This window comes from Salvelinus alpinus, chromosome 21 (genome assembly GCF_045679555.1).
Source record: "Salvelinus alpinus chromosome 21, SLU_Salpinus.1, whole genome shotgun sequence".
Classification (NCBI taxonomy): Eukaryota; Metazoa; Chordata; class Actinopteri; order Salmoniformes; family Salmonidae; genus Salvelinus; species Salvelinus alpinus.
Genome location: NC_092106.1, coordinates 2,999,841 through 3,071,734, shown reverse-complemented (window position 1 = coordinate 3,071,734; position 71,894 = coordinate 2,999,841). Strand labels below are relative to the sequence as shown.

General features: G+C 42.3%; 4 protein-coding genes and 1 long non-coding RNA gene across 7 annotated transcripts in view; 2 read left to right on the top strand and 3 right to left on the bottom strand.

Annotated features, from left to right (window-relative positions):
• LOC139547631 (NADPH--cytochrome P450 reductase-like) overlaps nucleotides 1-3,133 on the bottom strand; it is a 33,495-nt gene extending 30,362 nt beyond the window's left edge. Inside the window, exon 1 of the mRNA XM_071356600.1 lies at nucleotides 3,006-3,133. The gene's annotated coding sequence lies outside the window, so the exon portion shown is untranslated. The remainder of the gene's footprint in view (nucleotides 1-3,005) is intronic.
• Nucleotides 3,134-21,752: 18,619 nt separating this feature from the next.
• Nucleotides 21,753-36,379, top strand: gdpd1 (glycerophosphodiester phosphodiesterase domain containing 1). 2 transcript variants are annotated; one of them, XM_071356526.1, is made up of 12 exons: nucleotides 21,753-21,869; nucleotides 23,690-23,793; nucleotides 24,719-24,876; nucleotides 25,044-25,086; nucleotides 28,023-28,158; nucleotides 28,714-28,759; nucleotides 28,843-28,964; nucleotides 29,083-29,172; nucleotides 29,403-29,536; nucleotides 35,016-35,081; nucleotides 35,272-35,323; nucleotides 35,421-36,379. In XM_071356526.1, the coding sequence occupies exons 3-12, from the start codon at nucleotides 24,741-24,743 to the stop codon at nucleotides 35,565-35,567; spliced, it is 972 nt and encodes a 323-aa protein (XP_071212627.1). In that variant the 5' UTR covers nucleotides 21,753-21,869; nucleotides 23,690-23,793; nucleotides 24,719-24,740; the 3' UTR covers nucleotides 35,568-36,379. The 2 variants fall into 2 exon arrangements, with proteins under 2 accessions (XP_071212627.1, XP_071212628.1); XM_071356527.1 differs by having other exon boundaries at nucleotides 21,843-21,939.
• Nucleotides 36,380-42,546: 6,167 nt separating this feature from the next.
• On the bottom strand, nucleotides 42,547-44,639 carry LOC139547596 (uncharacterized). The gene is made up of 2 exons (XR_011669556.1): nucleotides 44,052-44,639; nucleotides 42,547-43,038 (listed from the first exon to the last, which is right to left on the bottom strand). It is a non-coding gene; the product is annotated as an uncharacterized lncRNA (long non-coding RNA).
• A 547-nt stretch (nucleotides 44,640-45,186) lies between these two features.
• lipt2 (lipoyl(octanoyl) transferase 2) lies at nucleotides 45,187-46,310 on the bottom strand. The gene is made up of 2 exons (XM_071356528.1): nucleotides 45,549-46,310; nucleotides 45,187-45,442 (listed from the first exon to the last, which is right to left on the bottom strand). Exons 1-2 carry the CDS (start codon nucleotides 45,991-45,993, stop codon nucleotides 45,207-45,209), a joined length of 681 nt encoding a protein of 226 aa, XP_071212629.1. The 5' UTR covers nucleotides 45,994-46,310; the 3' UTR covers nucleotides 45,187-45,206.
• Nucleotides 46,311-62,751: 16,441 nt separating this feature from the next.
• Nucleotides 62,752-71,894, top strand: part of LOC139547592 (E3 ubiquitin-protein ligase RNF169-like) — a 13,368-nt gene continuing 4,225 nt past the window's right edge. The window contains exons 1-5 of one of the 2 annotated variants that reach the window (XM_071356525.1): nucleotides 62,752-63,181; nucleotides 63,888-63,955; nucleotides 64,264-64,350; nucleotides 64,983-65,077; nucleotides 65,294-65,396. In XM_071356525.1, coding sequence (XP_071212626.1) covers nucleotides 62,794-63,181; nucleotides 63,888-63,955; nucleotides 64,264-64,350; nucleotides 64,983-65,077; nucleotides 65,294-65,396 — 741 coding nt within the window. In that variant the 5' untranslated portion in view covers nucleotides 62,752-62,793. Of the gene's footprint in view, nucleotides 63,182-63,887; nucleotides 63,962-64,263; nucleotides 64,351-64,982; nucleotides 65,078-65,293; nucleotides 65,397-71,894 lie in introns of both variants that reach the window. The other variant, XM_071356524.1, reaches the window with a different exon arrangement.

Genomic DNA, 71,894 nt, shown 5'->3' with positions numbered 1-71,894 from the left:
ACCCTCCAGCATGACAATGCCACCAGCCATACTGCTCGTTCTGTGCGTGATTTCCTGCAAGACAGGAATGTCAGTGTTCTGCCATGGCCAGCGAAGAGCCCGGATCTCAATCCCATTGAGCACGTCTGGAACCTGTTGGATCGGAGGGTGAGGGCTAGGGCCATTCCCCCCAGAAATGTCAGGGAACTTGCAGGTGCCTTGGTGGAAGAGTGGGGTAACATCTCACAGCAAGACCTGGCAAATCTGGTGAAGTCCATGAGGAAGAGATGCACTGCATTACTTAATGCAGCTGGTGGCCACAACAGATACTGACTGTTGACCCCCCCCCCTACATGTCTGTGGAACTTGCTCAGTTTCAACTTGCTCAGTCTCAGTTGTTGAATCTTATGTTCATACAAATATTTACACATGTTAAGTTTGCTGCAAATAAACACAGTTGACAGTGAGAGGACGTTTCTTTTTTTCTGAGTTTAGTTTGTATAAAGTGTATAAAGTTTAAACATGGCTCTGGGCTAATGGCCTGTCGAGATTTCTAACTTTATAATGAAACATGAAGAATAAATGCTAAGTTGTAAGAGCAGGGTTATTGTTGTTGACAGCCTATGCTGATTAATGTTTAGCAATTCACATGTAATGCCCACGTCTGCCAGAGTGCAACAGGTCACAGGAGTTCATATCATGCCTCTTTCCTTATCTTGAGGTTCATGAGCTACCATATCGCTCATTTATTAACTTTGGACAAAATAGACAAATTAAAACAGCCATCAAACAATATACCTAATAAAACAATGCCTCAATTTATTATTACACTAATAACAAGAGACAGGAACTAAGTTCAGTTTAGCCCAGGAACTACTCTAAAGGAGCTTACCATTACTCCCTAAGGTCCAAGGACTTTATATGTTATTTTCAGAGTGGCTCTGGCAGCCAAATACTCCATCTAAACGTGAATCGATGCTCAAATTGCGATACGGTTATAGAAACACAAAGCCCTTTACTTTCATATCACATCAAAATAATTTCGCTAATGTAAAAAAATACACGGTTTTAACCGGCTTTAATCATCACAGTTGCAGTAACAGTATTTTTCAATGACAACACGTTTCTGGCGGACTTCTTCAGTTACACACAGGTATTTAGAGCATGCTAGATAGCTAATTAGCACGGTCTTTTGTCTTCCGTAAACACGCGCTGTAACAGAGATATGGCCGTGTGGGAACACTAACCCTATAAAAGGTGTATCAATTAAACCTTGTTAAAAAAAAATTCTAGCTGGTATGAAAGATAAAGAAAATTCTTATGCATCCAAAACCATACCTCAAGCGATGTGTCTCAATGTTCAAACAGAGCGTCGGGGTTCTTAACAAAACATCCCCGTTCAGAAGACGCCTTCATCTAATGACTTGTGTAATGGAACAGAGTAATGATCAAGAGCTACATTCAGTCAAGCGATGCCCAGAGATCTTTTTTTTAAATATAATTGCTTGAAAAAATGTGTAGCTTGGCTGCTGAGGCAAGGATACCCCTAGCTCCGCTAAAACCATTTACAACTTTGTGCTGTTTTCAAGGGATTGTTAAATATTTGGTTTTAATATCATGACTTCTTCAAGAGCATAGTCAGAAGTACACATTGCCGATTATTGCAAAAGTAGTTTCATCAAGGTTATACAGCCAGTACCTGCCTGATGTTCACGGTCAGTCAACATCAATTGATAAAGTAATTTCAGATACGTGAGGGTAGCCCAACCATTTGGCATGTAGCTAGCTATGCAAACAACGTGTCATTTAGCTTGCTTCATCAGAGATTAGGCTTTTATTTATTTATTTTAAAGCTTGTCATCGGCAAGTCCTCATCCTAGTAAAGTGGTCAGTCAGACTTCTGTCAATACCACTATAGATGGCAAGCAAATCAAACAATATTTGGATATAGCCATCTAACTAACCCTATTGACGTGATGTTATTAGCTAGCTAGCCAATTTAATGTGGTCAGTCGAATAGACGTGGTCCATCAATCAATCAATCAATGTAGCCTAGCTATCATGTCTGTCAGCCGCAATCGTGATTAAACACTTAAAACCCATGTTGAAAAGGGGATAATGTCAGGCAGGCCTACGTTGGTTGGATAAAAAAAAGTACATTAGGTCTACTTATCACTATGTTTAGCCAACTGTACAACGTTTCTACAGGTAGCTTCCAAAGTAAACATTATCAAGTATCGTTAATAGTAACATTACATCGGCAAATGCGCCCTTCTGCTGCTTGACAGGCAGAGCGCACAAAGGGTTGGAAAGTAACCTAAACCACCTCATCAGGTATCACTTCTTCACTTATTTTATCACTCAAATATCAAATTTATGGTGGCCAATATTGAGAGATATCGTCAGGCTACCCTCACGTATCTAAAATTGTGATCAATTGATGTTTACTGATCATGAAAAGCATCCAGTTAACTTACTTGCTGTATAATCGGACATTTGTCGTTCTGACTATGCTCTACAAGTGATGATATTACAACCAAATACTGTTGTTAACATGTATTTAACAATGCCTTAAAAAGGCACGCAGTTTTATTGATAACGACCAATATAACTTCGAATAGAGCTTGACCACGACATTAGCAATCAAACATCAAATCATACAACTACTAGCTGACTCTCCAAAGAAAGTGACAAGTGGCAAAGCTGTTAACTAAAAACAGGGTTTGGTATATCAGTAAGTGAACTAGCTTAAACTAAATAGCAAGCTATAGAAATGAATATTTAGCCATTGGCTAGAAGCTAACGTTAGCTGTACTTGCTGAAAAGTTTGTTAGTTGTACTTCCTTGACAGTTGGCTAGGTTATGTAGCAAGCCTTGTCGAGCTAGCTAAGTTTGAATGAAATTTGATTAGAAATTAGCTTTATTACAATCCATTCTCATGACATTAATCCTCAGTACTGCCAGAGAAACAGCACTTCAGTATATTAAACATTTCCACATCGCTAGACTTTCAGTTAGCTACTTACCTTCCAGTCTTCACTGTCAACAAAAAGCACAACACAATGCAGAAACTTCACGCAATGCTATGACTCTGAAGGACTAAACCAAACCAGTTTTCTCAAGGGGTGTAGTATTTCCTACTCAAGAGTGGACATACACGTCACGACAGGCTATCTGTAGTCAAGGTCAGATCACTTGTACAGAAAGACATCAAATAATCACCCATTCTCTTTGTCTAACAATTCAATTAACTATGCTTAGTTACTTATTAAAAACGATTTTCTTAGTATCTCACTTTGCAGAATACACATTTTAAGAAATGGACTAGTCCATAAAGACGTTACCCAATGACTTTGTAACCGTAATAATAAATCACAGATCACAGTGCAGTGGTCCAGGGGTCAAGGTTATGTATCCACCGAATAGTACAAAGTGTCTTCACATCTCTGAAGCAAGTTACCTTCAGTCATATTGAAAGATTAGTGTGTATTTTGATTGGTGATAGTAACAAGGACAGATAGCAGTATAGCACAGACCTGAACCCAGTGGTGTAAAGTACCTAAGTAAAAATACTTTAAAGTACTAATTAAGTAGTTTTTTTTAGGTATCTGTTCTTTACTGTACTATTTATATTTTTGACCAACTTTTACTTCACTACATTCCTAATGAAAATAATTTACTTTTTACTCCCTACATTTTCCCTGACACCCAAAGTACTCGTTACATTTTGAACGCATAGCAGGAAAGGAAAATTGTCTAAATTCACACACTTATCAAGAGAACATTCCTGGTCATCTATACTACCTCTGATCTGGCAGACTCACTGAACACAAATGCTTCGTTTGTAAAGATGTCCGAGTGTTGGAGTGCCCCTTGAGTCATTTTCTATTAAGGTATCTTTACACTTACTCAAGTAAAAGTGGATATAGCCATCTAGTTTATCCCCTGAAAGTTAGCAAACCAACCATATTGACATGATCTGTTATTAGCTAGCTAGCCAATTTGATGTGGTCAGTCAAATAGACATAGTCCATCAATGTAGCCTAGCTATCATGTCTGTAAGCCGCAATCGTGATTAAACACTTAAAAACAATGTAGAAAGGGGATAATGTTAGGCAACTTAACTAGGTAGGTAGGCAGCCCCCCACACACATGGTATATAATATATTATTTTAGCAATAAGAGGCCATGTTATTGCACAATCCCAATCACACTGTGACTATTATTCTATCCTTTTTTTTTGTTTAAATGACTGAAATGTCTAAGCCACGCCATAAAAATGCTGAAATGCTGTGCCATTATTGTATTGAGCAGAAACATATTCATATTTAACCCATTCAGAAATCTCCATGATTATAGAAAGTTCTGGAGAAGCTCTTATGGAGAAAATCAGCTGATGCAGTTTCTGTGTACCCTCTTCATCTCTCCATCTCACTGACCCTTGGGTTTTGCCTGGTCCTTGCTCCTGAACTTGGTGTGGACTACTGCAACAGTAGTGAGGAAGTTGCCCATGAACAGAATGAGGAAGGAGATCCCACACATTTAGACCTAGAATGACATAGCAGAAATTGTGAATATTGTCGTAAGATGGGGGAAGACAGCTTTTTTATTATTATATTGTCTGCATTTATGGATGGGAGACTTATCAAAAGGGCATAATACGTTTAATTAAGAAATCAACACTTTAAAAGCAACCCCAAGAAACAGTACAGATGAAGATTAAAAATTCAGGCCTACTGTACATTTTACTGTATAAATTATTGTTGAAAACAAGTCTAGGTTGGAACTGTTGCTGTTACAAGTAATAATTTTTATTCTGAACTGGAATAAACTGATTGAAGCAAGATGCTTTTTGAGACAAACACTCACACAGTGCTGGGTTGCTCATCTGCAGCAGGAAGCGGTCTCCTGCCTGAGAAAGCAGTAGATGTTCTGATCCAGTTTGGCACCACATACCTATGCAAGTCAGGGTTCTCAAGTACAGAAACAGTGTCAATGCTGAGCATGACCTCAGTGTTGCACTGTCAAAAACTGAGCCCAGAATAGACCTGCTTGTTGAAAACTTCAACCAGCCACAGACCTCTCATTAGGACTGTGTGTATGTTTGTGTTTTCTGGTCTACATCTGTGTGATGTGATCAATCAGTTTATTCAAATTCAGAATAAAACATATGTATTTTAAGAGCAACAGTTCCAACCTAGATTTTCTATCAACAATAACTTATACAGTAAGATGTACAGTAGGCCTGAATTTGTTATCTGTACTGTTACTTAGGGTTGCACGATCAAAAAGCCTGTGTCTGTTCTATTATACATCTGTGTGACGTGATCAATCCGTTTATTCCAGTTCAGAATGAAATTATTTATTGTATTTTAACAGCAACAGTTCCAACCTAGACAGGTATGTAAGAGTGTTTTTAATGGGGAAAAATAAACATAAATACAGTGGGGAGAACAAGTATTTGATACACTGCCGATTTTGCCGATTTTCCTACTTACAAAGCATGTAGAGGTCTGTAATTTTTATCATAGGTACACTTCAACTGTGAGAGACGGAATCTAAAACAAAAATCCAGAAAATCACATTGTATGATTTTTAAGTAATTAATTTGCATTTTATTACATGACATAAGTATTTGATCACCTACCAACCAGTAAGAATTCCGGCTCTCACAGACCTGTTAGTTTTTCTTTAAGAAGCCCTCCTGTTCTCCACTCATTACCTGTATTAACTGCACCTGTACAGACTCCAACCTCTCCACAATGGCCAAGACCAGAGAGCTGTGTAAGGACATCAGGGATAAAATTGTAGACCTGCACAAGGCTGGGATGGGCTACAGGACAATAGGCAAGCAGCTTGGTGAGAAGGCAACAACTGTTGGCGCAATTATTAGAAAATGGAAGAAGTTCAAGATGACGGTCAATCACCCTCGGTCTGGAGCTCCATGCAAGATCTCACCTCGTGGGGCATCAATGATCATGAGGAAGGTGAGGGATCAGCCCAGAACTACACAGCAGGACCTGGTCAATGACCTGAAGAGAGCTGGGACCACAGTCTCAAAGAAAACCATTAGTAACACACTACGCCATCATGGATTAAAATCCTGCAGCGCATGCAAGGTCCCCCTGCTCAAGCCAGCGCATGTCCAGGCCCGTCTGAAGTTTGCCAATGACCATCTGGATGATCCAGAGGAGGAATAGGAGAAGGTTGTGTGGTCTGATGAGACAAAAATAGAGCTTTTTGGTCTAAACTCCACTCGCCGTGTTTGGAGGAAGAAGGATGATGAGTACAACCCCAAGAACCCATCCCAACCGTGAAGCATGGAGGTGGAAACATCATTCTTTGGGGATGCTTTTCTGCAAAGGGGTCAGGACGAATGCACCGTATTGAGGGGAGGATGGATGGGGCCATGTATCGCAAGATCTTGGCCAACAACCTCCTTCCCTCAGTAAGAGCATTGAAGATGGGTCGTGGCTGGGTCTTCCAGCATGACAACGAAACGAAACACACAGCCAGGGCAACTAAGGAGTGGCTCCGTAAGAAGCATCTCAAGGTCCTGGAGTGGTCTAGCCAGTCTCCAGACCTGAACCCAATAGAAAATCTTTGGAGGGAGCTGAAAGTCCGTATTGCCCAGCGACAGCCCCGAAACCTGAAGGATCTGGGGAAGGTCTGTATGGAGGAGTGGGCCAAAATCCCTGCTGCAGTGTGTGCAAACATGGTCAAGAACTACAGGAAACGTATGAGCTCTGTAATTGCAAACAAAGGTTTCTGTACCAAATATTAAGTTCTGCTTTTCTGATGTATCAAATACTTATGTCATGCAATAAAATGCAAATTAATTATTTAAAAATCACACAATGTGATTTTCTGGATTTTTGTTTTAGATTCCGTCTCTCACAGTTGAAGTGTACCTATGATAAAAATTACAGACCTCTACATGCTTTGTAAGTAGGAAAATCTGCAAAATCGGCAGTGTATCAAATACTTGTTCTCCCCACTGTATATTTATGGATATTTCATTGTTGTTTGTTTTTGTTTATACTGCATTTTCTTTAGGCATAATGTACCGATATTTACGTATAGTTGCATATTTTCCTAAGCTTGGGTCCCAGGAAAACACATAATTTCTCATTTGGGTCCCAGTCTGAAAAAGTTTAAGAACCCCTGCTTTACAGTCTTGGAACCGATCCATCCTGAACAGAGAGAGTCCGTTGTAGAGTTGCCAAAACTGCAACACAAAACATCAATTACCTACTTTACACACACATATTAAATACACACAAAACATTTAAGTAGTACAAAACGCATGCACGCACACACACACACAAAACCCCAAATGCCAGGTCAATCAAATGTTTAGGGCAGAACTGGGTTCAAATAATTTGAGCACTTGTTTGAGTCTGCCTGGAGTGCCAGATGGGCAGGGTTTGCAGTTTTGAGACTATTTTATTGGTTTATTAAGCCAGGCAACCTCAAACAGGCACATATAAATGATTTGAAATGATTATTTCAAGTTTAAAACCCAGGTCTGATTCAAGAGCCTCTAAAACATGACAACATGAGCATAATTCTACAATATAACTGAAGATTTACAGTGCCTTCAGAAAGTATTCACACCCCTTGACTTTTTCCACATTTTGTTGTCTTTAGCCTGAATTTAAAATTGCTAAAATTAAGATTGTGTCACTGGCCTACACACAATACCCCATTATGGCAAGCCTAAATAAGTTCAGGAGTAAAAATGTGCTTAACCAGTCACATAAGTTGCATGGACTTATTCTGTGTTCAATAATAGTGATTTACATTTATTTATGACTAACCTATCTCTATACCCCACACATACAATTATCTGTAAGGTCTCTCAATCGAGCAGTGAAGGTCAAGCACATATTCAATCACAAAGACCAGGGTGGTTTTTCAATGCATCGCAAAGAAGGGCACCAATTGGTAGATGTGTCATTTTTTTTAAATAATAACTGATGCTGAATATTCTTTTGAGCATGGTGAAGTTATTAATTACACTTTGGAAGGTTTATCAATACAGCCATTCACTACAAAGATACAGGCGTGCCTCCTAACTCAGTTGCCGGACAGGAAGGAAACTGCTCAATAATTTCACCATGATTTTTTTTAAACAGTTAGAGTTTAATGGTTGAGATATGAGAAAACAGAGGATGGATCAACAACATTGTAGTTAGTACACAATACTAACCTAAATTACAGAGTAAAAAGTAGGAAGCCTGTATATAATACAAATAATCCACAATGTGTATCCTGTATGCAACAAGGCACTGAAGTAATACTGCAAAAATGTGGCAAAGAAATTAACTTTATGTCCTGAATACAAAGTGTTATGTTTGTGGCAAATCCAACAACACATTGCTGAGTACCTACCACTCTTCATATTTTCAAGCATGGTGGTGGCTGCATCATGTTATGGGTATGCTTGTTATCGGCAAGGACTATGGAGTTTTTTTTAGACAAATAAACAGAATACTTCTAAGCACAGGCAAAATCTTAGAGAAAAACCTGCTTCAGTCTTCTTTAACAGACACTGGGAGACGAATTATCACTTTTCATCAGGACAATAACCTAAAACACGAGGCCAAATCTACACTGGAATTGCTTATCAAGACAACATTGAATGTTCTTGAGTGGCATAGTTGGTTGTGACATAAAATCGGCTTGATAATCTATGGCAAGATTCTGAAATGACTTTCTAGCAATGATCAACAACCAACTTGACAGAGCTTGAAGAATTTTAAAGCAATAATGGGCAAATATTGTACAATCCATGTGTGCAAAGCTCTTAGACTTACCCAAAAAGAGTCACAGCTGTAATCACTGCCAAAAGTGTTTGTAACATGTGTTGTCTCAGGGTGGTGAATACTTGCTGCCGAATGTATGTAGTCATTGAACACTGGTCACTTTAATATTGTTTACATACTTACCCCCTTCAAATGTATATACTGTATTCTAGTCAAGGCTCATCTTATATAACTACTGCCGTACACACCTTTTCTTTTCATATACTATCCATATCAAATCAAATGTATTTATATAGCCCTTCTTACATCAGCTGAAACTCAGCCTAAAACCCCAAACAGCAAGCAATGCAGGTGTAGAAGCACGGTGGCTAGGAAAAACTCCCTAGAAAGGCCAAAACCTAGGAAGAAACCTAGAGAGGAACCAGGCTATGAGGGGTGGCCAGTCCTCTTCTGGCTGTGCCGGATGGAGATTATAACAGAACATGACCAAGATGTTCAAATGTTCATAAATGACCAGCATGGTCAAATAATAATAATCACAGTAGTTGTCGAGGGTGCAGCAAGTCAGCACCTCAGGAGTAAATGTCAGTTGGCTTTTCATTAAGAGTATCTCTACCGCTCTTGCGGTCTCTAGAGAGTTGAAAACAGCAGGTCTGGGACAGGCAGCACGTTCGGTAAACAGGTCAGGGTTCCATAGCCGCAGGCAGAACAGTTGAAACTGGAGCAGCAGCACAGCCAGGTGGACTGAGGACAGCAAGGAGTCATCATGCCAGGTAGTCCTGAGGCATGGTCCTAGGGCTCAGGTCCTCCGAGAGAGAGAAAGAGAGAATTAGAGAGAGCATACTTAAATTCACACAGGACACCGGATAAGACAGGAGAAGTACTCCAAATATAACAAACTGACCCTAGCCTCCCGACACAAACTACTGCAGCATAAATACTGGAGGCTTAGTGTCTATACACCCCATCATACATATACAGCGCCTTCGGAAACTATTCAGACGCCTTGACGTTTCCACATTTTTGGTAGGTTACAGCCTTATTCTAAAATTCATTACAATCTTCACACAATACCCCATTATGAAAAAGCAAAAACTGGATTTCAGACAATTTTGCTCATTTACAAAAAAAGAAAAATATATCACATTTATTAAAGATTTCAGACCCTTTACTCAGTACTTTTTTGAAGCACTTTTGGCAGCGATTACAGCCTTCAGTACTCTTGGGTATAATGCTACAAGATTGGCACACCTGTATTTGGGGAGTTTCTCTCATTCTTCTCTGCAGATCCTCTCAAGCGCTGTCAGATTGGATGGGGAGTGTCACTGCACAGCTATTTTCAGGTCATTCAGGCCAAAGAGTTCAATCTTGGTTTCATCAGACCAGAGAATCTTGTTTTTCATGGTCTGAGGTCGCTTTCCACAAACTCCAAGCAGGCTGTCATTGTCACATTCGTCGTAACGATGAGACCAAGGCGGAGCGGGATGTGAATACATTATTTTTTAATTAACAAATGAAACACTAAACAAACTAACAAAACAACAAAACGAACGTGAAGCTATAAATAACTGAGTGCTGACATGCAACTACACATAGACAATAACCCACAAAACCAAAATGGCAACCTAAATAGGATCCCCAATCAGAGACAACAATAAACAGCTGCCTCTGATTGGGAACCAATTCAGGCCACCATAGACCTACATTTACCTACACATACAAAAACCCCATAGATAAACAACAACCCTAGACAAGACAAAAACACACACCCTCGTCACACCCTGACCTGACCAAAATAATACAGAAAACATAGATAACTAAGGTCAGGGCGTGACAGTACCCCCCCCCCCCCCCCCCCCAAAGGTGCGGACTCCCGATCGCAAACGTAAACTTATAGGGGAGGGTCCGGGTGGGCATCTACCCACGGTGGCGGCTCTGGTTCTGGATGCCGCCCCCCATCTTTACACTGGTCCCTTTGCCTTTGTTGAGCTGAACCGTGGCTCATCGCCAGAGACGCCGGGCTGGGGACCGTCGCTGGAGACGCCGGGCTGGGGACCGTCGCTGGAGACGCCGGGCTGGGGACCGTCGCTGGAGACGCCGGGCTGGGGACCGTCGCTGGAGACGCCGGGCTGGGGACCGTCGCTGGAGACCCCGGGCTGGGGACCGTCGCTGGAGGCTCCGGACTGGGGACCGTCGCTGGAGGCTCCGGACTGGGGACCGTCGCTGGAGGCTCCGGACTGGGGACCGTCGCTGGAGGTTCCGGACTGGGGACCGTCGCTGGAGGTTCCGGACTGGGGACCGTCGCTGGAGGTTCCGGACTGTGGCGCGTCGTTGGAGGTTCCGGACTGTGGCCCGTCGTTGGAGGTTACGGACTGTGGCCCGTCGTTGGAGGTTACGAACTGTGAACTGTCGCCGGAAGCTCTGGACTGGGTACGGTCTCCGGACGCTCTGGACTGGGTACTGTCGCTGGATGCTCTGGACTGGGTACCGTCGCCGGACGCTCTGGACTGGGTACCGTCGCCGGACGCTCTGGACTGCCGAGGCGCACTGTAGGCCTGGTGCGTGGTGCCGGAACTGGTGGTACCGGGCTGAGGACACGCACCTCAGGGCGAGTGCGGAGAGGAGGAACAGGACGTATTGGACTCTGGAGGCGCACTGGAGGTCTGGAGTGTAGAGCTGACACAATCCGTTCTGGCTGGATGTTTATTTTCGCCCTGCAAATGCACGCACTGGGCTGTGAAACACTAAACAAACTAACAAAACAACAAAACGAACATGAAGCTATAAATAACTGAGTGCTGACATGCAACTACACATAGACAACTACACATAGACAACAACCCACAAAACCAAAATGGAAAATGGCAACCTAAATAGACATACAAAAACCCCATAGATAAACAACAACCCTAGACAAGACAAAAACACACATACCCACCCTTGTCACACCCTGACCTGACCAAAATAATATAGAAAACATAGATAACTAAGGTCAGGGCGTGACAGTCATGTGACTTTTACTGAGAAGTTGCTTCCGTCTGGTCACTCTACCATAAAGGCCTGATTGGTGGAGTGCTGCAGAGATGGGAGAACCTTCCAGAAGGACAACCATCTCCACAAAGGAACTCTAGAGCTCTGTCAGAGTGACCATCGGGTTCTTGGTCACCTCCCTGACCAAGGCCCTTCTCCCCCGATTGCTCAGTTTGGCCGGGCGGCCAGCTCTAGGGAGAGTCTTGGTGGTTCTTGGGGACCTTCAATGCTGCAGACAATTTTTGGTAGCCTTCCCCAGATCTATGCCACGACACAATCCTGTCTCCGAGCTCTATGGACAATTCCTCCGACCTCATGGCTTGGTTTTTGCTCTGACACGCATTGTCAACTCTGGGACCTTATATAGACAGGTGTGTGCCTTTCAAAATCATGTCCAATCAATTGAATTGACCACAGGTGGACTCCAATCAAGTTGTAGAAACATCTGAAGGATGATCAATGGAAACGGGATGCACCTGAGCTCAATTTCAAGTCTCATAGCAATGGGTCTGAATACTATGTAAATAAGGTATCTGTTTTTTGTTGTTGATTTAATACATTTCTAAAACTTGTTTTTGCTTTGTCATTATAGGGTATTATGTGTAGATTATTTAATCCATTTTAGAATAAGGCTGTAACATAAAATGTGGAAAATGTCAAGGGGTCTGAATACTTTCCGAAGGCACTGTATGTGTGATTTATTATGCAATCCCTGTGCAACAAAGTAGCCTCAGTGTGACTCACTATTATATACGTGACAAAGCAAACTAACTCCAGCTCAACTAATCTCACAGTCAGAGGAATCCCACGGCCAGATCCCATACTCACATGACCAAAAAACAGGAAGGGCAGAAGAAATGTCAGCCCTCGCCACATCCAGGACTGAAATCCTTCTAAAAGATAGATGGGCACAGAGTAGACGTAAATAAATATATCTCTTTGTAACTATGTAGCTATAACAAGGCGCGTCATTATTAGACTCTGTCTCACCCACAGTCAGGTACCTGTTGTGTCTTTATCCCAGGGTTCTTAGTCTGTACAGACAGCCACTTTGATAGTAGTACTGCATACAGTGACCTATGTCTGTGTTGCCAGAACATACTGATATAGAATTTTGTTATCATTGTTCATAAATTTCAATTAACCTAATCGGTCTGCAACCCAGAGTTTGTAAAGTTCTGGTTTCAATGAAACAGACAGAATTCCCAGCTTACAAAAGTCAAATCAATGTTTATTCACGAGAGCTCTCCAGTTCATATCCAAAAACATTCATTTTATACCATTCTCCTTACTTACGCACACACAAACATTTAGGAGAGCTATCTTCTTCTCCAGAATTCTCACCACTGTTTATCACTACACAGCCGACAGTTCCATTCCCCCAAGATTAGGGAAACCTGTAGGGGTACTCCTTGTCCTATCATACATTTCTCAGAGTTCTAGCCGGGTCGGTTCAAACACAGTTTAATTGTTCTGTGTTTTCTTTAGGCACACACACACATTCCTCTCTTCCCCAGTCCAACCTAGTTGGACTTATGTTTAATATTTTCATTATTCCTTATATATGCTACATAACCTATAATCCCTAATGGTTAAGTTTCCGGGTAGAATTATTTAATCATTATCTTTAACCTTATAAATTATTTTATCAATCCACCCTTAAAATTCCTCAAACATACATGTATTTTATACCATTTTAAAGGTAATCTTGTTGTTAATCCCACCAAAGTGTCCGATTTCAAATAGGTTTTTCAGCGAAAGCACCACAAACGATGACTAAATAATACACACTGATATATCAAACACTATATGGAAACATAAATGTTATACAACAATAACCCAAACCAATACATGTATTTACATTCGATTACTCATCAATGACTGTTCTAAGCTTATATCCAATCATAACTCTTCCGGTTTAGGATTTTCATCATAATCTTCATGAAAGGAACAGCCTCTACCTAAACATTGAAAACAGTCTCATCTAACATTGGCTCCTCGTAGTTAAAAGAAACAGAACCCTCTCCTAGGACTGGAAGTCTGTATTCGCCATACCACTTGTCGGAGCTCGGAATCGGTCCGTATCTCACCATCTGTTGCGTCATTAACCTCTCCAGAGTCCTGGTGATCAAACCTCTCACACATAGGACCAAACAACATCTACACAGAACCAAAACACTCATACAGGTGAAAGTTGCCCACAACACAGTGATTGACATTTTTCCATTTCCCAAACCTACTGTCAAACCAATTTGTTAGAGAATTATCCACCCCTGAGTTCTCTGCTAATTCGCAAGCTAATGTGATTAAACCAGCCAGGGCCTTGGTCACTGATCCGTCTGGAGCTGTGTTATCAGGGATGAAGGTACAACATTCCGCTCCAAATATCACACATACCCCCCCCCCCCCCTTCTCAGCCAGTCTATTCTGCCATACCATCAAACTAGTTGCAGCTGTTTGTTCTGCTAACCCTTTTATTGCATCTGTAGTATAATTGATGAAACGCTGTTGGTTATAGTAGATATAATTTATCCAAAGTACATTTTTATTGAGAGTTGACCACCAGAAAATGCTTGATTCCAATCCAGTCCATATCTGATTCCTAGCTTTGAACTCCAATGCTATCAATGTAAACTCTATAATCAAAGGACCCTGACGGAGCACTCCTTTCTTTTCTACCTGGCCCTAGGTCTTTGTGTTGGATAAGGGTGAAGGGCATGCCCAACTGTACTAATGTACAAATACCGATCCATTTGGTAGGCAGGTTAGGCCACAGCTGCATATCTCCACACAACCACCAGACATCCGCTCTAGGCCTTTTTATCTTACTAAAGTCCTCGGAACTCAACCTCCCAGTCAGGTCCCTCGTTGTCTCGTCGGTTGTAACATTCTCTGTCCTATTGCATGTCCTTACTTCCTCTGCATCCCGTCCGTGTGTGTTGTATCGAGCCATACAATAATATTTTCATTCTGCTACTGTGAAAGGGGGAAGTCTGGATGTAATAGGCACATGGAGATACAGATAATGCAGATCAGTGCAACTGTAATTGTCTGGCTTCACTGCCTTCATGAACAGCTTTACCATACAGGCCATTCCTCTGGGTGAATCAATTCCATCTAGTTGAAAGGGGATGGTTGTCAACTGAGGTTTGGCTGTGGCGCAGGCATAACATTCTTCTTTAGCTACTCATCTAGCTGTATACTGAATCTATTCTAACCATAGGTTGGAATCCCCAAACCCAGTTTCCACCTCAATCACTTCCTTAAGATCTTTCGTCTGAACTATCCGCACCGGTCCTTGACTCTGGACGACTCCACGGGTAATATCTGTTTTGTCAGGGGTACTATTTGTATTCTGGCTGGCTGTAAAACTATCACCGGCTCTAACCTCTGCTACCCGGAATGGTACTGTAGTGTCGACCGAAACCTGGTCAAAACCAACATACCCGAGGTCCTTTTTCTTTACGTCTTTAATGGTAATTCTTACCTTGATGCAATACTTCCCTTCCTTCGGATTACAGTCAAAAACCCTCACCTTCACTATACTCTACCTCCTTCCCTACTGGGTTTGTGGATTTATATAGCCCTCTCTCTCTGTGTGAGCTATGACCTGATTCCATGAACTGCAACAATATTATAAAAAAATAAATAATAATAATGTTTAAAAAAATTTTTTAAATAAAATAAACTGAAAATCCGGTGTTTCTATGTCAAACTGTTGTGATTTGTCTTCTGTGATGTATATAAATTGTAATATTGTGATGCAAACTGCAAATGGAATACATTTCAACTATTGTCATCGTACAGGTGTCTTCTTTTTTTAAGCCCATAACCATGTGTGTGAGGTGTACACATTTGTTTCAAAGTAGATGTGTTTAAGACTACCAAGAAACACTCTGTGTGACCCTGATTTAGCCCACTGCAGTAAAAAGTTAACTCAAAATAAAAGGTATTATTATTAATGCAATGCAACTTTCATGAGTTGCAACAGAACTCAATGTTATGGTTTGCTAACACCATAGGGGACAATTTGATCCCTTGTAGCACAATGAAATTGACAAGTGCAAAAAAAAGTGCAAACTGGATTCATTTGTTTGCCATCTATCATATCCTTGCTTAAAACTTGAACTAACTATGAAAAAACCTACAGTTTGGTTGGTGTGTGATCAACTATTGGCAAACAATCAGCATTACTCCAGACAGAAAGGCTGAGACGTAATGGTGGAAAACCCACCAGCCTTTGATCCTGAAACAACAACCAATTACAACGAGAAAATAATCTGAATAAATATGGCTGAATATGAATATGAAGAGCGACTACTTGTATAAATGCATCATACTGTAACATACTGTAGTAGATTTTGCCAAAGTCATTTATGGTCGAGCTGTGTAAGAATGTACAGTATATTCTGAAAGTATTCAGACCCCTTGACTTTTTCCACATTTTGTTACGTTACAGCCTTATTCTAAAATGGATTTAAAAAATAAATATATTCCTCATTAGTCTACACATAATACCCAATAATAACAAAGCAAAAACTGTTTTTTAAAAATTCTGGGAAATGTATTAAAAATTAACAGAAATATCACATTTACATAACTATTCAGACCCTTTACTCAGTACTTTGTTGAAGTACCTTTGAGTCTTCTTGGGTGTGACGCTACAAGCTTGGCACACTTGTATTTGGGGATCCTCTCAAGCTCTGTCAGGTTGGATGGGGAGCAACGCTGCACAGCTATTTTCAGGTCTCTCCAGAGATGTTCGATCAGGTTCAAGTCCGGGCTCTGGCTGAGCCAGTCATGGACATTCAGAGACTTCTCCCGAAGCCTTTCCTGCGTTGTCTTGGCTGTGTGCTTAGGGTCGTTGTCCTGTTGGAAGGTGAACCTTAGCCCCAGTCTGGGGTCCTGAGCGAATTGTCCACCGCAATTGTTGCAACCCTTATTACTAGCCTGTTCAACCTCTCTTTCTTTTTTTTGTCTGAGATCCCCAAAGATTGGAAAGCTGCCGCGGTCATCCCCTTCTTAAAAGGGGGAGACACTCAAGACCCAAACTGTTACAGACCTATATCTATCCTACCCTTCCTTTCTAAGGTCTTTGAAAGCCAAGTTAACAAACAGATCACTGACCATTTTGAATCCCACCGTACCTTCTCCGCTATGCAATCTGGTTTCCGAGCTGGTCATGGGAGCACCTCAGCCATGCTCAAGGTCCTAAACGATATCATAACCGCCATCGATAAAAGACATTACTGTGCAGCCGTATTCATCGACCTGGCCAAGGCTTTCGACTCTGTCAATCACCGCATTCTTATTGGCAGACTCAACAGCCTTGGTTTCTCAAATGACTACCTTGCCTGGTTCACCAACTACTTCTCAGACAGAGTTCAGTGTGTTAAATCAGAGGGCCTGTTGCCCGGACCCCTGGCAGTCTCTATTGTGGTGCCACAGGGTTCAATTCTCTGGCCGACTTTTTTCTCTGTATACATCAATGATGTTGCTCTTGGTGATTCTCTGATCCACCTCTACGCAGATGACACCATTCTGTATACTAGCCCTTCTTTGGACACTGTGTTAACTAACCTCCAGACAAGCTTCAATGCCATACAACTCTCCTTCCGTGGCCTCCTGTATATTAGACTGTGATATGTGGTTGTCTCAACTAGCTATCTTAAGATGAATGCACTAACTGTAAGTCACTCACTCTGGATAAGAGCATCTGCTAAATGACTAAAATGTATCATTTGTATTTGTTCTTTATTAAAAACGGTGTTCGTAACATTTGACTATGTAAAACCTAGCATCACTACTTATTTCTCAGAGCATGAGGAAGATATATAGCGTTTTGCAATAATACATGATCATTTCGCTCTCTGAAATTAAACCATCAATTGATAGATTTCAAACAAATATGTTGCACCTGTTTGTCATTGAACAACCCCATGCCATGACAAGATGGTGAAAAACACACCAATCTCTTGCTAATGTTCTGTAAACAATAAAAGCTAATTTACCAACATTTCTGAAAATGGATATATAGTGTTTTGGAATAAAACTCTTGATTTGCTGTCAAGTCACAATTTTGTGGATTTTTCAAGCTTACCTGTAGCTCACAAAGAAATAATACATGAAGGAGAATAACGGGGCCTCCCGAGTGGCGCAGTGGTCTAAGACAGTGCTAGCTGTGCCACTAGAGATTCTGAGTTTGAGTCCAGGCTCTGTCGCAGCCGGCCGCGACCGGGAGACCCATGGGGAGATGCACAATTGGCTCAGCGTTGTCCGGGTTAGGGGAGGGATTGGCCGGCAGGGATGTCCTTGTCCCAACGCGCACTAGCGACTCCTGTGGTGGGCCGGGCGCAGTGCACACTGACAGGGTCGCCAGGTGTACAGTGTTTCCTCCGACACATTGGTGCGGCTAGATTCCGGGTTAAGTGGGCATTGTGTCAAGAAGCAGTGCGCCTTGGTTGGGTTGTTTTTCGGAGGATGCACGGCTCTCGACCGTCACCTCTCCTGAGTCTGTACAGTAGTTGCAGCAATGGGACAAGACTGTAACTACCAATTGGATACCACGAAAAAGGGTTAAAACATTTTTATCAACGAAGGAGAAAAGGAGCAGTAAAACCGTGAGGCACAGCTTGAATTTCTCATTCGTCTTTGTAGGAAAATCTGATGAGGAAGATACATTTTTCTAATCATGAAAAGTCAATCTGTTGCCATCTTCTCCATAAATCTATATGCCAAGTTTTGAACAAAAACAGCTTGAAAGATGAATTATTATTTGTTATTTATCACCTCCATCTGATGGAGACATTTGGAATAAGACGACAAATCAGTTTATGGTTTTCAATATAATTATACAATTCGCTAGATAAGGTGTACAGTATGTTAACAAATCCACTGTAGTGGAAGCTACTTTCTTTGACTGTTTGCTCAGTAGAATCACACTTACATTGCCCAGAACAAGATTGAGATATAGCCTGTGGTTTGTGAGATATGAATGATAACTGTTTTATTTAACAAGCCATTGAAATACATGACCAGTCAAATGTTTGGACACCTAATAATTTAAGGGTTTTCTTTTTTTGTACTATTTTCTACATTGTAGAATAATAGTGAAATATGTAGTTACCAAAAATGTTTTAAACAAATCAAAATATATTTTATATTTTTCAAAGTAGCCACCCTTTGCCTTGACAGCTTTGCACACTCTTGGCATTCTCTCAACCAATATCACTTGGAATGCTTTTCCAACAGGATTGAAGGAATTCCCACTTGTTGGCTGCTTTTCCTTCACTCTGCGGTCCAAATCATCCCAAACCATCTCAATTAGGTTGAGGTCAGGTGATTGTGGAGGCCAGGTCATCTGATGCAGCACTCCATCACTCTCCTTCTTGGTCAAATAGCCCTTACACAGCCTGGAGGTGTGTTTTGGGTCGTTGTCCTGTTGAAAAACAAATTATAGTCTCACTAAGCACAAATCAGATGGGATGGCATATCGCTGCAGAATCCTGTGGTAGCCATGCTGGTTAACTGTGCCTTGAATTCTAAATAAATCACAGACAGTGTCACCAGCAAAGAACCCCCACAACATCACACCTCCTCCTCCCTGCGTCACAGTGGAAACCACACATGCAGAGGTCATCCGTTTACCGACTCTGCGTCTCACAGACACGGCGGTTGGAACCAAAAATCTAAAATTTGGACTCATCAGACCAAAGGATAGATTTCCACCAGTCTAATGTCCATTGCTCGTATTTCTTGGCCCAAGCAAGTCTCTTCTTCTTATTGGTGTCCTTTAGTAGTGGTTTCTTTGCAGCAATTCGACCATGAAGGCCTGATTCACACAGTCTCCTCTGAACAGTTGATGTTGAAATGTGTCTGTTACTTGAACTCTGAAGCATTTATTTGGGCTGCAATTTCTGAGGCTGGTAACTCGAATGAACTTATCCTCTGCAGCAGAGGTAGCTCTGGGTCTTCCATTCCTGTGGCGGTCCTCATGAGAGCCAGTTTCATCAGTGCGCTTGATGGTTTTTGCGACTGCACTTAAAGAAACTTTCAAAGCTCTTGGATTTTCCGTATTGACCTTCATGTCTTAAAGTAATGATGGACTGTCGTTTCTCTTTTCTGGACTTCCTTGAGTGCCTTGTTAGGGTGAAAGAGGTTGAGGTGTCAAGGATCAAGGCTGTACAGCAGAGCTCCTATGTGGAGGCCGTGAAGAGAGTTAAAGGAGTAATAGGGCATATTGCTGAAGATGCACCGCAACCAGTTGCGTATGTTTATGTCAATCAAGTGATTTGGATGCACTCATTGTGAAGAAGGTGGATTTTGTAGCATTCATAGCCACAGTTATTAATTGTAATGCACAAGTGTCCAAGAAGTCCAAGAAGCTGGACATCATTGTTTCCGCAGTCAAAATGTTTTTGGGGTTCCAAGACTTCACGGCAGACACACTGCAAGGACTACTGTCACCAGAAAATGTCCTGCCCTCACAGGATCCTTCTAAGCCCGTGTGAGGACCTGATTAACAGAAAAGCAAGTTGATTTAGCTTAGTTTAACTTTCTTTTTGATAGTTAGTATTTTTAACCACCTTTATTTACTTTTTGGGATCTTTATTATCCACCAGCACAATAGGGGGCGTAATGCACATCCAATTGTTGCGAAAGTCATTATACTAGAGAATAAGAATATTTCGGTGCGCCCAATTAGCGACATTGCAATAATGATAATGAGTATGTGGGCTACAAAGTATCAGCTGTGTGCAAAGGAGAACGATGGATGGAGTGGCAGTAGAGGTGGCATCCCTCAAGGCGGCAAGATTGAGATTGATGCGTAAAAGGGGAATATTTTCATAAGGAGTCATTTAATTGGATTTCGGAGGAGGAATGGAGGGAAAAAGAGAGGAAGAATAGGTTGAAGAGAATGAGGGAGGCAAAGGTTGAGTCTGAATTTGTTGAAGATGACGGAATAGAGAGGAAGTGTGTCCAAGAAGTTTTGGTGTCAAGTGCAAACAGAGTGAGCCCTACGCCACACCGAGTTCTGGAGGTGAAATGGAAGTGAATGAGGGCGAGTTAACTGAGGTGGAAGGTGTGGTGAAGAGCGCAGAGCCTGAATCTGACATCATGGACATGATAAAGAAGAATCTGGTCCAGTGGGAGTGACATTTTTGGAGAAAGTGGATCCTTGCCTTTTGGTGGATCTATTTGTGGTTTCAGGTTGGGTGGGAAAGGAGTTGGGTGCAGTTGAATCAGTGAAGGTAACCTGTAGTGGACTTATGACATTTTTTTGTGTTTCTTCTGCCCAGAGGGAGTGGGTGCTCCGTGTCACGCAACTTGGGTCAAGATCTGTTTCTTGCTTTGCACTTAGGAATAGGGCACGATTTAATGAAGTGATTTCTGGGGTAGTGTGGAGGTGGAACAATTGAAGTTGAATATTCCTGGTGTTTGTGACGCCCGCGGTTTGGTGCAACGCAGACCCGGTGGTGAACGTGGTGAAAGGGAATCACGGTCAGTCCTTTTGAGTTGAGTCTTTACCCGACAAAGTTATGTTAAAATATATCAGTTATCCTTTTAGAGCATAGTGTGCCAAATCCACTGTGGTGTTTCAGGTGCAACGTTTATGGTCATGTCGCAGCAGCGTGTTGGAGGGAGATTCCAAGATGTGGGTAGGAAGGCATGGGACAGAAGATTATGTAGAAGAAAGTATGATGTTGTGTGTGTCAACTGGTTGAGTGGTGGTGTCCCGTCCTCCCTGGCCGTTGGCATGGTGCAGGAGCAGATAGGGTCAAAGTAGTGGAATGGGTGTATATTTTTATACATATTTTTGGTTTATTTCTTTCCTTTTGTATCACAAAGTTTAATGATTTATATTATAGTCCAGTTGGGGGCGGTAATGCAACAATTGGATGTCAACCGCCATTAAATCCCAAAGAAGAAGAAGATTTCAGATGCAGCGAGACGGTGGACCGTTGATGGTGGTTGGAAGAGCACGCTTGTTTGAAATGGAAAAGCATCGTGGAGGCTTTTTAGAAAGAAGACGTCAAGACGAAGCAGCTGCTTTATAAGTGGGATGCACTGTTGAGCGCTACATCCCGAGGGGTTCGTGCTGATTGTACAGAGATTGTGACAGTCGGTTAAATGGCGTCCCTTGAGAAGGCAAGAACAAGATGTATGTCAGGAGAAGTGCAGTATTATCATAAGTAGACGTATACTTGGAATACGGAGGAGGAATGGAGGGAAAAAGGGAGGCAGAGGAGGTCTAAGAGAAAGAGAGGGAGGAAGAGGGTGAGCTTGAATCGGTAAAGAAATGGTGGAAAAAAGGGAAATCTGTTTAAAGAAGAATGGTAGAAAGTGTAAGCAGAGTGAGCTGAAGACAGGAGGAGAAATGGAAGTGAGGTGGTAGGTGTGGTGAAGTTCTCGGAGCCCGAGGCTTGCACTGAGGTTCAGGATAAAGATGAGTCTGTGACAGGAGTAAAGTTTTTGGAAAAAGTGCACCCTTGCCTTTTGGCTGATCCATTTGTGGTTTCAGTGTGGGTGAAAACAGAGTTGGGTGCTGGGGAATCGGTGAGGGTAATTAGAAGTGGTCTTTTGATAATTTTTTGTTTCTGCTGGTCAGAGGGAGAAGGCGCTCCGCGTTAAAGGAATGGGGTCAATAAATGTGAATTGTTTTGCTCTCAAGAAAAGTACGCCATTGAAAGGAGTGATTACTGGGGTAGCAGTAAAAGTTGACCAAATGAAGGGGAAGATTCCCGGTGTTTGTGATGCTTGTCATTTGGTTGCGATGCAGACAGGGTTGCGTGAGTGGTGAAACAGAAGAGTCATTGTCTGTTCTTTTGAGTTTTGATGTTGAGTCTTTGCGCGACAAAGTGATGTTAGGATATATAAGTTATCCTGTACGAGCTTTTGTGCCAAATACATTATGTTGTTACAGGGGTCAAGCTTATGGGCATGTGGCAGCAATGTGTAGGAGGGAGGTTCCTAGGTGTGAGAAGTGTACAGAAGGGCATGAGACAAAGAAATGTGTAGCATTGGGGAAAGTAGTGGTATGTGTTAATTGTAGGGATGCCCAAGGGGCTGGGGATCAGAAATATCCCGTGCGAGAGAGGCAGGTTGAGGTTTCCAGGGTTAGAGTAGTGCAGAAGTTGTCATATGCTGAGGCAGAGGAAGACGAGTCAAGGGGTAGGGATCCTGAGAGGAGTGGTGTGAGTAGTAGATCTGTACCACTACAGAGGGATAGGCCAACAAGTGATATATGTTTCACTAAAATTAGATTTTTAGCATTTATAGCAATGGTTATCAACTGTTCTGCAGGAATGGAACATAAGTCACAGAAAATTGAGGTTGTGGTGGCAGCTGCAGAGAGGTATTTGGGTGTGCGAGACCTGACATCAGAAGAGTTACAGGGTGTGTTATTAAGTGGTGGTGTCCCATCCTTTCAGGTTGTTGGACTTAGGTAGGACTAAATAGATTTAAATATGGAGTAAAGTGTTTAAGTTATAATTTTTTTAAAACGTGTGACTGTAGTGTTCGATGTAAAAAAAAAAAAAAAACATTTTTAAAAAGTATTTAACTAGCCTTATTTACAATGACGGCCTACCCCGGCCAAACCCTAACCCAATTGTGCGCCGCCCCATGGGACGCCCAATCACGGCCGGTTGTGATACAGCCTGGAATCGAACCAGGGTCTGTAGAGACGCCTGTAGCACTGAGGTGCAGTGCCCTTAGACCGCTGCGCTACTCGGGAGCTTTGTTTACTGATTTAATATTTTTTTCAAGAAAAGTATAAGGGAGTTGTACTCCAGTCTAGTAGGTGGCGGTAATGCCACATTTATTGTATGCCAACCGCCGTTAATCCTCATCAAATAAGAAGATTATGTTATCTGTCGTTGAAGCGAAGATTGTTCTGTCTGTGGTTGCAGTTGTAGCTGTAATAGCGTTCAGCAGACAGGACTTGCATAAACCTTGGCGTTCACCGGGCAGAAGTTTCCACATATCCAGAAGAAAAGTTAGTTTGCTGTCAAAGGTAAAATGCAATTTGTTGGCTCACACATTCACTAACGTTTTAGCTCATCTACACGGACGGCATCTGTCATTCAATTGCTAGCTATTTGTCATCATTATTGTATCTTCGGCATGTACTGTGCCGTAAAGCTATCTCTTGGTTATGACTCAGTTCTATTCAATGATGTATATAAATCATTGGTTACATTGCATTACACACAATAGTCATTGATTGGACAAAGGCAGCTTCTGTAGGGGGTGATTTTTGTTAAGAGCCCCGCTGCTCGGTCTGAACATTAACGCATCGCTTGCGGTATGGTTTTGGAAGCATAAGGACCGTTTTCATATCGACGATAAATAATTTTTGAAAAAACAAAAGTTAAAATGACACACCTTTTTTTTTTATAGGGTCAGGGTTCCAACACCGCCATATTTCCTTGTTACAACTCTTGTTTACGGAAACAGACGGAAGACCGAGTGAACTAACGTTAACGTTACCTGTACTAATTAGTTAGCTATCTGCGTCTCAGAACACCTGTGTGTAAAACGGAAGACAGACGCCACCAACGTGTTGTCATTGAAAAAAACTGTCGGCTGTAAATGTATTGAAACCGGTTTAAACATTCTACATTAAGTGTTTGTTTTGCATTAATTACATTATTTTGATGTGATATGAAAGGAATTTGTTTCTAGAACTGTACCGCAATTGAGATTCGATTCACGTTTAAATGGAGTATTTGGGTGCTTTGGCTTCCAAACAGAACATGTAAGGTCCTTGTACTAAGCAGTAACTGGCAACTTTAGTCCAATATTGGGCTACTGTACAGCAGTATGAACGTGTGCATTTAAAAAAATGTAATCCGATCTACTTATTAAAGCTGAATCATGGTGACTTATCAGTATTTGCTAGTATAGCTATGCTTGACCATGCATGTTACCTTTCCCAGTTGAGCTAAAGGAGAATCAGAGATGTGTGCTGCTCTCTACGTGTTGTCTACGGTGATGGGGTATGTGCTCACCTCTGCCTTGTTATTGAAATGCCCAACACTTCTGCATCGGCGGAAGAGAGAGCCATTCCTGAGCAGACACATATCCCATCGTGGAGGTGAGTATTGCTGGAATCTTGCTTCATCCATACATGACACATCCATGAAACTGGAACTACAAAAGGCAGTGTTGTTCCTCAAGACATCTTGCTAACTTGGCTCACACCAACTCCGTTTCAGGAACCTCTAATTTATGAATTCCTTTCTGTCATGTCTGTATTTGCAGGGGCAGGTGAAAACCTGGAGAACACCATGGCAGCTTTCAAGCAGTGAGTCAAGTCCATATCCTCCCATTGACTCGTGCTGCATCATGTCATGTTTAACATAGGCCAACACAGGAGGATTAGGCTAAATATCCAGATTAACAGCAAGCAATGCCATAAGCAGATAACACATGGAACTGAATTGATGGTAAACCTACGCTATCAATGGAGGAAGTAGGCAGATGGGACTGGATGTCCTTATGGGTAAAATATAATTCTGCTGAATGTATTATTCAGCTTGCCAAAATTACTCATATCATCAAGTTTTATTGCTAGTAGAGGATGATTGTGTGTAATAGTAGTCCAGACTCAAAAGTATGAATCATGTCACGTCGGTGTGCTGGAGTGCTTTATCATGTACTGTGTGTGGCTGTTGCAACTGACAGATCAGACCATATTTTGACACACATGACACCAACAATGTTCAAATAGGAGCAGTAGTGGTTCATGGGTAAAATCATTGTGGAAGCCAAGCCAGAAAAAAAAGCCATATTTCAACCTATATGTTGGTAATTGCGTTGTTTGTTTATAACCTGTTAGTTCATATGCCTTGCCACCGTGATACACTGCATTCGGAAAATATTCAGACCCCTTGACATTTTCCACATTTTGTTACGCTACAGCCTTATTCTAAAATGGATTAAATCTTTTTTTTTTACCCTCAATCTACACACAATACCCCATAATGACAAAGCAAAAACAGGTTTAGACATTTTAGCAAATGTATAAAAAAACCTGAAATCACATTTTCATAAGTATTCAGGCCCCTTACTCAGTACTTTGTTGACGCACCTTTGGCAGCGATTACAGCCTCAAGTCTTCTTGGGTATGATGCTACAAGCTTAGCACACCTGTATTTGGGTAGTTTCTCCCATTCTCTGCAGATCCTCAAGCTCTGTCAGGTTGGATGGGGAGTGTCGCTGCACAGCTATATTCAGGTCTCTCCTGAGATGTTCACGGTCGGGCTCTGGCTGGGCCACTCAAGGACATCCGGAGACTTGTCCCAAAGCCACTCCTGCATTGTCTTGGTTGTGTGTTTAGTCGTTGTCCTGTTGGAAGGTGAACCTTCGTCAAATTCTGAGGCCCTGAGCTCTCTGGAGCTCAGCAAGGATCTCTCTGTACTTTGCACTGTTCATCTTTCCCTCGATCCTGACTAGTCTCCCAGACCCTGCCGCTGAAGAACATCCCAACAGCATGATGCTGCCACCACCATGCTTCACCGTATGGATGGTGCCAGGTTTCCTCCGACCAGAGAATCTTGTTTCTCATGGTCTGAAAGTCCTTTAGGTGCCTTTTGGGGAACACCAAGGGGGCTGTCATGTGCCTTTTACTGAGGCGTGGCTTCTGTCTGGCCACTCTACCATAAAGGTCTGTTTGGTAGAGTGCTGTGGAGATGGTTGTTCTTCTGGAAGGTTCTCCTATCTCCACAGAGGATCTCTGGAGCTCTGTCAGACTGACCATCGGGTTCTTGGTCACCTCCCTGACCAAGGCTCTTCTCCCCCGATTGCTCAGTTTGCCTGGGCAGCCAGCTCTAGGAAGAGTCTTGTTGGTTCCAAACTTCTTACATTTTAAGAATGATGGAAGCCAGTGTTTTTGGGAACCTTCAATGCAGCAGACATTTTTTGGTACCCTTCCCCAGATCTGTGCCTCGACACAATCCTGTCTCGGAGCTCTACGGACAATTCCTTTGACCTCATGGCTTGGTTTTTGCTCTGACATGCACTGTCAACTGGTGTGTGCCCTTCCAATCAATTGAATTTACGACAGGTGGTCTCCAATCAAGTAGAAACATCAAGGATGATCAAAGGAAACAGAATGCACCTGAACTCAATTTCGAGTCTCATAGCAGAGGGTTTGAATACTTGTCTAAATAAGTTCCGTTTTTTTATTTGTAATACATTTCCAAACGTTTCTAAAAACCTGTTTGCTTTGTCATTATTGGCTATTGATTGAAAATCAGTCAATCAGTACTCTTATTTTTGTTTTCCTAGGTTACCTGGCTAAAATGTTGCTCGCTTACCTAACTTCCTTCATGGGCAACGATGAGCAACGTTAGCCTACTACGTCTAACTACATATTGAACTTCCATCCTCTCAAGGGCCAGGCGCACAATGTATAAATGAATGGTTATATCAGAATCGCCATTTATAATCATTGGCCCGTATGTTGAATTAAGTAAAACCACAAGTCGAAATCCCTATCTCCATCCATGGCTAATTTGAGAAAGAGACGAGTTTAGCTAGCTAGCCACCGGAGGACAAAGACACGAGGTAACAATTAAGTTTTCTATCAATGGTGTTTTGCTTTTGATGTGATTGGTGTGAATTAAAATCCAAACTGGCTTTCCTTGACACTTATTTTTGGTGCGTCAGGACCATTCACAATTTAGCTCAATGCTGATTTTTGTCTGTTAACTTTTTTTTATCAAGGGAGGCCAAATGCTCGCTGGCTTCCCTTGTATTCAATGCTACGGGCGGCAACAATGTCGTGACCAGACAGCATCAGATAGATGGGCTACACATACAGAGATAGAGGGGCGACGTTTCGCTCGCTCGGATGCTTTGTTCGGTGAGATGCAATGAAGGAAAATTATGAAACACAGAGAGACGAAATATGCATTATTACTTATTTTGGTAAATGCACACCACTTTGAAGTGTGGGTAACCGAGTTGAATTGGTTAACCTCACTCTTCGGCTTGAAATGCCAACGACTTGCTAGCGTTGCGGTGGTGTAGTTGGCTATGGCATTGTCAAGAGGGTGGTCGAGTGTTTGCAAGACAGAGGACGCACGATAAATCCCAATGAGGGAGGAAGATGTACTGTTCAGCACGCAGCGTTGATGTCCATTACGTGTGTGTACCCTGTCTATATTTGTTGACGCTATCCTCAACTTCCTGCTGGTGGGGTATATGTGTGTGATTGTCTCCTTTACATGTGTCCAGTGCAGTGGACCTTGGCACTGACATGCTGGAGCTGGACTGTCACATGACCAAGGACGAGCAGGTGGTCGTGTCACACGATGCCAACCTGGAGAGGTCGACTGGCGTCAGTGCCCACATCTCTGACGTGGCCTACGCCGTGAGTATCGCAAGGTTGGCTTCTCAACAGCCATAAAAACTTAGCCTACGTACTTTACCTAGGCCTCATTGAGGCAAGTGGTCCGTAAGGCCTCCAAGGTCCCTCCATTTCTTCCTGTCTTGGGCTATTTTAGACGCTAGTTTCCATGTCTTGAACTCCGCTTTCATATAATTCTACTCCCAAGTCTTTTGATGCATTTATCTCCCTATTAGAATATATCCTGTCAAAAGTTTACTCAGATTTTTGACCAAAGAATACATCAAGGGATTAATGTTGTCACGCTACCAGTATCGCAATAATACAATACCAGATTTTCCTTGGCAAGAAAGAGTACACGAAGCAGACTAAACTCTATGGTCCTTTTTGATAACCTACTTTTGTAAAATATTGTGTGCTATAGCTTGCAAAATAAACATGTGACATAAGGCTGTTTTTTCCAACATTAGGAGTGTTTTCCTCAAATAATAAGTCTGCTTCATGTTTTGTTTCTTTTTCTTCCTTACTTCCTGGTATTGTGACAACACAAAATGTGTGTAATATGTTTGTTCTCTACAGGATCTGCCTCCTTACCTGTGCAAGCTTGGTGTGACTTTCCAGAGAGGTGAGTATCACTGTTTGTATGTAGTACATGCTGCTTTGGCAGGTGTGGATGTGGTCTTAATTTTTCCCTGTGTGTGTCTACAGAATGCGTCTGTGAGGGAGGGGATGACAAACGCATTCCTCTCCTCAGGGATGTGTTTGAGGCCTTCCCTAAGACCCCTGTCAACATTGACATCAAGGTCAACAATGACACCCTTATCAAGAAGGTGTGTCCTGGGGTTAGACATTTCAGGAAAGAAGTGGGTGCTTTGAGTGTGTGATGGGGTAAGTGTTCTCATCAAATGGTTGTTCTCATTGTGGGTTGTGAACTTGTTTGTTCTGCAGGTCTCTGAGCTGGTTGTGAAGTATGACAGAGAACACATCACTGTTTGGGGCAACTCTAGCAACCAGATTGTGCAGAAGTGTTACAAGGAGGTACCCAATGGCTAATTTCCTTGTATAAAGATATAATCTGTTTATGCTTGATAATATTTACCTTGATCAACACAAAATTGGAAATTCTATTTACATGTTTTTATGATGGGTGTTTGGGAAGAACCTTTTTAGCACATAGGAAAACCGAGTTCTTTGTCATACTAGGAAAGCTGGATTGTGGACTTTGTTTTTTTTTATCACTACCTTGTACTTTCCTGTCTGTGTTGTAGAACCCTCGTATCCCAGTGCTGTTCAGCATGCGCCGGGTTCTAATGCTGGTGGGTCTCTTCTACACCGGCCTTCTGCCATTTGTGCCACTCAAAGAGCAGTTCCTGGAGATCCCCATGCCCTCCATCGTCACTAAGTATGCAACACCCAGAGAGACACACACACTTAACTTAGCTTAGGCCATCATTTTACATGTAACACCTATCCTCCTTGGTTCTAGTGTTTGTATGACTCGTTTTACTTGATATTGTGAGACATGTCTTACCTTGCTTCAAAGTAGCCTAGCCAAAATTAAACTATAGAAATGTGGAGGCAATTATTTTACAAATATTTTTATTTATTTATTTTAAATTTTACCAAGTAGGTTGACAGAGAACACATTCTCATTTACAGCAACGACCTGGGGTTATAGTTACAGGAGAGATGAGGGGGGATGAATGAGCCAATTGGATGTCTGTTTTAAATGCCTTGCTAAAGATCGACGTAAAGAAATCCACAGGGGCTGGTTCACTTGACCTCTTCTTACTACAGCTCTCTGCCACACTCATTGTTGAATCTTTTAACTTGACAATTGCTCCTGGTGTTATCCCTAAGGTTTGGAAAGCGGCACATGTCCTCCCGCTACATAAAGGCAGAGAGGTCCTTCTGACTTAGGTAATTACGGTCCAATCTCCAAGTTATCTTACCTAGCCAAAGTATTAGAATCTCTGACCCACTCCCAGCTAATAATAACTCTCTTCTAAATTTAAGCACCAATTTTGTTTTGGATCTGGACATGACACTGTTTCAATTACTATGGTAACTGAAGTGTGCAAAGCTGTCAAGGCAAAGGGTGGCTTTTTGAAAAATCTCAAATATAAAATATATTTTGATTTGTTTGACACTTTTGTTTTGGTTACTACATGATCCCATATGTGTTATTTCATAGTTTTGGTGTCTTCACTATTATTCTCCAATGTAGAAAATAGTAAAAATATAGAAAAACTCTTGAAGGAGTAGGTGTTCTAAAACTTTTGACCGGTAGTGTATGTTCTGTAATTCATGGACATTTTTCTCAGATGGGCTACATATTCACTCATTGGATGGTTCTCTCATCGAGCGGGTTCCTGCCTATAAATATCTGAACATTTTGATTGATAAAGTACTAACTTACTGATGAGCTAGTTTAGAAGCTAAGATTTAACGTGGACTTCTTTTTTAGACAAACTCAGCAAAAAAAAGAAACTTTTTCAGGACCCTGTCTGTCAAAAATAATTCGTAAAAATCTACTTCACAGATTTTCAGTGGAAAGGGTTTAAACACTGTTTCCCATGCTTGTTCAATGAACCATAAACAATTAATGAACATGCACCTGTGGAACGGTCGTGAAGACACAAACAGCTTACAGACGGTAGGTAATTACGGTCCCAGTTATGAAAACTTAGGACACTAAAGAGGCCTTTCTACTTACACTGATAAACATCAAAAGAAAGATGCACAGGGTCCCTGCTCATCTGTGTGAACGTGCCTTAGGCATGCTGCAAGGAGGCATGAGGACTGCAGATGTGACCAGGGCAATAAATTGCAATGTCCGTACTGTGAGACGCCTAAGACAGCGCTACAGGGAGACAGGACGGACAGTTGATCGTCCTCGCAGTGGCAGACCACATGTAACACCTGCACAGGATCGGTACATCCGAACATCACACCTGCGGGACAGGTACAGGATGGCAACCACAACTGCCCGAGTTACACCAGGGACGCACAATTCCTCCATCAGTGCTCAGACTGTCCCACAGACTGAGAGAGGCTGGACTGAGGGCTTGTAAGGCAGGTCCTCGCCAGACCTCACCGGCAACAACGTTGCCTATGGGCACAAACCCACCGTCGCTGGACCAGACAGGACTGGCAAAAAGTGCTCTTCACTGACGAGTTGCGGTTTTGTCTCACCAGGGGTGATGGTTGGATTTGTGTTTATCGTCGAAGGAATGAGCATTACACCGAGGCCTGTACTCTGGAGCGGGATTGATTTGGAGGTGGAGGGTCCGTCAATGTCTGGGGTGGTGTGTCACAGCATCATCGGACTGATCTTGTCATTGCAGGCAGTCTCAACGCTGTGCGTTACAGGGAAGACATCCTCCTCCCTCATGTGGTACCCTTCCTGCAGGCTCATCCTGACATGACCCTCCAGCATGACAATGCCACCAGCCATACTGCTCATTCTGTGCGTTATTTCCTGCAAGACAGAAATGTCAGTGTTCTGCCATGGCCAGCAAAGAGCCTGGATCTCAGTCCAATTGATTACGTCTGGGAACTGTTGGATCGGAGGGTGAGGGCTAGAGCCATTCCCCCCCCAGAAATGTCCGGGGATTTGCACGTACCTTGGTGGAAGAGTGGGGTAACATCTCACAGCAAGAACTGGCAAATCTGGTGCAGTCCATGAGGAGGAGATGCACTGCAGTACTTAATGCAGCTGGTGGCCACACCAGATACTGACTTACTTTTGATTTTGACCCCTGCCACCTTTGTTCAGGGACACATTATTCAATTTCTGTTAGTCACATGTCTGTGGAACTTGTTCAGTTATGTCTCAGTTGTTGAATCTTATGTTCATACAAATATTTACACATGTTAAGTTTGATGAAAATAAATGTAGTTGAGAGTGAGGTTTCTTTTTTTGCTGAGTTTAGAGCTTGCCTTACTATGGTGACACCATTTACCAGAATGCAGCAGCCACTACTTTTAAACCTTTGGATGCCTTCTACCATATCGCCCTTTGCTTTATTACAGGTGAGAGTTTTAATACTCATCACTGCATCAGAAGGTCGGCTGGACCTCACTAAAGTCCTGTCAATCAGTCACTTTGTTACCCCCCTTGTTTGCAAAGCTCTGCTTCACATGCTTCCAGCATACCTCACTTCACTGTTGAAATATACTGAGCAGAAATATAAACGCAACATGCAACAATTTCAAAGATTTGACTGAGTTACAGTTCAGTTAATTTAAATGTGTCCCTAATCTATGGATTTCACATGACTGGGAAAACAGATATGCGTCTGTGTCACAGATGCCTTAAAAAAGGTAGGGGCGTGGATCAGAAAACCAGTCATTATCTAGTGTGACCACCATTTGCCTCATGCAGCTCGACACATCTCCTTCGCATAGAGTAGATCAGGCTGATTGTAGCCTGTGGAAAGTTGTCCCTTTCCTCTTCAGTGGCTGTGCATAGTTGCTGGATATTGGCTGGAACTGGAACATGCTGTTGAGCCAGAGCATCCCAAACATGCTCAATAGGTGACATGTCTGAGTATGCAGGCCATGGAAGAACTGGGACATTTTCAGCTTCCAGGAATTCTGTACAGATCCTTGCGACATGGGGCCGTGCATTATCGTACTGAAACATGAGGTATTGGCGGGTTTGACTGGCACAACAATGGGCCTTTGGATCTTGTTACTGTATCTCTGTGCATTCAATTTGCCAGCGATTTAAATTGTGTTCGTTGTCCGTAGCTTTTGCCTGCCTTACTATAACCCCACGGCCGCCATGGGGCACTATGTTCAAAACGTTGACATCGCACACACGACGCCAAACGAGGTCTGCGGTTGTGTGGCCGGTTGTACGTACTGCCAAATTCTCTAAAACAACGTTGGAGGCGAATTTAAATTCTCTGGAAACAGCTCTGGTGGGCATTCCTACAGTCAGCATGCCAATTGCACACTCCCCTTCAACTTGAGACATCTGTGGCATTGTGTTGTGACAACTGCACATTTTAGAGTGACCTTTTATTGCCCCCAGCACAAGGTGTACCTGTGTAATGATCATGCTTCTTGAAATGCCACACCTGTCCCGTGGATGGATTATCTTGGCAAAGGAGAAATGCTCACTACCAGGGAGGTAAACACATTTTTTTCACTAAATTTGAGAGAAATAAGCTTTTTGTGCATATGGAAAATATCTGGGATCTTTTGTTTTAAGCTCATAAAACATGTGACCAACGGGCCTTACTGCTTAAATATAGCCTTTTGGCTGTGAGACGATATGCTTGCTATTGTTGTATGTTACAATTAAGCTCTTAATGAAACATTTGTTCCGTGTATGCATGCGTAGTATTTAAGGCTGTCACGTAATTTTACTGTTTGGAACTAACTTAACCAGTTAACAGACAGTTAAAGAGGGTCGGCTAAAAATATACATTTGCATGCCTAGCATAAACAATTTTTTTTTAAACACCTGTTTATAAAAAATATTTATTTTTTCTCTCTTTCGAATTATAAGAACATGTAAACCTTTTTTAAAATCAGTTCTGCTGTGTATTTTATCTCCACATGTGCTATCACCAGCAGCAGGAGCCTCCCTCTTAGGCTTGAGTGAAGTGAGTTCGAAAAGTGTTTACAAATACCAACTTTATATGTCCGAACTCGGAATCAAATAGGCTTCCACCAAAAATGATATGGTCACTGTTTTAGAACGTTTATTTTTACTTTCTGCATTTTTCCCATCAGGCAACTTGATTATCAGATGTCTGTGTAAACAGGATTATTAGGGAAATTGTTGTTCTTGCAAGGCATGCAAATGTTTTAACCACTATATTAAGCTGTCATTTTACAATCATAAACGTAATCAATGATTCTAACCAGTAGATATTTAGTCGGGTATCTTATTGTAAGATAAGTGGCGCCCTTCCTCCCCTCAAAATACCCTCATGTTGTCAGAGACTCCATGAGGGTATTGTGAGGGGAGGTAGACTGTTTTATCTGCTACCGCACGGCAAGCGGTACCGGAACGAAACTGCTGAACAATTACTCAAATGGCCACCGGACTATTTACATTGACACCCCCCCTTCCATTTGTTTTGTACACTGCTGCTACTTGCTGTTTATTATCTATGCATTGTCACTTCACCCCTATCTACATGTACAAATTTACCTCGACTAACCTGCACATTGACTCGCTATCGGTACCCCCCTGTATGTAGCCTCGTTATTGTTATTTTTTAAACAAAATTTGTTAAAGTATTTAACTCTCTTGAACTGCACTGTTGGTTAGGAGCTTGTAAGTAAGCATTTCATGGTAAAGTCTACACTTGTTGTATTCTGTGCATGTGACAAAGTTTGATTTGTTCTCTCTAGCCACTGGCTCTCCTCCCTCTCAATCTCTTGTTATCTGGAACCACAGGTTGCCGTTTGAAAGTTGATCTCTGGGCACAATTAAATGATTCAAATAACATGCCTGTTTGTTCTCTGGATTGTAAATACTTTCCAATTTGGAAGTAGGCCAAACAGCAGGGATCAATAATAAATGCCTTTCCATTTAAAGCAGCTGAATTTGGATGTAAAGAGGTTGAGGCCACTGTGGTTTGTTATAAGCTAGCCATCTTTATTTTTCCTTTTTGTTCACCGGAGGGGCCTTTTCAAATGGATATTGTGAGATTCTGCACATTTTTCTTCTTACCCAGAGTCAGATGAACTCATGGATAGTGCTGGTGAACCTGTAGACTGTCATTGTGCTAACGCCAGTTAGCATTGGCTCGCAAAACCTCCTCTATCCCTTTAAAAGAGGATTGATCTGTTTAAGAAGTGTGCTTTTGATTCCTTTATTTTCACTTATGTATTGCCTGTGTTGTTTGATTCCACAGACATCTTATGAGGGATCCTGATAAGATGACCAAGAGTCAGCATGTCATCACCTGGCTGGCAGATACGTAAGTGTAATAGTCTGAGATTACTGTACCCTCCACTTGGAACAACTGCTCCATTGCACCCTTCAGAAGGAGCTCACAGCATTACGTTTAGACTTCCGATCAGTGGTTGTCTGTAGCTGTGGTCCAGAACAGGTGATATGTCTCATAAATGACGAGGTTCATTAATCAGGGTCTAAACTTTCTCATGCAGCCTGCTGATGAGAAGAGCTCTGTTCAATCACCTAACAGCAAGGGGAATACAAGTAAGGCCATTCTGACAACTGCTATCGATTTTGCTTTTTATCACAGTCACGTTGTATAATATGCTCTGCTCGTGCTTATTTTTTTTTTAAATTCCAGGTTTATGTCTGGGTGCTGAACGACGAGAAGGACTTTAAGAGAGCCTTTGACCTGGGAGCCACAGGGGTCATGACCGACTACCCCACAAAGTTGAGGGACTTCATGGAGAAGAATGGCACTGCTAAATCACTAAATAAACTAGACTGAATGATCTGCCAAAGTTGCCACTTCCCCACCACTAAAGCCAACTGACTTGTCAAACTATCTCCAGACTCCATGTAGATACAGCACTGTTTGAACACCACCACAGGCAGCTAAGATTATTTGGCCCTTTGTCCTGCACGTCAACTGGGCAATACGCCTTGTTAGTGTATCTACTTTTACAGTAAGGTTTTGTTATGTTGTTTGATTTAATTTAACATGGTCAGTTCAGATGTTAATCGTAGTTGAGGGATATTTGATCCAAGAAGTGGTTCAATATTCAAGTATGTCATTGTGTTTTGCTGTTTGACAGATAATGCACACATCTGTCTTATTCAAGACTTATTTCAGTGCCAGTCTGTTTGTGCTATAATGCCATCTCCATTGCTCATAGTTGAGCCTAACATGGCATGACAGCAAAAATACTGGCATTACAATTAGTCTTGAATTTATGTAATAGTAAAGTGATAATTATTTTCACCTGCAGAATCAATAGAATTGTAAGTGTTTTAGTTTTTGCAGTTTTAGATTTTTTTTTTTTTTTTTGTTATTTAAATATTGATTGTAAAATTGTATTGAAATATGTAATGCATTTGAAGTTTGGTCGTGCTGTAAAGACAACTCTCCAGAAAGGTGCATAGAACACGGGGAAGGGATAGATGTGTACAGTTACTGGAGTTAGAACAGATGACCTATTGAAAGGGCAACAGTCAGACGTTATATCAGGGAAAGATGTTTAATCAGAATGAAGCCATAGGACATGGAAAATGTATGACAATTCAAAGTGTTAGAATTAATGATTAAAGTGAATTTCTGGATGTTTTGAATAATTTCAGCTAGTTTTTGAGCTCACCCGGCAACCTCAATGGACTATACTGTACTGACCTGAACCCGCCTCCCACTTTAAGCTTGCAACCTCATTGGGCGTTATTCCACCTGCCAATTAACATTGTCCATCAGGTCTGGTTGTTGCAGGAAAGTTTACATAGATGGGAAGGAGAAGCGGGGATCAGCAACAAGTCAATTTGATTGGAACACATGATTGCTAGAGAACAAAGACAAAAGGCTGGTCATTGTTTTTTTGTTTTGTGTTCGCTCATAAATTTCGATTTCGAAAGTTAACGCAGTTGCGTTTGGTTGGCGGATCTGCACAGCTGTACCAAATATTTTTTATAACTAAATCAAGATAGACCACAGCCTGTCGTTTCCAATGGGAACAAATGAGTCATAGTGGGCAGAAAAAGGAAGAAGGTGGGCAGAGCCAAGCACGAGCCAGCGAGATCCTATTGAAGCTTTCTAGCGTGCATTTGCATATTTCTGTTAGGGAACGCCTACTCTGAAGTGCGCTTGTGCAATAACTAAATTCACATCTGCACTCCTGCTAAACACGGTTCATAACGGATTCTAGTTTTGACAACAGAAAACTGTTTAATTGATGAGAATTTGCAGAATGTTGGCAAAAATCCATCTCGTTCTATTTTCTCTCCATGCAGGCCAGTGGGCTTCCTCTCACTACCATATTTGATAGTGAGTTGAAACGCAAAGCTGATGCTTCACATTTATACAGTGAAATATCTCTCATTGTTCTATCTTTGACTGTGCTGACACTGGTAGGCATGGCAGGTAGCTCAGATGGGAGTAAGTCTGAGATGGATGAAGGTAGTAGGATTAGTGGTGTCTACTTACGACTACGGAAAGAAAATAGGAAAAGGTACAGAAGAGGGGATGAGTGTGGATTTACTACAGATGGGGACATAAAAAATGGAAGGGGGAATCTAGAAGTGCAAACGGGCAGAAAAGAAAACCTGTGGTTTGAATTGAAGAGGGCAGTCAATAAGCGCAGATCAAGGATCTGGAAGGATTCTGTATGGAGGAATGGGCTAAGATCCCTCCCAATGTGTTCTACACCGCAAAACTTTTTTATTTTTTATTTTATTTTTTTTTAAATTTTATCCCCTTTTCTCCCCAATTTTTCCGTGGTATCCAATCGCTAGTAATTACTATCTTGTCTCATCGCTACAACTCCCGTACGGGCTCGGGAGAGACGAAGGTCGAAAGTCATGCGTCCTCCGAAGCACAACCCAACCTAGCCGCACTGCTTCTTAACACAGCGCGCCTCCAACCCGGAAGCCAGCCGCACCAATGTGTCGGAGGAAACACCGTGCACCCGCCCCCTCGGTTAGCGCGCACTGCGCCCGGCCCGCCACAGGAGTCGCTGGAGCGCGATGAGACAAGGATATCCCTACCGGCCAAACCCTCCCTAACCCGGACGACGCTAAGCCAATTGTGCGTCGCCCCACGGACCTCCCGGTCGCGGCCGGCTGCGACAGAGCCTGGGCGCGAACCCAGACTCTGGTGGCGCAGCATAGCACTGCGATGCAGTGCTCTAGACCACTGCGCCACCCGGGAGGCCCCGCAAAACATTTTAGAAGAAGGCTCAGCACTGTTGTCCTTTCAAAGTGAGGTATTGAAAGGTACTGAAAACATGGGTGAAATTCAATTTGGCCCCTATTTCTTTCTATGAGCAATTGTATTAGTATAAAATAATTTCCCAATTTTTGGAGCATACAATAAAGCTCAGTCATTTCTGCCCATCTTTATCAAGGGTTCAATAATTTGGGACCCCAGTGTATAATATAATGTAGGGTCATTCCCTGTAGTATTATTCTAGTAGAGCTTGTCAGTCTTGCTACCCGTCTTCAAAGTTGCTTAGACAAGAATGAGCTCAGAGGAACAGTATTTTAGAGAAAGTTTGCTAATAACAAACAACAAGTTCACCACCAGACAGCATTAGAAATGAATGTAATACAGCTATCAAAATTCAGTTAATAGCCCCGGACCATTATTCCTCCTCCACCAAACTTTACAGTTGGCACAATGCATTGGAGCAGGTAGCGTTCTCCTGGCATCCGCCAAACCCATATTCGTCCGTCAGACTGCCAAGGACTGGAACGAATTGCAAAAATCATTGAAGCTGGAGACTCATATCTCCCTCTCTAACTTTAAGCACCAGCTGTCAGAGCAGCTCACAGATCACTGCACCTGTACATAGCCCATCTGTAAATAGCCCGTCCAACTACCTCATCCCCATACTGTTATTTATTTCTTTGCTCCTTTGCACCCCAGTATCTCTACTTGCACATTCATCTTTTGCACATCTATCACACCAGTGTTTAATTGCTAAATTGTAATTATTTTGCCACTATGGCCTATTTATTGCCTTACCTCCCTTATCTTACCTCATTTGCACACACTGTATATAGACTTTTCTATTGTGTTATTGACTGTATGTTTGTTTATTCCATGTGTAACTCTGTGTTGTTGTTTGTGTCGCACTGCTTTGCTTTATCTTGGCCAGGTCGCAGTTGTAAATGAGAACTTGTTCTCAACTGGCCTACCTGGTAAAATAAAGGTGAAATAAAAAAATTGTGAAACTTGATACATTACTCCAGAGTGCGTTTCCACTGTTCCAGAGACCAATGGCGGTGAGCTTTACACCACTCCAGACGACGCTTGGCAATGCGTGTTGAGATCTTAGGCTTGTGTGCGGCTGCTCGGCCATGGTAACCCATTTCATGAAGCTCCCGATTAACAAGTTCTTGTGCTGACGTTGCTTCCAGAGGCAGTGTGGATCTCAGTAGTGAGTGTTGCAACCCAGGATAGAGGATTTTTATGCGCTTCTGCACTCGGCGGTCCCATTCTGTGAGCTTGTGTGGGTTACCACTGAGCCGTTGTTGCTCCTATACATTTTTCACTTCACAATAACAGCCCTTACAGTTGACCGGGGCAGCTCTAGCAGGGAAGAAATCTGATGAACTGTCTTGTTGAAAAGGTGGCATCCTATGACGGTGCCACGTTGAAAGCCACTGAGCTCTTCAGTAAGGTCATTCTACTGCTAATGTTTGTCTATGGATTTGATACTCCTGAAATCGCCGAAGGGGTGTTACATTTTTTTTAAATATTAAAACATACAATCTACTTGCAGTGAAGCCGCTCAACATCTACATCACATGTCCACATACTTTTGTATATATAGTGTAATTAGGTACTGTCACTGACTCGTCATGATTGACTTCACTGCATTTATCAACCGGTCTTATTACCATTGTGATATTGTAAATGAATCGTTTATTTTCTTTATATTTAAAGGGCATAGCTTTGCACATGGACAAGGACACATTCCAAGTCTTTCTTGGAATGGTGGGCTGACTAAAAAAGGAAGATACAGTCATGAGAAAGTCCATCAGCCCTGCAGAGAGACTGGATGTGACCCTAAACGCTTTCTGTTAAAAGGAGAGACATTCACATCTCTCGCTTACGTATTCTGAATAAGTTGCTATGCCATCTCAGAGATTGTCATTGAGACATGCAAGGCTGTTAAGGCTGTTAAGTGTACTGAAGACAGACTACCTGAAGGTGAAAAGCAATAGGCCAGGGATAAGATGGCACCGATAGACATTGCCGCCTTGTTTCAGGCTCCTAAGCAACTTTGCAGTATATATTCTGTATTTACAGTTGGAAGTCGGAAGTTTACATACAAGTTTACATACACCTTAGCCAGTGGGTCAGAAGTGTACATACACTCAATTAGTATTTGGTAGCATTGGCTTTAAATTGTTTAACTTGGGTCAAACGTTTTGGGTAGTCTTCCACAAGATTCCCACAATAAGTTGGGTGAATTTTGGCCCATTCCTCCTGACAGAGCTAGTGTAACTGAGTCAGGTTTGTAGGCCTCCTTGCTCGCAAACGCTTTTTCAGTTCTGCCCACAAACTGTCTATTGGATTGAGGTCAGGGCTTTGTGATGGCCATTCCAATACCTTGACTTTGTTGTCCTTAAGCCATTTTGCCACAACTTTGGAGGTATGCTTGGGGTCATTGTCCATTTGGAAGACCCATTTGCGACCAAGTTGTAACTTCCTGACTGATGTCTTGAGATGTTGCTTCAATATATCCACATAATTTTCCTCCCTCATGATGCCATCTATTTTGTGAAGTGCACCAGTCCCTCCTGCAGCAAAGCACCCACACAACATGATGCTGCCACACCCGTGCTTCACGTTTGGGATGGTGATCTTCGGCTTGCAAGCCTCCCCCCTTTTCCTCCAAACATAACAATGGTCATTATGGCCAAACAGTTCTATTTCTGTTTCATCAGACCAGAGGACATTTCTCCAAAAAGTACCATCTTTGTCCCCATGTGCAGTTGCAAACCGTAGTCTGGCTTTTTTTATGACAGTTTTGGACCAGTGACTTCTTCCTTGCTGAGTGGCCTTTCAGGTTATGTCGATATAGGACTTGTTTTACTGTGGATATAGATATTTTGTACCTGTTCCTCCAGCATCTTCACAAGGTCCTTTGCTGTTGTTCTGGGATTGATTTGCACTTTTCGCACCAAAGTATGTTCATCTCTAGGAAACAGATCGTGCCACCTTCCTGAGTGGAATGACGGCTGCGTGGTGCCATGGTGTTTATACTTGCGTACTATTGTTTGTACAGATGAACGTGGTACCTTCAGGCGTTTGGAAATTGCTCCCAAGGATGAACCAGACTTGTGGAGGTCTACAATTTTCTTTCTGAGGTCTTGGCTGATTTCTTTTGATTTTCCCATGATGTCAAGCAAAGACGCACTGAGTTTGAAGGTAGGCCTTGAAATACATCCACAGGTACACCTCCAATTGACTTGATGTCAATTAGAAGCTTCTGATAGGCTAAAGCCATGACTTCATTTTCTGGAGTTTTCCAAGCTGTTTAAAGGCACAGTCAACTTAGTGTATGTGAACTTCTGACCCACTGGAATTGTGATAGTGAAATAATAATCTGTCAATAACAATTGTTGGAAAAATTACTTGTCACAAAGTAGATGTCCTAACCGACTTGCCAAAACTATAGTTTGTTGAAAAGAAATTTGTGGAGTGGTTGAAAAACAAGTTTTAATGACTCCAACCTAAGTGTATGTAAACTTCCGACTTCAACTGTATATATATGTGTATATAATTTATAAGTTCAAAAATGGATGTAGCAACTACAGATTGCCCCTTTTAAGTCTATCAAAAGTTTACGAGTTTGAGCATGTGTCCATTACTTCTGACCCACTGGGAATGTGATGAAAGAAATAAAACCTGAAATAAATTGTTCTCTCTACTATTATTCTGACATTTCACATTCTTAAAATAAAGTGGTGATCCTAACCGACCTAAGACAGGGAATTTTTACTAGGATTAAATGTCAGAAATTGTGAAAACTGAGTTTAAATGTATTTGGCTAAGGTGTATGTAATCTTCAGACTTCAACTGTAAGCACCTTTGAACGGGGTATGGTAGTAGGTGCCAGGCACACCGATTTGTGTCAAGAACTGCAACGGTGCTGGGTTTTTCATACTCAACAGTCTCCCGTGTGTATCAAGAATGATCCACCACCCAAAGGACATCCAGCCAACTTGACAACTGTGGGAAGCATGAGTCAACATGGGCCAACATCCACGTGGAACGCTTTCAACACCTTGTAGAGTCCATGCCCCGAGAAATGAAGGCTGTTTTGAGGGCAAAAGGGGATGCAACTCAATATTAACAAGGTGTTCCTAATGTTTTGTACACTCACTCAGTGTATACACACACACTGAGTATACCAAACATTAGGAACACCTTGTTAATATTGAGTTGCAACCCCCCTCAGACAACGACCCTAAGCACACAGCCAAGACAACACAGGAGTGGCTTCGGGACAAGTCTCTGAATGTCCTTGGGTGGCCAACTAGAGCCCAGACTAACATCTCCGGAGAGACCTGAAAATAGCTGTGCACCGACGCTCCCCATCCAACCAGACAGAGCTTGAGAGGTTCTGCAGAGAATGAGAGAATACAAATACAGGTGTGCCAAGCTTGTAGCGTCATACCCAAGAAGACTTGAGGCTGAAATCATTGCCAAAGGCGCTTCAACAAAGTACTGAGTACAGGGTCTGAACACTTATTAAAAATTTGATATTTCATTTTTATACTTTTGCTAAAATTTATTTTTTCCCCTTTTCATTACAGGGTATTGTGTGTAGATTGAGGGGAAAAAGCAATTTAATCAATGTCAGAATATGGCTGTAAACTAACAAAATGTTGAAAAAGTCAAGGGGTCTGAAAACTTTCCGAATGCACTGTATAAACCCAAGGTTGATAATTTACTGCCACCGAGGACCTCAGCTCTTCCAATTTGGTTGTTGTTGATCTGTAACCAGGAAGTCGCTCCGCTGTACACAATGTCATATAGCTGAGTGAGTCTATACCTTCAACATAACTTGCTCAGAGAAGGAAACTATTATTAACCTGTGTGGACTGGATGATTGTCATATCCATAATGAGGGCAAAGCGTCGCCCATGGCTGCCCTCAGCCCTGCCGTCCCAAATGCCATCCTGCAGCACAGCCTAAGCCTCAGCTCCTCCACTTGCCTATCCTGCAATAGGGCCTCTATCTGAGCTCTGGTCCATCGATTCTGAATGGGAAGAAGCGTCACAAATTAGCTACACATTCAGCACTCTCTTAATGACATCGTTTATGTCATGTCAACACAGTTACACACCACTTAATTTAAGACTAACTTGCTTGCTGATTGAGTCAAATATACAATACCCACTGCTTCAGCATTATGGTTGAGCTACACTGGAACTGAACAAAAATATAATCTTTGTTGTTGTTAAATGTAGCCTACTCTTGTTTGATAAATAAGCATTTGTTGATGCAGAATATCCTATTAAATCTAGACATACAGTACCCGTCATAAGTTTGGAAACACCTCCCCCTCCCAGTTTTTTTTCTTTATTTCACTATTTTCTATATTGTAGAATAATAGTGAAGAGATCAAAACTATGAAATAACACACATGGAATCATGTAGTAACCAAACTTTTGACTGGTACTGTAGATCTGGGCTCTCACAGTTCCATGCTGCATCTGACAGTCCCGAGTCAAGTTAAGGGGTCAGACAGATCCATTGCTTTTACACCCTTTCTCAACTAGGGCGGCAGTGCAAGTGTTTGGGGTGGAGTAGAGGCTGCATGAGCTTGGCGCTGTACTTTTTCATTAGTAATAAGAAAAATAGGTACAATTGTAGCCTGGGTACCAGACTTGTTTGTGCTAACATTCCACCCCTTATCATATGCCAAACTGTTTGGCATAATGACAAGGAGTGGAATGTTAGCACAAACAGATCCTGCCATCATTTTTATTTTATTTTTACATTTTAGTCATTTATGCAGAGCAATATGGGTTTGACAGATGTTCTTACCTAGTCGGCTTGGGATTCGAACCAGCAACCTTAAGGTTACTGCTCTAACGCTCTTAACCGCTAGGCTACCTGCCACGAATATGCAAGAAACATACACTACAGGGATTTCAGAAGACCTCAGAGCAGAAGAACATATGGATTTTGCACCTGACAACTCAAGTCAGTGCACCGTCCATAAAAAGTGTTAGCTATGATAATGACACTGACCGGTGACTCACTGACCTTATCCATTGGTAAATAGCCTTATCAAGTCGCACGTCCCCAGTTGCATGGCAATTTAGGTCCAGTTCTCCATAGCAGGATATTGTGCAGCAAAACATCAAGCTAGCTAGCTACGTAGATAACGTTAAACCAACGTTAGTTTACAAAACTAGCAGGCTAGCAATAGGCCAGGCAGGGCAGAACGTCCCTAGTTATCGGTCTTGACGTCTGTTTGCTTTGGCTACCGAAACAGATAGAGCTAGCTACATATCTAAAAATATAATCATCAGCCAAGATAAGAAATGTATTATCTAACAAACCGTTAGGACGCTACCTAGCTTGACTCGCTAGAGTGGTGGTGTTGTTGAGCGACCGAGCTAACTAGCTACCCCATGCCATCTTATCTGCAGTGGTCATCTGGCTGTGGTAATCACCCTTGAAAAACAGTAAACTAGGTAGTTATAATTAGTTATCTAGCGTAGCAACATAATGGCCCCGCATTACCACGCGTGTCCTATCTTGGCACTCAAGTTGTCTTTATTAATGTTAAACTAGTTAGTTCGCTACCTTACTTGGTCCTTGTTTAGTAGACTGAGGTTCGGTTACCACAGCCACAAAGTCAACATTGGCCATATCGTAAAAATTAATGAAATCAAAATTTGCTTTTTGGTCTTAAATTAAGGTTATGCATAAGGTTAGCAGTGTGGTTAAGGTTCGTTTTAAAATCTATTACATTTTAGAACTAGTCGGGGTTTAGCCATCATTATGACTTTGTGACTGTGGTAACTAGTGACGAACAACTAGTAGGCTTCAGTCGCGCGGCTACATTATTATTATTATTATTTTTAACCTTTACTAAACACGGCAAGTCAGTTAAGAACAAATTCGTATTTACAATGACGCCTACACCGGCCAAACCAGGACGACGCTGGGCCAACTGAGCGCAGCCCTATGGGACTCGCAATCACGGCCGGTAGTGACGCCTCTAGCACCGAGACGCAGTGCCTTAGACCGCTGCGCCAATCGGGAGCCACATTTACCCCACCATAACATAAACAGCGGACGTACGCCCTCATAGCACAATCTGGGAAACATAGTTTCTTAGCTAACAAGTGAGACAGAGAGAGAACATTTTATGATTGTGAAAATATACATGTTAAATTTACCGAGCAGTGTTTATTCATTATTAGAATATTCTCCATGATGCAGTGTGCAGTCAAACTGATCACTGAAAGTTTCCAGCAGTGGTGGGATGGATTCTTCAATAGAGACATCTCTTCCCAGTTCTTGACTGAGGGATGTGACACCTTTCCCTACAATCCCACATGGCACAATGTTTTCAAACCAGCCCATATCTGTGTTGCAGTTCAGTGCCAAGCCATGAGATGTTATGTATCTCCCACAATGGATTCCTGAAAGAGGAAACATTGACTGTAATATTAAGAATGACATATTGTAGCTTTGTTGTTGTAAACATTGCAAAAAATGGGTAATCTTTAATTTAGAAGTTTAACCTACCTATGGCACATATCTTGTTGTCTCCAACCCAGACCCCAGTGTTTGGGGAGGTGGATGCTTTTATCCCATACTTTCTGCAAAGGTTGATGACAGTCCTCTCCAGCTCACACACGTACCATCGCACGCTTTTCTTGAAGCAGCCCAAATTGAGTATTGGGTAGCACACCAACTGCCCTGGACCATGGAAAGTTATGAGTCCGCCACGGTTACTACGAAAGAATTCAGCACCAAGGAGTTTGAGTCTTTGCTCCTCTTCGAATGGGTATAGTGCCTGTCTGATTCCAATGGTGTAGACTGGCGGGTGTTCACATAATAGCAGCGCATTGTGCAATTTGTCTTTAGAATCCAGATGTCTCCTGACATAGAGTTGCTGCACCTGTAATGCACGCCCATAGGAAATACGACCCAACTGGATCACTTCAACTGCTGCTTTTGAAGGGTACATTTTATGATGATAATTGAGTGTCAACTCCTTATTCAAGGTTTTCAGAAGACAGACAATGCCACGTTTCTATTGTGAAGGACATAACGTACAGTAACATTGACCATGCAGCTCGCCACTCACAACGAACGTTGCATCCTTTGACTGCGTCTGATAATGCCTTGTTCCATGATGCAGGTTATCCAGTGTCGATAACTTGTAGATGGGGGCAGAGACGTTGAACGTAGCTGATCGACTAATGTTAAATTGACATCATTTGCAGTCTGTTTGATAATGACTGGACAATGGCGACATAAATAGTGTGCATACTTGACATCCATGCCATGGGCGCAGCCATATTAGATTCGTTATTTTATCTTTAATGGTGGTTCAACCAGCTGAGTGGTGCGTTATCGCCACCAACTGGACGGGGTTGTAACCGCAAGGCTTTCTGATATGAGGCACAGAGGGTTACGTTACCGCCCTCTGGCGTTTTAGTGTTCGAACAACATCAGAGACAAAATATTTATGTGGCCCCCTCTGAATACTTTGAAAATGCATACTTCCTTGCTCCTTTCCCTAAGGTAAAATCTGGTAGGCTTACAGTGGATTTGTGAAAATTAATGCAACCCCTTGCTTTCACCCATCTGTCCTGTTAGATCCAGGATATGGAGACAATGATACATTGATTTCATCTGTACCTGAAACAGGACTCGATGTTGGGGGTAGAGGTGGTATCTACTGTACCTTCTTGTCAATTTCCCTCCATCTACACTGACCTGAAAAAACAGTACTGGTAAAAGCATATGTCAGGTAGGATAGGGGCCCACACCACATTGCTTTCACCTATCCAGTATTTTTAAATCAGTGCAGATGAAAGGAATGGAATGAGGGAGTAAATTTAGATGATTGTCATGCAGCGCTGATTGATTCCTTGAGTGTTTAAATTAAGTGGGGGAGGCATAAGTCTTACATGGGGCGTAATACATTCCTTTCACTAGTAGCTCTAACATTATTCAGACAAGAGCAAGAAGGGCTGATCTAAGAGTAGGCTAATGTAATTACACATGATTTGATTCACTTCCAAATGTGTACTTCTCACTGGTCCCCATGTTCCAGGTCAGTTTTTCCCCCCTCCTTATTTGAAGCACAAGCTCTGACTCATGACTACTAGTCTTATTAAGTTAACTGGGACTGATTGCAAAGAATAGACTGAACTGGAGAGAAACTGTCACATTGCAACTCTTCTAAAGAACAGTCAACATCAGCAAATCATCATGAAATATCACTGCACGATGCTCGTGGTGCTCCTCGCTTTCTTGGCCATCGCATGTAAGTCTTGAAAACTACCCTCTTGTGAAACAGACAAGGTCAGAATTACTGAAATTATGGACTCATCTAGCTGTTTGAGTGATATTTAGCTATTTAGTTTTACCACAGACCATAATTTGCATGTCTTTAAAATGTTACAATGCTGTAAAACCATTAAATTGTTGCTCAGCAGATACATTTTCTCTGGTGATAAATACGTAATTGCTATAAAACATCTAAGAAACTATTTATAATACTGTACCTACATTTCAGGAACGTGTGAAAGGTAATTTAATGGAATGAAGATACTTAAAATTATACAAAGGCAAATAAAAACATCCTGTTTTTTAAATGACAGGTGATGTAAATGAGGCAGCTGCATTTCCAATTCCATGGGGATGCTCAAACTACAGCGGGGTCTGCCGTGCGGTCTGTCTGTCAGCAGAACTACCATTTGGACCTTTTGGATGTGCTAAAGGATTTGTGTATGTTTATTGTTACCTTGATTAATGTTATACAATTTCTGTAGTAGTGTGTACATAAAATGTGATGCATAGGCTCTGTTTGAGAGCCACGTTGTGTACTTTTCAAAATGCTGTAATGTGTTGAATATTGATTTAGTGGCTGCCAACGTAAAGTACTACTATTAAAACATCCGTCTCTCTTTCAGATGCTGTGTCGCCCACGTCTTCTAAATCTCTTCAGTTTTTGTCCTGCGCCTAAACTTCCAGCTAAATCAATGCAACAGTTACTTTTCTATGCACTTTGGCATTTCACCTCTTGCAATTGAAGACAGTGATTAGAAGACATGCATTCACAGATACTCCCTTGGTCTGCATTGATGTTCCTCCAACTTTTCTTCAATTCCAACTTCTCTGACATGATTATCACACATACAACATGTTTTGAAATGAAATGGTTTGACATTTTAAAACAGTACTTCAGAATAAAATGAGAATGGAAAATATTACATTGCTGTTGAATAATACTGGCTATGATGTGGTTGGGCAGTGTAGAGAGCAACTTGAGCTAAGCCTGAGGCAACAGTGCAATCCGATCTCTAAAGCCTTGTTCACATTGGCAGTTTGAAGTGACTCAAATCCTATTTATTTGCATATCTGATTCGAATCTGTTCTTTTTCCTGCAGTTTGAACAGCCAAAAAGCAGATGGAATCAGATATTTCAAGCAACATTTCAAACCACCTTTGTAGGTGGTTTGAAGTCAGATACAAATCTGATTCCTGGCCATGTGACTTGTGTCTGAATGGTCAAATCTGATTTATTTGCCTTCAAGTGGTTTTTAGACTGTTATTCAGCATATCTTGTTGTTGCTAGCTACGCAGTTGAAAGTTTGACACAAACATGTGGTAGCTAACTAGCTTGTTAATTGTTTACAAACAAATTAAGGAATGTGCTAGAAAGCTAAACAGCTGCCTAGCTAGCTAGTTGACCTCTGTGGCCAGGGCTCTCAACTTTTTCCCCTCACCCTCCCGGTACTGTCCCAAAGCATAATTTCAACTTTCCAAAACTGAACCATCCCAAAATTAAAATACTTAAAAAAAAAAATGTTTTGATATGCCAACATGGGTCTAGGTCATTCGCCGTGCCTTTAAGTAATTGGTGTATTTCTGAGACAGATACAGTCTGTATTACATACACTTAATTTGTTCGTTAAAAAAAAACCTTGCATCTTAATGAAAACAGACAACATTATTAATTTAACATGTTAACCCCATGTATACAATATATATCTAAGAGAGAACAATGTTATTTCAAACTGGTTACTGAATAAACACAAGTTAGACATTTACATTCCAGCAACAGCTGCCCCATGAAACATAACACAACAATATACAATAAAGAACATGTGTTCTTCACTGTCTGCTTCAACCTCCCTCTTCAGTCACTGAAGAATGGTCACCTTGACCTTTTAAAGCGCCACCACTTGCTAACGGCCAGGGCCAAAATTTCTCTTTTTGGAACATAAAATAAATATATTTTTGGGCTGAAATTACACACAAAAAACAGATGAGCATGCTCTGTAATGTTTATAAAACAATAAATATATTACTAGTAAGAAGTGATGTGGTATATTGTTTAATTTCATTTTTTTGTGACCTGAGTCATTTAACCAAAATGTCACAGATTGGACATATTTTCACCTGCCCCTTTAAGGCCAGGAGGTTACCGTGGTCATGTTATTAATGCCTGTGAGATTGAGTCGGACAGTATCTGCGTTGCTTATCTTCCCTAACAGCATAGCTGCGGGAATAATCCCACCCCAAATGTTTTAAACCTATTTTTTTTATAGCGCAGTGCAGCTGCCTTAGCTTCACAAGTAATCAGGTGTGTAGTGCAGTGCTCCCTCACTTTTTTCAATTTGAGAATACAAGGGAAATTTATTCTGATCAATTCTAAATAAAATCATATTTATTTACATCAAAAATTCCATGGAAAAACAAGAGAATGACAAACCAAATAAATATGTAGGCTACAGCAGCCTAGAGGTAGGTAAATGGTGTTTTCCCTGTCTCTGGCGAATAATGAAGAACTGTAGGCTACATGTGTGCACTGCAGAGGCCCATTGGAGGCTTGACAACTTTAGAACGTTAAAAAAAGAAAGTCACCAGTCTGCCTTGATGTTCAGAAAACTCCACCGACCTGCTCTTGCAGAGTGGAACCCAGACCAATAATGTGACCACTTGTTACAGCGACACCATTCTGCTGAGCACACCCAAACCAGAGTGGCCACCGTAAAGACCAAGAGCCTGACCCTCTCTGGAAGTTGCTGTAGCCCTGCTTGGGATCTTTAGCATATATTGAATATTGGTTGAAACACATGGCCCGTTAGAGTAGTCTATGTCAGGGTTGGAAATTGGAAATGTGAATTGGGACAAGTTGAAGGTAATTGTAAAAACGGCAAGCTCATCTCCTTTCCAAGACCCCAACTTTCTTTTGGTTTTCCTATTGGAATAAAGTCACGCCAATCATTTTATTACTCCACAACAGTGCCTTCATACAGCCCTTTTCTCTCCATCTGCAGAGCTTTTAAGCCACGTAGAGAAGCTCTGGCAGTTGGATACGCTATCGTACATGAGTGAGAAGCTCATCACACAGTCCAGACAAGATGTAGAAGCCATGCATCTACTGGAGAAGACAGTCAGGGTTGAAGCGGATGTGGTTCAAAAGGTACGCCACTCCCCTTTTGTGGAAGAAGTACTGGCTCATCTGCGAGGGACAGTGAAGGGTCTGTCCAAGGATCCAGAGAAAGCAGCAGTGTACAACGCAGAGGTTCACAAATTGGTGGAGTCCGGCCACGTTAAGAAGGTATCCCCAGTAGCAGTCGAAGAGTACCAGGGTTGGTCCATCACAATGGGAAAAACAAAGTTGTCTTCAACTGTTCCTTCAACTACAGGGGCAAGAGCTAGAACGAACAACTCTTTCCCGGACCCACCTTGGGAGCTACTCTGTTTGGAGTCCTTCTCCGTTTCCAGGGAACACTGGCCATCAGCAGTGACAAAGGGGATTTTCCATCAAGTCCGCCTGCTACCCAAAGACCAGCTTCTTTTCCGGTTTGTGTGGCGAGACCTAAACCATGATGATTGCTCTGATACCTATGAGTGGCAGGTTCTTCCCTTTGGGATGACATGTAGCCTCTGCTGTGCCACATTTGCCCTCCAGAAGCATATGTTCGACCACAGTGAGCCTGAAGAAGATGTGCGCTTTTCTGTAGAACGCTATTTCTATGTAGACAACTGTCTACAAAGTCTCCCCTCTGCAGGTGCAGCCAAGAAACTGGTGGACAAGCAGAAGCACCTTCTTGCTGAGGGAGGATTCGATCTACGCCAGTGGGCCAACAATCTCCAGCAGTCATCGAACACCTACCTCAAGAATCCAGGGCTGAGAGCAGTGAGCTGTGGTTCACCCAGGATGGCGTGGAATCCCAAGAGCACACCCTTGGATTACAATATCAATGTCTGTCCGACACCATTGGCTACAAGCAAGGTCACCATATAGTCGGATCCTTGCCAGCCAGTAGGATCCACTCGGCTTCATCGTCCCATACACCACACGGGCCAAGGTTGTGGTCACGAGGCTCTGGAATAAGAAAGGAGGGTGGGATTACCCTGACCTACCTGAAGATCTTCTCCTAGCGTGGCTTATTTGGGAGAACAAACTTCCACAGCTGTCTCAGGTCACACTGACAAGGTGTTACGTCAGCCCGACATGGATCTTCCAACCAAACCAACAAGTGTTCACGTCTTCAGTGATGCCTCAGAACGTGCATATGGTGCCGTTGCGTACCTCTGTACTGAAGACACCAATGGACGGATCCAAGTGGCATTCCATGCATCAAGATGAAGAGTGGCCCCGAAACGACAACAGTCGATGCCAAGACGTGAGCTCTGCGCTGCACTCACCGGTGCACAGCTGGCCGTGATCATCCGAAAAGAACTCACCCTGGGAATCCATGAGGTCACGTATTAGTCGGATTCTACAACAGCCTTAACCTGGCTCCAGTCAGACTCCTGCAGGTACAAAGTATTTGTAGGCACAAGAGTCGCAGAAATACAGGAGCTCACGGACCACAGGCCCAAAAATCCAGCTGACGATATCACATGCGGCAAGATGCCGTCTCAGCTTTCAGAACACAACCGTTGGAGTCAAGAAGACCAGACCAAGTACCTCCTGACGAAGCAGAGGATCTGCGGAAGCCTACCTTCTGTGGACTCATGTCAGCGGACACAAAGTCGTCTCTCCCCGATGTTGCCCAGTTCAATACTTTCCATGATCTGGTGTAAGCCACAGTGCACTTGCTACATGGGGCGGCCAGTAGTGCAGACAGACCTTCAGCCGACGATTTCAAGCAAGCAGAACTCGGAAGTACTCAGACATGCTCAGTCAGAGCTTCCCAGATTACCTCTCCCTACTAGTCAGGCAAGACAATCCCTCCGAGCAGCCATCTGCTCCTTACTTTGCTACCTGCCAACTTAACGGTTTTTACTTTTTAATTACGTTTATATTTTTAGTTTTTCCCCTCGATCAACTTTTTTCATTGAACTTTTTCCCTCCAGACGTAGTAACATTAACATGATGCCTTCTAATTGCAGTCACTGTACTCATAATGTACAGGAGAACGATCGCCTTATAGCTGTGCTGCAAGCCCAGCTTCAGACGCAATCGTTAGGCAAGGGTAATTTAAGTGTAGGAAAGGATGAAACAGCGTCTGTGCCACCAGTAAGTACAGATAGTAGTATAAATCCCCTCGCACAGTCCCCACAGCCGGATAACTTTCTCATGGCTTCTGGAGGGAAATGTTGTAGGAATGCTCAACCGGTGTCGCTCATTCAGCCGACATAAACTTTCAACCGGTTTTCCCCATTAAGCAGCGAGTCGGAGTCTGAGGCCGAGCCTTCTCTGGTCTCTACTCCTCCCGTTACGGGGTCTGAGACGCAAAAGCCTCCCATCATTAGCTCTGACAAATTGAAAACCCTAGTCATTGGCGACTCCATTACCCGCCAGTATTAGACTAAAAATGAATCCTCCAGCGATCATACACTGTTTACCGCGGGGCAGGGGTACCGACATTAAGGCTAATCTGAAGATGGTGCTGGCTAAAGCTAAAACTGGCGAGTGTAGAGAGTATAGGAATATTGTTATCCACGTCGGCACCAACGATGTTAAGATGAAACAGTCAGAGGTCACCAAGCGCAACATAGCTTCAGCGTGTAAATCAGCTAGAAAGATGTGTCGGCATCGAGTAATTGTCTCTGGCCCCCTCCCAGTTAGGGGGAGTGATGAGCTCTACAGCAGAGTCTCACAACTCAATCGCTGGTTGAAAACTATTGTTTTCTGCCCCTCCCAAAAGATAGAATTTGTAGATAATTGGCCCTCTTTCTGGGACTCACCCACAAACAGGACCAAGCCTGGCCTGTTGAGGAGTGACGGACTCCATCCTAGCTGGAGGGGTGCTCTCATCCTATCTACGAGCATAGACAGGGCTCTAACTCTCCTAGCTCCACAATGAGATCGGGTGCATGCCAGGCAGCAGGCTGTTAGCCAGCCTGGCAGCTTAGTGGGGTCTGCCACTAGCACAGTCAGTGTAGTCAGCTCAGCTATCCCCATTGAGACCGTGTCTGTGCCTCGACCTAGGTTGGGCAAAACTAAACATGGCGGTGTTCGCCTTAGCAATCTCACTGGAATAAAGACCTCCTCCATTCCTGCCATTATTGAAAGAGATTGTGATACCTCACATCTCAAAATAGGGCTACTTAATGTTAGATCCCTCACTTCCAAGGCAGTTAAAGTCAATGAACTAATCACTGATCATAATCTTGATGTGATTGGCCTGACTGAAACATGGCTTAACCCTGATGAATTTACTGTGTTAAATGAGGCCTCACCTCCTGGTTACACTAGTGACCATATCCCCCGCATCTATGCAGCCTACTCAATCACTTTGTATAGCTACTGTTTACAGGCCTCCTGGGCCATATACAGCGTTCCTCACTGAGTTCCCTGAATTCCTATCAGACCTTGTAGTCATGGCAGATAATTAGATAATAATTTTTGGTGACTTTAATATTCACATGAAAAAGTCCACAGACCCACTCCAAAAGGCTTTCAGAGCCCTCGTCATCTCAGTGGGTTTTGTTCAACATGTCTCCGGACCTACTCACTGCCACAGTGAGTCATACTCTGGACCTAGTTTTGTCCCGTGGAATAAATGTTGTGGATCTGAATGTTTTTCCTCATAATCCTGGACTATCGGACCACCATTCTATTACGTTTACAATCGCAACAAATAATCTGCTCAGACCCCAACCAAGGAGCATCAAAAGTCGTGCTATAAATTCTCGGACAACCCAAATATTCCTAGATGCCCTTCCAGACTCCCTCCGCCTACCCAAGGACGTCAGAGTACAAAAATCAGTTAACCACCTAACTGAGGAACTCAATTTAACCTTGCGCAATATCCTAGATGCAGTCGCACCCCTAAAAACCAAAAACATTTGTCATAAGGAACTAGCTCCCTGGTATACAGAAAATACCCGAGCTCTGAAGCAAGCTTCCAGAAAATTGGAACGGAAATGGCGCCACACCAAACTGGAAGTCTTCCGACTAGCTTAGTACCGTGCAGTATCGAAGAGCCCTCACTGCTGCTCGATCATCCTATTTTTCCAACTTAATTGAGGAAAATAAGAACAATCCAAAATCTATTTTTGATACTGTCGCAAAGCTAACAAAAAGCAGCATTCTCCAAGAGAGGATGGCTTTCACTTCAGCAGTGATAAATTCATGAACTTCTTTGAGGAAAAGATCATGATCATTAGAAAGCAAATTACTGACTCCTCTTTAAATCTGCGTATTCCTCCAAAGCCCAGTTGTCCTGAGTCTGCACAACTCATCCAGGACCTAGGATCAAGGGAGACACTCAAGTTTTTTAGTACTACATTTCTTTGACACAATGATGATAATCATGGCCTCTAAACCTTCAAGCTGCATACTGGACCCTATTCCAACTAAACAACTGAAAGAGCTGCTTCCTGTGCTTGGCCCTCCTATGTTGAACATAATAAACGGCTCTCTATCCACCGGATGTGTACCAAACTCACTAAAAGTGGCAGTAATAAAGCCTCTCTTGAAAAAGCCAAACCTTAACCTAGAAAAAAAAAAAAAAAACTAAATCGGCCTATATTGAATCAACCATTCCTCTCATAAATTTTAGAAAAAGCTGTTGCGCAGCAACTCACTGCCTTCCTGAAGACAAACAATGTATACAAAACGCTTCAGTCTGGTTTTAGACCCCATCATAGCACTGAGACTGCACTTGTGAAGGTGGTAAATGACCTTTTACAGGCGTCAGACCGAGGCTCTGCATCTGTCCTCATGCTCCTAGACCTTAGTGCTGCTTTTGATACCATCGATCACCACATTGTTTTGGAGAGATTGGAAACCTAAATTGGTCTACACGCCTTATCTGTCGGAAAGATATGTTTGTCTCTGTGGATGGTTTGACCTCTGACAAATCAACTGTAAATTTCGATGTTTCCTCAAGGTTCCGTTTTAGGACCACTATTGTTTTCACCATATATTTGACCTCTTGGTGATGTCATTCGGAAACATAAATGTTAACTTTCATTGCCATGCGGATGACACACATTTGTACATTTCGATGAAACCCCAAAATTGGCCTCCCTGGAAGCCTGTGTTTCAGACATAAGGAAGTGGATGGCTGCAAATGTTCTACTTTTAAACTCGGACAAAACTGAGATGCTTGTTCTAGGTCCCAAGAAACAAAGAGATCTTCTGTTGAATCTGACAATTAATGTTGATGGTTGTACAGTCGTCTCAAATTAAATGGAAGGACCTCGGTGTTACTCTGGACCCTGATCTCTCTTTTTACGAACATATCAAGACTGTTTCAAGGACAGCTTTTTTCCATCTACATAGACATTGCAAAACTCAGAAACTTTCTGTCCAAAAATGATGCAGAAAAATGTATCCATGCTTTTGTCACTTCTAGGTTAGACTACTGCAATGCTCTACTTTCCGGCTACCTGGATAAAGCACTAATAAACTTCAGTTAGTGCTAAACACGGCTGCTAAAATCTTGACTAGAACCAAAGAATTTGATCATATTATTCCAGTGCTAGCCTCTCTACACTGGCTTCCTGTTAAAGCAAGGGCTGATTTCAAGGTTTTACTGCTAACCTACAAAGCATTACATGGGCTTGCTCCTACCCATCTTTCCGATTTGGTCCTACCGTACATACCTACACGTACGCTACGGTCACAAGACGCAGGCCTCCTAACTGTCCCTAGAATTTCTAAGCAAACAGCTGGAGGCAGGGCTTTCTCCTATAGAGCTCTATTTTTATGGAATGGTCTGCCTACCCATGTGAGAGACGCAGACTCGGTCTCAACCTTTAAGTCTTTATTGAAGACTCATCTCTTCAGTAGGTCCTATGATTGAGTGTAGTCTGGCCCAGGAGTGTGAAGGTGAACGGAAAGGCACTGGAGCAACGAACCGCCCTTGCTGTCTCTGCCTGGCCGGTTCCCCTCTCTCCACTGGGATTCTCTGCCTCTAACCCTATTACAGGGGCTGAGTCACTGGCTTACTGGTGCTCTTCCATGCCGTCCCTAGGAGGGTTGCGTCACTTGAGTGGGTTGAGTCACTGACGTGATCTTTCTGTACGGGTTGGAGCCCCCCCTTGGGTTGTGCCGTGGTGGAGATCTTTGTGGGCTATACTCGGCCTTGTCTCAGGATGGTAAGTTGGTGGTTGAAGATATCCCTCTAGTGTTGTGGGGGCTGTGCTTTGGCAAAGTGGGTGGGGTTATATCCTACCTGTTTGGCCCTATCCGGGGGTATCGTCGGATGGGGCCACAGTGTCTCCCGACCCCTCCTGTCTCAGCCTCCAGTATTTATGCTGCAGTAGTTTATGTGTTGGGGGCTAGGGTCAGTCTGTTATATCTGGAGTATTTCTCCTGTCTTATCCGGTGTCCTGTGTGAATTTAAGTATGCTCTCTAATTCTTTCTTTCTCGGAGGACCTGAGCCCTATGCCTCAGGACTACCTGGCCTGATGACTCCTTGCTGTCCCCGGTCCACCTGGCCATGCTGCTGCTCCAGTTTCAACTGTTCTGCCTGCGGCTATGGAACCCTGACCTGTTCACCGGACATGCTACCTTGTCCCAGACCTGCTGTTTTCAACTCTCTAGAGACAGCAGGAGTGGTAGAGATACTCTGAATGATCGGCTATGAAAAGCCAACTGACATTTACTCCTGAGGTGCTGACCTATTGCACCCTCGACAACCACTGTGATTATTATTATTTGACCCTGCTGGTCAACTATGAACATTTGAACATCTTGGCCATGTTCTGTTATAATCTCCATCCGGCACAGTCAGTAGAGGACTGGCCACCCCTCAGAGCCTGGTTCCTCTCAGAATATTCACTTCGCCTTCAACCCACCAAGTGCACCACACTTTGGAGGATGCTGGAAGAGGGAGATCAGATCCATCAAGACTGCCCTGCAAACTACCTTTGGTTGCGCAGACAATCTCCGAAGAGGTGCTGAGGACTGTCCTAATTGAAATAGAAGGGATCTTAAACTTTAAGCCCTTGGGATATGTGTTGTCGGACATCGCAGATCTGGAACCAATCACTCCTAACTCTTCTCATGAGGCGGCCAGACTCGTCACTACCGCAGGTGGTCTACCCAGAGTCTGAACTGCTCAGTCGCAAAATATGGAGACACAGCCAGGTTCTAGTCGACCATTTCTGGCACTGCTTCACACGGAAATACTTTACCACACTTCAAGGCTGCCATAATGGCTTCTAAACCTGCATTGCTTGCTGTTTGGGGTTTTAGGCTGGGTTTCTGTACAGAACTTTGAGATATCAGCTGATGTAAGAAGGGCTTTATAAATGTATTTGATTTGAGGATAAGGTTGGGACCTTGTAGTTGGGACCATTGTGATGATCAGTCTCCTAGGGCACTCTGGCAAGTTGGATCTGTCAAGTCAGTTATCCCTGGAGCAGACGCGAAAGTGAGGACAGCAGAGATCCAAACTTAGGACAGAACCTACGTCAGGCCTGTTGCTCGACTCATCCGGCTGCCTGCCCTTCCTCAAGAAGGTACTAACCTTTAGCTGGCTTGTCAGTTGAAGCAAATATGTACAATCCATTTGGGGGCAGCTGTAAAAACGGCCAGCTCATCTCCTTTCCAAGACCCCAACTTTCTTTTGGTTTTCCTACTGGAATAAAGTCATGCCAATCATCAGTATTTTATTAGCCAATCAGCAGCCTTTTTCCAGGGACTTTCCAGGGCTTAATACCCGACCAGGCAGGCTGTAGTTTCCATTCTGATGTCCAACCTTTTTTTCTCTCCTGCTTATTCTACCTTGTTAGAAGAAATTGCTTTTCTTTCTGATGTTTGTGCGTGCAGCAAAATCTAAGTGCCAAAATCCTGATGTCTTGTTGTTTGAAGCTAAATAGTGTCTGTTATAAATATGTTCCATATGTGTTAAACTAGCTTTCGTACTCCCGCTAGCATTAGCATTGTCATCCGGAATGCATTACTATTTAGCATGCTAATTAGCGATTAGCATTTGTCTGTGGTGCTAGGCTATTTTCGATTGTAGATCGCTCATGCTTATTATGTTTTATAATGTGTAGATATTTCTACATTGCTCTATTGTTCTTTGTGCATCTAGCATGTGTTTGGGTTCGCATAGCCTGTTTAGTTGTTGACATGCAAATAGGCATATTTTCCCCCATACTGTGCTATAGCCTAAGTTCTCTTTTCATTACAGAACTACAATTCGTATCAGAGAGAGTGATGTTGTATGTGTGTGTGGATCCTCATTAAACCCTTGAACTACTGCTTCCTCGTGTTCTGAACGGACACCCTGTGGTGAACGGACACCCTGTGGTGGTTGCTACCGGACTAAAATTATCCCTTTTTATTGGTCCTTCGAATTCATAAACACCCCTATTTTTCAGTAAATTGCATTTAGGTTATAGTTTATTGAGATGCATGAATACACCACACAAAAAGCTTGTTTTCCTGCAATTCTTTGTAGTAATGATTTATGTTCACTACTTGGTCAATTGATTTGATGATTAATCTATGCAATTAAATGAAATGATAGTTCATCCCTCTTTTTGTATTCTGTAATGGGTATATTGTAACCATGTGTTCAAGCTAATCAAATCAAAGTTTATTTAGCGCTGTCCTTTTAGAACCAGGAAGGGCACTCCAATCGATAACTTATCAAGATCTGTTGCCTATGCCCAATAGTCCAACTCATCACTGATCATTATTATTACAAATAGAAGATTCTCACAATGGTGCTCGTTTAGTAAAGTTACATCAAAGCTGAATCAATGTCTGGAGAGATCACACTACAATGAATTAGTATTTTATATAACAGAACTGAATAATATAGCAGGCCTATAACATTACTGTTACACCAAAAACACCTAATTTATAATGCTATTTTAGGATGGTTAACTGAAGCTGAAGGGTCAAAAAAAGATATCATACACCAAAACTGAGCCACTATGCAGGATACAGTATTTGCTTTAATTGAAACAAAATACAAGAATAGCTAATAGCTTTAACATAATCTGCTCTAATTCACTCACGAAACAGTGAATCAAGAAGATTGAAATGCATAAGCTATTCCCATGAAACTGATTGAGATCAATCAAATGATTGAAACTGCATCTGCATGCCACCGGTAAAACGTGAATAATTATCATTCAGGATTAACAGAGAGTGATGGCCTATTTTGAAATTAGGTATGACTAACTTGGTAATTGAGGGTATTAAAAATATAACATTTTCTTGAGACAATATGTGTGGGCATAGGCAAATGGTGCAATTGTAGGATGATTTTTATGCTTATTTTATTACAGGGTTCTCCAACCCTGTTCCTGGAGAACTACCATGCTGTAGGTTTTCGTCCCAACCATAATCTAGCGCACTTGATTCTAATAATTAGCTGGTTTATAAGATAAATCGGGTTAGTTACAACTCGGGTTGGACTGAAACCCTACATGATGGTAGCACTCCAGGAACAGGGTTGAGGAGCCATGAGAGGCTATTCAATAGGCTACATCTGTCTGTACAAACTTTGAGAATTATTTAATTTGCATATTTAAAAAATAAATAAATGACTTGACATGACAGCACCATGGACAACTTCTCCATTCACCCGGAGACTTCGTGCCGCTATTTTTATACGCCTCTGACCATGTTTTAGCATTATTCTTCATGTACATTGTGTCATAACCTACACTTGGATTAGCCTACACTGTAATTCATTAAACTTTTAATTATTATTTTACCGCACCAGCATTGCAATCCAATGCATGCATGATTTATGCAATCATTTAAAATGATTTATACCTTTATTTTTGAGTATATTTAAAACCAAATACTTTGAGAATTTTACTCAAGTAGTATTTTACTGTGTGACTTTCACTTTTACTGGGTCATTTTCTATTAAGGGATCTTTACTTTCACCCAAGTATGACAATTGGGTACTTTTTCCACCACTGCCTGCAAGTCATCTCTAGCTGACACCTTTGCTAACAGGTATTGTGCCAATTTAAAACTTGCACAAGACAGTTCACAGAATTGTCAATTGATTATATATTTTTTCCAATTCATTACTAAATGTAGGTAACATTAGATAGTTAATCCCGACATTCTTACAATTGCCTTAATTTGGCACTCTCATCCAGATCATCATGGCTTTTGTAGTTCTTTATGATAGTCACTTCAGCAGATAATTAGCATTTCCGTTAGTTTTTTGGGGGGTGTGTGTGTGTGTGGGGGGGGGGGGGGGGGTACAGGCGAATATATTGATAAAAGTCACGTTGTCCTAGAGAGATTTACACGGTATCAACACGTCACACAAGGGTAAACCTACACAAAACATTGTGCTTATTTTAAGTGTTACTACAATCCCGATGGGAAAAATTCATGGTGGAAAAACGATTGGAACCATTTCCTTGTTTGACCGCTAGGTTTTCTGTGTACTGTGACTCATACTGTGGTACTCTATATGCTTTTATATATTGATAAAAGTCACGTTGTCCTAGAGAGATTTACACGGTATCAACACGTCACACAAGGGTAAACCTACACAAAACATTGTGCTTATTTTAAGTGTTACTACAATCCCGATGGGAAAAATTCATGGTGGAAAAACGATTGGAACCATTTCCTTGTTTGACCGCTAGGTTTTCTGTGTACTGTGACTCATACTGTGGTACTCTATATGCTTTTATAGTAGCCTACCTGTGGCTTGCTCGGTAGGTGGAGTTTGCACTAGGGCAGAATTTCCAAAGCTCGGTCCTGGGAACTCCAAGGGGTGCATGTTTTGTTTTTCTGTCCTAACACTACACAGCTAATTCAAATTATCGAAGCTTGATGATTAGTTGATTATTTGAATCAGCTGTGTAGCGCTAGGCCAAAAACCAAAACGTGCACCCCTTAGGGTGAGTTTGGGAAACCCTGCACTAGGGCTCGGCACGTGTAGGCTATTCCAAGGTGCGAACTCCGCTCATCCGGCAAGCTAAATCAAGCATACCCAATTTGTATGCCTCTGCTGCCGTTGATGCATTGAGTGACTGGGCGGGGCTGGTTTTCAAACCTAGAGATGGGACAAAGACTGAAGAGGAAGCGAGATAACCCGCTCCCTCATTTTTTCTATTTAAATTACAGTCAATCAGGCACGTGCATAGATAGGGCTCTACCTGTGCAAAGCAAATGCCCATTTGTCCTTCCAGTGCCCTTTTCGGCAGTAGTATAAAACAAATGCTATACATTTTTGTGTCCTTATTGTTCTGAACCCACTGCAAGCAAGTCATCGTTAAATTATCATCTCTGCCTTTGAACCAAAACGCACATCTTGATTGTTGACCAATGATCATTCATCATCATTATCCAGATTAGCGACCAGAAATAACTTGTTTCATTTCCTGGCAAAAACAGAGTAGGCCTACTTCATCATAAATATAAAATACATTTTAGAAATCTACTACTCACTCATAGCCAGAACCTGACGATTTGATAAATACTTTTTATATTTCAGATATACCTAGTTTGGTTGGCTACTGGCTATATAACTAAAAATAAGCAGCTTTAAAATTGCACTGCCTTCAATATTTTGGGATGAAGATGTAACATATTCTGGCGACTTTATTACATTATTTGTGAGAAAGAACAGGGTTTAACGGCTGGCACGTTGAACTTGAACTATGCAGACCGACTGCCCTCCAAAGTGATGGCATGGTGCAGACAAAACACGCTTTCCATCCAATCCTGCAAGAAGTAGGCAGAATGATTTCCCTTGCTCTGGACATGCTATATCCCTACTCTATATTGTCTGCTAACATTAATGAGTTTCAGCTCCAAATGCAGGTGTAAAACGCATTGTATTTCTGTAGCCAAGTTTTCAAAATGCATCACTGATTATGGCTGTAATGACAGGCTATACATTTGGACAGCGATTGTGCACGTCACAAGTTTTTTACAACTTTCTTTTGGGGGTCGCTGGTCTAAATGTTTGAATACAGGATAGTGGCAACACATGTTGGGTTAGATATAGTAATGATAGGCTACAGTATTTCTTAAACGCTTCTATTTTGACTGGAATTGTGTTGATCATTGTTAATAAGTGCAGCATTTATTCCAGTACTTTACTTATCAGTTTGTGCTGCTTTCTCCTCTTCTTGTAATAATTGCTCAACAAGTCCATGATCGCGGTAGGGCGAATTGGGTTGCCCTTTGTTTTTTATTTTTTAGATCGAGCACATTCTCCCAAAAGGTCTGTGCATGGCTCAATGAACTAATTAGACCAGAACCAGCTGCTATCGCACTGGTGTCTATGGAACCACCCCCTTAAGCAGACCAGAAGTGATCATTGTTTTCAATGGTAAACGGCCAAAGTAACCTCTCTTCATTTATCCACCATCTTTGGTAGGGAGAGACCAATGAAAATGGCGGCGACAGGGTCCGTCAGATCCACCAGTGGATTGGGGCACAAATGCAAAGCCAGGCCCGCCGATATGCTGAAAACTCGGACACATTCACAGCTGCTGACCTTGGAGGAGGCAAGGTGTCCGGTTTGTTCGGAAATTTTATTAGAGCCCGTAACTATGCCATGTAGCCACTCGGTGTGTCTGCACTGTTTCAAGCGGACAGTTGAATTCACCAGTCTGTGCTGTCCCCTCTGCCGGCTGCGAGTATCCAGCTGGGCCCGTAAACAGTCCCGGGAGAAAAGCCTAGTTAACATCGAACTCTGGGAAATGGTTCGACAGAGTTACCCACAACGATGCGAGATGAGAATGGAGCAGAGAGACTGTGAGACTGGTGGGGAAGGTATGCTTTTTTGATAACAACAGTTATTACAATTCAGTTTTAGGCTCTTTGGGGTTGTATTGGGTTAGGGTACATACATTTGTGTATGTCATAAGGATTTTGTTCAGTCCTCTTAATTTGTTTCCAAGTATAGGTTATGACCACGAACACAAAGTAGGAAAACATATAGGCTTATCGTTTTTATTCGCGGCAAACATTGTAACTGACAGTGGTGCGGTCATTCCATGTTGGCAACACCACTGCAGTACATACAGTTTCATGTTTTTTTTTTCTTCACATTTACACATAGTGTGTTACTTTGTTGTTACAACGATATTATTTGGAATTAGAACGGTTCTGTTACATTGTAACAAATTATATTTAACTCGGTGCTGTGCGTTCTCCCATACGCGCCTTTGATGGCCATTCCATATAACCAATAGGCACTTGTACAAGGCTTAAGAACCAGACCAGTCAGTTTTGATATACCGGACTTGTCTGGGCATAGAAAGTTTCACTGTGACTTGCCCAGACTTGTGGCGCTTTTTGTGGGAGGTGCTACTCTATTGACACCATCTGTACTGTCTGGGGAGTTTTTAAATGTAATATGTTATATATATGTGTATACATGTTCTATACAGTGGTTCCCAAACCTTTTTGACCCAGCTCTTGTTTTCAGAATATTTTTGAGCGATTTTGATAATTTACATATTATTTTTTTCCTCAGACATTTTCCGCTCGCCTGCTCAGGTATCCAAATCTGGAGAGATCCGACTGGAGTATGGAAAGCAAAAAGTAAAGGTAACATTGTAATATGGGTTATTATAACAACTGTTGATTATTTAAATACAATAGAGGTTTTGTGTCCCGTAGTGCATTTTTTTTTAACATTATACAATACCCATTAACCCCTCAAAAGGAGAGACCTATGTGTTTGAGACTTGGATTAGAGAAAGAATATATTGATGTCATCATTTTATTCCTATCACAAATTCCACTGTTGTAGATTGGCACACAACACATTGATTTTAAACAATCACGGGTTATGTGAATGATCCCTTGGGTTCAGTTACTATCAGTAAGAATTGATTTGTTTTTTTCAGGTACCAATCAATGAAGAGAAAGAAGAGGGGAGGAGGAAAGTCCACCACAGAGAGGGATGTGGAACTCTCAAGCACTTTCAAGATCCTGTAAGTTTTATCTTGTAACCCTCTTGTGAATAGATTGTTTTTTTGTTTTTTTTAATTTTATCCCCTTTTCTCCCCAATTTTTGTGGTATCCAATCGCTAGTAATTACTATCTTGTCTCATCGCTACAACTCCCGTACGGGCTCGGGAGAGACGAAGGTCGAAAGTCATGCGTCCTCCGAAGCACAACCCAACCTAGCCGCACTGCTTCTTAACACAGCGCGCCTCCAACCCGGAAGCCAGCCGCACCAATGTGTCGGAGGAAACACCGTGCACCCGCCCCCTCGGTTAGCGCGCACTGCGCCCGGCCCGCCACAGGAGTCGCTGGAGCGCGATGAGACAAGGATATCCCTACCGGCCAAACCCTCCCTAACCCGGACGACGCTAAGCCAATTGTGCGTCGCCCCACGGACCTCCCGGTCGCGGCCGGCTGCGACAGAGCCTGGGCGCGAACCCAGACTCTGGTGGCGCAGCATAGCACTGCGATGCAGTGCTCTAGACCACTGCGCCACCCGGGAGGCCCTGTGAATAGATTGTTGAATAGATTGTGAATGGATTGTTGCTCAGAATGCTATGCCAACACACTGATGAATAAGTGTAAACATGATGCTGAGATATACAACCCTCTCTTCCAGTTCTATGGGTTGCTGTCAGACTCGGAGAATGAAGAACCCATCGGGAAGAGAACCAGAAATGTGTCTGCGTTTGTTAGAAGAACAAAGATCTCAGCGTTTGTGTTACATTTGACATTTAGGGCTGCTTGTAACTGTAATAATGTCCTCATATAACAGTAATGAATAATCATGTTGCAATTTTTAAAACTTAATGCTGCAGTATTGATTCTTTGCACACATACATTTTCAAAGCCACAGAACAATTGATGTTACCTTTTAATGTTTTTGTGTGTTTTTAATTCAGTTATTTACTCAGTCCCCTTTTCCCTCAGTGGTCTACATACCAATGTGGTGCAGAGAAGCCAGAGCTGTACTGATCCAGAAGAGGGAAGGCGAAAAATGAGGGTATCTACTCATCTTCCTGGACTGGACAAGGTATGATGCTGTGCTTTTAATTATGATTCCCATGTAAAGGGGATAGAAATGCTCAAAATTGTAGAATTATTTTTCTCTCGTGGCTAACCAGGACGTTTGAAAAGAGGCTGAGTGGTCGGGGAGCTTATATTCACAAGCTCCCCTTGACTGATAGCTCTTTGAAACACCGAGGTCAAGAAACTTGGATGCAGTATTGTAGTAAAATCTTCTCAAACAAATTTGGTGTTACACAAAGGAACTCAAACAACATTGAAATTGGCATGTCGCTCTTGATTCGGTTCACAGCCACACTAACGGATGTGTTTACATGACAACGGCATCATAGTTTTGAACGACCCCCTCCCCGTTCTGTTTCATGCTTGCTAAAGACCTAGCTAGCCAGTAACTAGTTAACACCAGACACAGATGAAAGGGGAGACATACAGTGCATTTGGAAAGTATTCAGACCCCTTGACTTTTTCCACATTTTGTTACGTTACAGCCTTATTCTAAAATGTATTATATAAAAACATTTCCTCATCAATCTACACACAATACCCCATAATGACAAAGCAAAAGCAGGTTTTTAGATTTTTTTTGCACATTTAGTAAAAATATAAAAACAGAAATACCTTATTTACATAAGTATTCAGACCCTTTGCTATGAGCCTCGAAATTGAGCTCAGGTGCCTCCTGTTTCCATTGATCATCCTTCAGATGTTTCTACAACTTGATTGAAGTCCATCTGTGGAAAAATCATTTGATTGGACATGATTTGGAAAGGCACACACATGTCTATATAAGGTCCCACAGTTGACAGTGCATGTCAGAGCAAAAACCAAGCCATGAGGCCAAAGGAATTGTCCGTAGAGCTCCGAGACAGAATTGTGTCGAGGCACAGATCTGGGGAAGGATACCAAAACATTTCCGCAGCATTGAAGGTCCCCAAGAACACAGTGGCCTCCATCATTCTTAAATGGAAGAAATTTGGAACCACCAAGACCCTTCCTAGAGCTGGCCGTCCGGCCAAACTGAGCAATCGGGGGAGAAGGGCCTTGGTCAGTGAGGTGACCAAGAACCCAATGGTCACTCTGACCGAGCACTATAGTTCCTCTGTGGAGATGGTTGTCCTTCTGGAAGGTTCTCCCATCTCTTTCCTTTAAAATGAGTCAATAAGTATTCAACCCTTTTGTTATGGCAAGCCTAAATAAGTTCAGGAGTAAACATTTGCTTAACAAGTCACATAAGTTGCAATGGACTCTGTCCAGTTTTGAATGGCTACCTCATCTCTGTACCCCACAGTCGAGCAGTGACTGGTCCCTCAGTCGAGCAGTGAATTTCAAACACAGATTCAACCACAAAGACAAGGGAGGTTTTCCAATGCCTCGCAAAGAAGGGCTCCTATTGGTAGATGGGTATAAAAAATAAAAGCAGACATTGAATATCCCTTTAAACATGGTGAAGTTATTATTTAGAATTTGGATGGTGTATTTATACACGCAGGCACTACAAAGATACAGGCGCCCTTCCTAACTCAGTTGCCGGAGAGGAAGGAAACCGCTCAGGGATTTCCTCTAATTGTGACTTAAAACAATTAGAGTTTAATGGCTGTGATAGGAGAAAACTGAGGATGGATGACAGAGTGAAAAGAAGGAAGTCTGTGCAGAATAAAAATATTCCAAAACATACATCCTGTTTGCAATAAGGCACTAAAGTAAAATAAAATGCGACGAAGAAATTAACTTTTTGTCCTGAATACAACGTGTTATGTTTGGGGCAAAAACAACACATCACTTAGTGCCACTCTTCATATTTTTAAACATGGTGGTAGCTGCATCATGTTATCGGTATGCTTGTCATCGGCAAAGAATAGGTCGTTTTTTTTAGGATAAAAGGAAACAGAATAGAGCTAAGCACAGACAAAATCCTAGAGGAAAACCTTTCATCAGGACAATAACCTAAAATACAAGGCCAAATATACACTGGAGTTGCTTACCATCACGACATTGAATGTTCCTGATGGGATTAGTTAAATTTTTGACTTAAATCGGCTTGAAAATCTGTGGCAAGACTTGAAAAAGCAATGATCAACAACCAACTTGACAGATTTTGAAGAATTTAAAAATAATAATGTGCAAATATTGTACAGTCCAGGTGAGCAGAGCTCTTAGAGACTTACCCAGAAAGACTCACAACTATAATAGCTGCCGACGGTGATTCTAACATGCATTGACTCGGGTATGAATACTTAAATTAATACTGTAAATTAGATACTTTTGTATATACAGTTGAAGTCGGAAGTTTAGGTTGGAGTCATTAAAACTCGTTTTTCAACCACTCCACAAATTTCTTGTTAACAAACTATAGTCTTGTCAAGTCGGTTAGGACATCTACTTTGTGCATGACACAAGTAATTTTTTCAACAATTGTTTACAGACAGATTATTTCACTTATTTCACTGTATCACAATTCCAGTGGGTCAGAAGATTACATACACTAAGTTGACTGTGCCTTTAAACAGCTTGGAAAATTCCAGAAAATGATGTCATGGCTTTAGAAGCTTCTGATAGGCTAATTGACATCATTTGAGTCAATTTGAGGTTTACCTGTGGATGTATTTCTAGGCCTACCTTCAAACTCAGTTCCTCTTTGTTTGACATCATGGGAAAATCAAAAGAAATCAGCCAAGACCTCAGAAAAAAAATTGTAGACCTCCACAAGTCTGGTTCATCCTTGGGAGCAATTTCCAAATGCCTGAGGGTACCACGTTCATCTGTACAAACAACAGTACGCAAGTATAAACACCATGGGACCACACAGCTGTCATACCGTTCAGGAAGGAGACGTGTTCTGTCTCCTAGAGAACGTACTTTGGAGCGAAAAGTGCAAATCAATCCCAGAACAACAGCAAAGGACCTTGTGAAGATGCTGGAGGAAACAGGTGCAAAAGTATCTATATCCACAGTAAAACGAGTCCTATATTGACATAACCTGAAAGGCCGCTCAGCAAGGAAGAAGCCACTGCTCCAAAACTGCCATAAAAAGCCAGACTACGGTTTGCAACTGCACATGGGGACAAAGATCGTACTTTTAGGAGAAATGTCCTCTGGTCTGATGAAACAAAAATAGAACTGTTTGGCCATAATGACCATCGTTATGTTTGGAGGAGAAAGGGGGAGGCTTGCAAGCTGAAGAACACCATCCCAACCGTGAACCACTGGGGTGGCAGCATCATGTTGTGGGGGTCCTTTGCTGCAGGAGGGACTGGTGCACTTCACAAAATAGATGGCATCATGAGGTTGGAAAATTATGGAGATCTATTGAAGCAACATCTCAAGACATCAGTCAGGAAGTTAAAGCTTGGTCGCAAATGGGTCTTCCAAATGGACAATGACCCCAAGCATACTTCCAAAGTTGTGGCAAAATGGCTTAAGGACAACAAAGTCAAGGTACTGGAGTGGCCATCACAAAGCCCTGACCTCGATCCTATAGAAAATTTGTGGGCAGAACTGAAAAGGTGTGTGCGAGCAAGGAGGCCTATAAACCTGACTGAGTTACACCAGCTTTGTCAGGAGGAATGGGCCAAAATTCATCCAACTTATTGTGGGAAACTTGTGGAAGGCTACACGAAACGTTTGACCCAAGTTAAACAATTTAAAGGCAATGCTACCAAATACTAAGTGTGTGTATGTAAACTTCTGACCCACTGGGAATGTGATGAAAGAAATGCAAGCTGAAATAAATCATTCTCTCAACTATTATTCTGACATTTCACATTCTTAAAATAAAGTGCTGATCCTAACTGACCTAAAACAGGGAATTTTTCTAGGATTAAACGTTCAGGAATTGTGAAAAACTGGGTTTAAATGTATTTGGCTAAGGTGTATCTACACCTGCATTGCTTGCTGTTTGGGGTTTTAGGCTGAGTTTCTGTACAGCACTTCGAGATATTAGCTGATGTACGAAGGGCTATATAAAATAAACTTGATTTTGATTAGATTTTTTTTTTAATGTAAACTTCCGACTTCAACTGTATAGTGTATATGGACACCTCTTTAAATTAGTGGATTCAGCTATTTCAGTCACACCCATTGCTGACAGGTGTTTCAAATCAAGCACACAGCCATGCGATCTCCATTGGCAGCAGAATGGCCTTACTGAAGAGCTCAGTGACTTTCAACATGGCATAGCATGCCATCTTTCCAACAAGTCAATTTGTCAAATTTCTGCCCTGCTAGAGCTGCCACAGTCAACTGTTAGTGCGGTTATTTTGAAGTGTAAATGTCTAGGAGCAACAACAGTGAAGTGGTAGGCCACACAAGCTCACAGAACAGAACCGCCGAGTGCTGAAGCGCATAGTGGGTAGAAATCGTCTTTCCTCGGTTGCAACACTCACTACTGAGTTCCAAACTGCCTCTGAACGCAACGTCAGCACAAGAACTGTTCATTGGGAGCTTCATGAAACAGGTTTCCATGGCCTAGCAGCCGCACACAAACCTAAGAAAACCATGTGCATTGCCAAGCGCCAGCTGGAGTGGTGTAAAACTTGCCGCCATTGGACTCTGGAGCAGTGGAAATGCATTCTCTGGAGTGATGAATCACCCTTCACCCTCTGGCAGTCCGACGAACAAATCTGGGTTTGGCAGATGCCAGGAGAATGCTACCTGCCCCAGTGCATAGTGCCAACTGTAAAGTTTGGTGGAGGAGGAATAATGGTCTGGGGCTGTTTTTCATGGTTCGGGCTAGTCCCCTTAGTTCCAGTGAAAGGAAATCTTAACATTACAGCATACAATGACATTCTAGATGATTCTGTGCTTCCAACTTTGTGGCAACAGTTTGGGGAAGGCCCTTTCCTGTTTCAGCATGACAATTTCCCCATGCACGAAGCGAGGTCCATACAGAAATGGTTTGTCGAGATCTGTGTGGAAGATCTTGACTGGCTTGCACAGAGCCCTGACCTCAACCCCATCGAACACCTTCGGGATGAATTGGAATGCCAACTGCGAGCCAGGCCTAATCACCCCAAATCAGTGCCCCACCTCACTAATGCTCTAGTGGCTGAATGGAAGCAAGTCCCCGCAGCAATGTTCCAGCATCTAGTGGAAAGCCTTCCCAGAAGAGTGGAGGCTGTTAAAGCAACAAAGGGGTGACCAACTCCATATTAATGCCCATGACTTTGGAATGAGATGTTCGACGAGCAGGTGTCCGCATACTTTTGTTCATGTATTTCATTTTCAATAAAATTGCTAAAATTTCACTTTGTCATGTTAGGGTATTGTGTGTAGATGGGTGAGAAAATATATATATTAAATCAATTTTGAATTCAGGCTGTAACACAACAAAATGTGTAATAAGTCCAGGAGTATGAATACTTTCTGACGGCATTGTATGCAAACCACGGCCTTCTGCAAACACGCCTTCTCCGCTGTTGGTTACAAGGCGCTACTAATTTAAATTAGGTAAGAGAATATCATGTTACCATTGGTGCATTAAAATGAGAGTTCGGTTAATGTCCAATGTTCCCTCTAAGCTGTGCCTGTGCAAGGCCGCGCACCTTCTCCAGGACTGATGGGCAGAAGAAATGCCAGGCCGCGCAGAGGCACAAGAGATTGAACTTAACTGAGTTCACCCCATTAGTTTGCACAATATAGATAAAAGTTTTTTCTGGGATCGAATCAACATTATATCAGTCCCTTTTCAATGCAACAAACCAAAACAAATCTAACTTTACAAGATTGAGTCTGTGATTTTGTTGTAGGGATAGCCAGAGCGCAAAGGAGTAGAATTTAGGCGGGTAGCCCATGAGGGGTCTTTAAATCACCTGCAAATGCAAACCACCCAAGCCACTGCCTGTTCACCCCGCTATCATCCAGAAGGCGAGGTCAGTACAGGTGCATCAAAGCAGGGACCGAGAGACTGAAAAACAGCTTCTATCTCAAGGCCATCAGACTGTTAAACAGCCACCACTAACATTTAGCGGCCGCTGCCAACATACTGACTCAACTCCAGCCACTTTAAAAATGGGAATTGATGGAAATTATGTAAAAATGTACCACTAGCCACTTTAAACAATGCCACTTAATACAATGTTTACATACCCTACATTACCCATCTCATATGTATATACTGTACTCTATATCATCTACTGCATCTTGCCATCTTTATGCAATACATGTACCACTAGCCACTTTAAACTATGCCACTTTATGTTTACATACCCTACAGTACTCATCTCATACGTATATACCGTACTCTATACCATCTACTGCATCTGCCATGCCGTTCTGTACCACCACTCATTCATATATCTTTATGTACATATTCTTTATCCCTTTACACTTGTGTGTGTGTGTAAGGTAGTAGTGTGGAATTGTTAGGTTAGATTACTGTTGGTTATTACTGCATTGTCGGAACTAGAAGCACAAGCATTTCGCTACACTCGCATTAACATCTGCTAACCATGTGTATGTGACTAATACATTTGATTTGATTTGATTTTGAAATGAATTAATGGGCTTT

Bases quoted from the DNA above. Each gene is read 5' to 3' on its own strand.
- gdpd1 (XM_071356526.1), top strand. From the start codon at position 24,741: ATGTGTGCTGCTCTCTACGTGTTGTCTACGGTGATGGGGTATGTGCTC. The intron at 29,173-29,402 runs GTACCCAATGGC...TCTGTGTTGTAG, and splicing joins TGCAGAAGTGTTACAAGGAG to AACCCTCGTATCCCAGTGCT. The intron at 35,082-35,271 runs GTAAGTGTAATA...TTTCTCATGCAG, and splicing joins ATCACCTGGCTGGCAGATAC to CCTGCTGATGAGAAGAGCTC.
- lipt2 (XM_071356528.1), bottom strand. From the start codon at position 45,993: ATGTACCCTTCAAAAGCAGCAGTTGAAGTGATCCAGTTGGGTCGTATT. The intron at 45,443-45,548 runs GTAGGTTAAACT...TTCCTCTTTCAG, and splicing joins CAACAAGATATGTGCCATAG to GAATCCATTGTGGGAGATAC.